The sequence below is a fragment of the Tachypleus tridentatus genome, chromosome 7 (assembly GCF_004210375.1).
Source record: "Tachypleus tridentatus isolate NWPU-2018 chromosome 7, ASM421037v1, whole genome shotgun sequence".
In the NCBI taxonomy this organism is placed as follows: Eukaryota; Metazoa; Arthropoda; class Merostomata; order Xiphosura; family Limulidae; genus Tachypleus; species Tachypleus tridentatus.
The window spans coordinates 61,639,087-61,701,653 of NC_134831.1; the positions used below are offsets into that span (position 1 = coordinate 61,639,087).

Below are 62,567 nucleotides of genomic sequence, written 5' to 3' on the forward strand. Positions count from 1 at the left end.
CAAAAGTTATGTTTTTTTTATATATTCAACCTGAATAGTACCTTATGCACGTATGGGCTAAACGACCTGGTGGATTACTCACTAGACAAAAGGTAATGAATAAGTCAGTAGTAGCGGTTGTCACAAGTGCTTTAAATGAAGCAATACACTGGCTCCATTGATTATATTAGGTTATAGGTAGTGTTTTTGTTTTACTTTGAATTTCACACAAAACCAGTCCAAGACTATCTATGATGCCATCCCTAATTTAGCAGCAGCAGCTATCAGGCAACAAGTCAATACCAATCACCAGCAATCCTGGGCTACTTTTACTAACGAATAATGGGGTTCACGTTACAGCCTCTCTCCCTGGCTAAATAGGCGAGCATGTTCATGCAAAAACAGTCTTTTTATGAAAGAGGAAAAAATTAGGTGTAATGAAGAACGTTAAGGTTTACACTACATAATGTGTATGTTTTTTTATAGCAAAGCCACATCGGGCAATTTGCTGTATTTACCAACGACAATCGAACCCTTGATTTTAGCTTTGTAAATCAAAGACTTACCGCTGTTCCAGCAGGGGACCACGACACAATAAAAATTATGTTTAACCAGTGTTTATACACGAGCTCTTTGCATACAGATATACATATTGTTCTTCCTTAAGGCTAGAGTGAATCCAGTTGTAATACTTACTTACATGCTAGTTAATTCATTTTTACAGGATGATATTTGTTCAACATTGAAATTATTTAAGATAAATAAATCACAGGTTATTTGTTACCGTACCTAATAAACACCGGGAGAAGGCGTTCTAAGGTTGATTTTTTTTTTTCGTTAGGCGAGTTTTTCTGTAGTGTTAGTAATGTAAGTATGAAATATAACGCATATTGAGTTTCTAACGCGTAGCAAATGTATAAAAGAGGAAAGTAAGAGAACTCTGATTTTTAGAAAAGTACAAGTTTAACATTGTGTCAGAAAAAATTTAGAAACATTTTCTGTTGTTTTTTTTAAATTGTAGACCCTTTTTTAAAGTATTAAATATAACGTGTACTGTTCGATCTTTTATTTTGCAAGCGGAACAATGGGAATAATTTCGAATATACTTTAAATTTAATATATTTAAGTTAAGTTTGATCAGATTGAAAGAAAAAAAAGAAAAATTTGAAATTGGATTGAGAATCCTATTTCTTATGAGTTCCGGATTTTCATATGGGATTTATTCAAAGCTTATCTTTTGGTGATCTTACGTAATTTATGGATATAGGAAAAGTATATACTATTTTTTAAATAAAAATGTTATAAAAAGACAACCTTTATGCTCCAGGTAATTATATAATAATTTTTCATTTTAACCAGTGTTTAGCCTTTGTGGCTTCATCAGGGCTAGTACGTACAACATTTTGATTTTAGAATATTTTTCGAATTAAGTACTGCTTGTAAATTGTAATGTTATATTTCTTGAGTTAAGCTTTGTAACGAAAAGTGAAAATGACACGGGAGGCTGAATATTTGAATCCAGTTAGCTTCATCATTCTTTCTTGGCATATATATCTTTATACCTATAGTATTGAAAATTCTAGGTGTCTTTTGTAATTGCAAAACTTCAGTAAACATTTTAATTGATGACTGAGGCTATGTCTATATGTCTGTGCATGTAGGCTGGATGCTATTTTTCTACGTATATTCTTTAGATTAAGCCAAGTCTGTCAGAGACCTAAATTCAAAGACAAACGTATGGTCATAACACAAATGTTAGTATTATGTATAAACTCGTATAAATAATCGTACTTGAAATTGAAAAAAACAAACAAACTCAGACGCCAAAATAATATACATATAAGCATATCCTTTCTTATATGTACTAATTTTGGTGCTTTCTCAGCGAAATTAAGGCCTGCTACAAAAATATGTTGGTCTCATGAATAGAGTTTTACAAGATTTGTGGTATTGTCATGGTGTTTTTTTATGATGTGCACCAAAACCTTTAGAGCATTGTTAACTAGCTGATATTTAATGTACTAATGGGATATAGGGTGTCCACCAGGGTGATGTAGGTGGGGTATGCATTTGGATCTAACTCCCTTTCATATTATATATGGATGGGAGTTAGATGCCAGGCTTGGTGACAATCACCCCAGCAATTTGCCAGTTAATTGATGGAACACTTGATAAAGACTTACGAATAGAAAACATGTCAAATTTAGTGAAAATTGGTACAGATGTGTGCCAGTTATAAACAAACAAACAAACAGACTTTTGCAAATGACATTTCAGATGTGGTTTTGTTTTATATTTTTTCTACATTTATTCTAGATTTTCATTAGATTTGCATATTAATCTGTTGTAACATTTTTGTCATGACTTATTCCATACATGTCTTAAGCTAGAGTTAGGCAATTAGTGTAACATGACCATCCAGTTACTGATGAGTTTCATCAGTTAATTACATTAAACTAATTGTGTATGATCACATGATATCTGCATAACTGAAAACAGTAATAATTGGAAATGCTAAAAGTAAGAGTTGATTTGTTTTCATGATAGTGATTGATTAAAATAAACAGTCTTGAATAAATCAAATGTAGTTAAGAGATATCTTGATGAAAATATATTGATTATTTAGATAGCTCAAATAATTGAAAACAGTAACAATTGGAAACATTAATTTGGGTTAGTTAATTATGTTTGGGGCATTAATCAATTTAATCATAATTTCAATTAATGTTGATGTAATCAATGGTCATAGTTAATAGATCTGAGCTTTTAATGAGTTAAATTGCTCATCTCTGCCTTTAGCCCATGTTATTTGTAATGTACATATTTAACTAGTTTGTCTTGATACAAGGATGATCACATGAAAGCATCTGCATCTTACTTGTGTTTATAAGATGAATGCCCATAGAATAAGATGATGTTGTAATGAAGTTTTATTTGCAAAATGTGAGTCATGATAGAATTGGAAAGCACATTATTGGTTCTTTCACTGAAGTTCTTACAGATTATTATTTGTTGGTTTGTAGTAGATACTGGGTGATATACACTCTGACACCAGTGTGTGTATCATTATAGCTATATGTTGTTTACGTATCACAAAGTAGCTGTCAAGTTTCAGTGTTATCTGCCACAAATAAAATATTAAATAACTTAATTTAGGATTTTTGTTTCATATCATATATATTTTATTGGTTATATGCCATTAGTACTGTTTAAGACAGTGTGAAACTGAAAAAAAATGCATATGTGTGTTGAAACTACTTTCTCTGATTTCAAGTCTTCTGATAGCTTGTTCCATTTATTGTGGTTTTTATATAATTTACAAAACATATTTGCATATTTTTTGTATTAAATTATTTTGTCATTTGAATATGAATATTATGCTGATTCGTATGTGTGGTAGCTGACTGTAAATGTGTTAAACATAAATCACAGGCATGCTGATTACGTTTTAGAAAGGCATTTGTAGGGCTGATCATGAATTAAAAATCCTCATTTCTTTTATATTGAGAGAAAAGGTACGTATGGTCTAGCATGCACTGAGAATACAAAACCTGTGATGTTAATTCTGTCTCGTGTAGTTTTGTTGTTTTAAGTTCTCTTTGCATAAAATGCAAGTAAAGATAATAGTAAAATAGTGTGCGTGTGCAGAATTGTATAACATTTTTTCTGACATAAATGTATAGGTATTAAAATATAGCACATTTTATATGTTATACCACTAAATTACGTAGTTTAGTTGTTATATACTTACAGTAAGATAACCCAAACTGACATGTTGTTGTGAGTGGATTTTTGGATTAATCCAGCAGTGAAAGACTTTGTGAATGTCACTTCTGTTGGTACAGTATGATTCTAGTAGACCTTGTAGCAAAGCTCCATGACTTCTGTGTCTTAAACCCAAAGAAACAATTTTGTTACAATTTTAACATTTCCAGACAAAGGTATCACTAGTCATTAGTAAAAAGTTTTAGTGGAATAACAGAACTATATTATTAAGTGATATCCTTGCCATAGATAGCTATAGACAAAGGTATTACTAGTCATTAGTAAAAAGTTTTAGTGGAATAACAGAATCATATTATTAACTGATATCCTTACTAAAGATAGCTATATTTTGCCAGATGATGTTTTAGATGTTGTTAGGTTTTATGTTTTTCTACATTTATTTTGGATTTGTTGGTGAAGGAGAGGAATTATTTTGGTTTAATCAGGAAGAGTTCAGATCTGTTAAAAGCAGTTTGTTGTGTCTAAGCAAAGTAAATTTTAAAATAGAATTTAATCATTACAATGATTAAAAAATATAACCTACTTAGATGGTGCTGATAAAAATAAGTTTTATGTAATTGTAAAATTAAGGAACTATTTATCTTTCATATTTTAAAATAATGTTAATTTAGGTACTCTTATTTTTTTTTATAACTTTTTTAAAGAATACAGAAAACCTTTTTGCATAGCAATTATAATTATGGTGTAGATTATAGTAGAATTACCATCATTCAATCCACCAGTGTCATTAACCAGAAATACTAAATATTTGTGTGTACAGTGATGTTCATGATTATATATAATTTAACGTTAATTTACAAACAAAATGTTGTGTTATTCATAAGAATAAGGTACACACTTGGGTTTTAAGTAACAACAATAGGTAGTTTTTTTCTCCTTACATTTCCTGATATAGCAATTGCTGGAAGTTATCAAATAGTTCAGTGTAATGAATTATATCAACAAGTTAGTATTTTTTAAAGTGACATTTTTCTAACAGCAAAAAAAAAAGTCTAGGAATTTGATGCCATGAACAAAAGTACTCTGAAGCTTTAAAATCACATGATACAAGATGAGAAAAAGGAAATATTATGCATTTCTTTAAGAGACATGCAGAAAAGCCAGTAAGATAATCAGAGATTAAGTTTTCTTTTTATACTTGCATAGTGTTACAAATAAGAATAAATTAATAGAAAAGTGCAATTGAGGTGCAAGTAATTATCTTTCTCGTACTGAAGCTTTATTCAGAAAAGTCCATTATTCAAATAAAAGTGATGCATTTGTTTTGTATCTTGATTAGGTAAAGTTAAGCAATGAATCTTGAAGCAGATATGTCATTGTCACAAGTGGCTGTCATGAGTAAGGGTTCCAAGGGAAACCAGTATCAACAACCTACAGAATTTCAGTGTCCTGTTTGCAAGAAATACTTCAGCAGAAAATGTACACTTCAAATGCATCTTCTAATCCATCAAGATGTCAAACCGCACATTTGCCCTTTTTGTGGACAAAGCTTTCGTCAGAAGGGAACACTGATGAGACACAAAGTGAGATTGGTGTTGTTTATTTCTCTAATTACAATTAAACAATTCTAAGCACTTACTAAGTTAAAATTACCATTATTACTAAATGATGGGTATTGAGTAGTTTTCATTCTTACTGTGCAATGTGATCATAGTGCAATTCACTTGACAATCTTTCATTGTAGTTTCAAAACTATAAAGTTGTTTATCCTTGAATTTGTTAGTTCTGTTCAAGCCATTTTAAATTTCCCTAAAGACTTGCATCATTTTGGTAAGTATATGAATGATAAGGGCTGGCTTTAAGATGTATGTATATATATATATAGTTTTGATTATTTTTAGTTTATAACTTGGGACATCTGAGATGGATCAATAGGTTCCTTGTTGCTCGAGAACATTATGTTATCTTTAGTGCATGATCTTTCTTGTGGTTTGGCTTCCAACTGACCTGTATTGAAATTGGAATCACTGCATAACCCCTCTATCACTTACAATATGCACTTGATTTGTATGCTTGTTCCATGTACATGTATACTGTATGACCTTCTGTAGTTGATATTTATCGAAAAGTGTGTAGAGTTAAAGTTTTATACAGGTTGTAGATATAAACTAGATTGGTATCTCAAGGTGATTACACGTAATAGCTGTTCATTTGGGTTGTCTTCTCAGCAGATGTTGTTTTTACTGATACAAGCTAATGCACATGTGTTTGAATGTAAACTGTTTGATTGATTAACTGTTTATTCACTTTATACACTATAAAGTTAAATTACCTCTTCTTTTTTTTTTTTTGGTTTCTTGGTGTTCATAACTGGTTCTGTATCTATCAAACAATGACATTATTACCAGAGTAAAATAACAAATTAAAAACTTAAATTCCATCACTGTGTAGAACTGTTCCTATTCCAACATTTGAGATATATGCATACTGTAAATAAGTGTTTATTTTTTATTAGCCCGGCATGTCCAGGTGGGTTAAGGTGTTCAACTCATAATGTGAGGGCCGTAGGTTTGAATCCCCGTCATACCAAACATGCTCGCCCTTTCAGCCATGGGAGTGTTATAATGTTACAGTCAATCCCACTATTTGTTGGTAAAAGAGTAGCCCAAGAGTTGGCAGTGGGTGGTGATGAACAATTGCCTTCCCTCTAGTCTTACACTGCTAAATTAGGGATGGCTAGAGCAGATAGCCCTCATGTAGCTTTGTGTGAAATTCAAAAAACTAAAAACAAACCTATGCCTATTTTATCTTATGGAATTCAACTTGACATTAGGGAATCCTATTCTACTTAACATGCTTTCGGTTTAGCTGGTATGAGGGTTGAGTAATTGTAACTTAATAATAAAAGAAGTGATTAAAAACGTATCTTAAAAAAGATACTTATCTTCTTACAATTCTCTTTAGTAGGAAAAATTTTTTACACCTTAGCTTTCATCATTTAGGATAGTTCTAGTTGGCAGAATTTACTTTTACTAATTTTTACAGTTGAGTCAGCCATATGAAGCTTATAAAACAACCTAGTATGAAGTCTTTATATGGCATTCACATGTTGGTGATAACACACTAATATTATCAGTATATGACTTAGAACAGTCTGTTGCACCTTTAAGGATTATATCCATAAGTCTTCAAAAAGTTGCAGATACATGTTTTTGAACAAAAAGCCAATACTTTGAATTGATAATGTGAACTATCAGTTATAAGCTCAATATAATATTTATTCTTGTAATTTTACAAGTATTTACTGATATCCACTGGACATTGCCATTTATATGCAAGCAACACACTTCAGTGATCAATGTTTCATTGAAGTTACAGTCAGCAGAAGGCACATTTATTTCAATAACATTTTTCAGACATATTAACTTCTTTCTGTTGGATAAAATATAAACCAGTGAGACAGGATATTGATAATATTTTCATATATTAGTTGTTTGTTATATAATTCCATTTACTACCAGTGGCTTAGCTATGAAGTGTCCCAAGGGTCAATAATTTGTCGTTCATAAGCAAGGAACACTGGACAGAACACTTTTCTTCCATTCCATGTTAGGAAGCAAAAGTTTGAACTGTTTTTATTAATTTATTACCTTCACCACTGAAGTTGGACAAAAATTATTTTTCCATTCCTTTGTGTGTATGTGTGCTGTCAGCAATAGTTCTTGAAAACAGCCAAATGGATGTGGTTGAAAGTTGGTATAAATTTGGACTTTGACCTAACTTAGAAGTGATTAGTTTTTGAAGAGTTAAGATTTAAATACCTATCTGTTAGTGACTGTTTTTCACACTATTTTTACTGTATAACTCAGTTGAAAATTATCAGGTTTTGATGAAACTTGGTTGTATGTAGAATATTATTCCTCATTGTCTTGCCTAAAATGATGGGTGTCCATCAATAAAGGCAGACATATGAACACATTTTCATATCTTATGAGAACTGAATATGATTGCTGTTTTGGGAAGGTATATACACTACTGAGTACCCCTTTTTGTTCACACGTTTTCATTTATAATAATCGAGCCCAATGTCTGTTTAGCTCACTACTTCCACATTATTAATTTCAAGTGTCAAGTTTGGCAAATGAGTTTCAGTTGTGATTATTTAAGTAAAAGAGGATTTTACTTTAGAGAAAGTAAAAGCTTTCTTTTCTAACATCTCATTCATTTCCTGACTGCTTTCAGTCATCAGTGTTCTCTTTTTACATGTGTAACTTTACTGGGATAATTCATAGATAGGTGGCCTATTTGATTACATTTATATTGTTTGAGGCCTGGTATGGCCAGGTGGTTAAAGCACTCAAATCATAATCAAAGGTTGTAGGTTTGAATCCCTATCACACCAAACATGCTTGCCCTTTCAGCTGTGAGGGAATTATAATGTGATGGTCAATCCAACTATTTGTTAGTAAAATAGTAGCCCAAGAGTTGGCTATGGATGGTGATGACTAGCTGCCTTCCCTCTAGACTTACACTGCTAAATTGGGGATTGTTAGCGCAGATAGCCCTCGAGTAGCATTGCGTGAAATTCAAAACAAATGAAACCAAAATTTATAATGTTTGACAACATTTTAATAATTTTCATATCTATTAATCACCTCTTTTTAGTCACATTTAGTTTATTTGTGCTAATACACATAGTACTTCATGAAGTTTAGCATGTAGGCAGTAGAAACAACAGCATATTTCCAAGTACTGTCTTAATGAAACATGAAGTTAAGATATAAAATAATTTATTTTCTCATTCAATAACTTTATGGTTGCATAACTTACATTATTTTTACAGTTTCCTAAAAATGAGTTGAATAGTTCTTGAGCCAACTTAGTTTATTAATGATCTAGCACAGGTATGAATAGGTTAGTTAGGTTATTATTAAATTTAAAAGCAATTTCTAATTCTACTGGACCTCCCCAAAAATTTGACACCATTTTCTACCTATCTATTTTCTCATATTTGGTACATATAAAAGCATCTTCCTAAATTTTTAATAAGTTTATTAACAGTAAGATCTGACTTATTGTCAGATTTTCCAGCTGGCAGGGATGGTAGGTTAACTGCAGTAAACATGAAGTGGTGATAAATCCTCAAAGGTGTCCCTGTTGTAGATGAACAGTTAACAGATGGTAATCTGTAGAGTTTGAAGGTGGTCTAGGGGCAGGAGTCTGTTACTTAGTGTTTTAACATTTCCACCTGCTTGGTCAAAACTACAGTGAACTGCTTCAGACTTGACACATTAGCTTCATTAAATACCTTTGTAATTCTGTAGAAGCTTTGCAGTAACATTGACTTCTTTCTAATTATTATCTAACTTATCATTACAATATTTATTTTGGGAAATCCAAGGCTAACCTTGCATATAATTAAAAAATACCTCACCCTCTCAGAGAAGAGATTCTGTTTGAATGCCAATGTAACGTATCAAACAACCATGTTTTTATCACTGTAAGATAACTTATAAAATGGTTAACTCTCAACACAATTTAGATTTTTCAGAAATTGGTAATAATAATGCCTGGTCAGGACCTGGATATTTAAAACTTAGAAATACATATTTAAAAAAAAATGTAAACAAAGAGAAAACAAACGACAATGCTGTCAGTGTTAGAGCACATGTGATAGTAATAAGTAATTAAAACAAAAGAGCTAGAATAAGAAAACTAGTTTTTAATCTTACCCAAAAAATCAGTATAGAACAGTTCCCAAAAGTCAAATTGCAATTAATAATCATGCAGATATATGCAATAAAATTTTTCACTTTTTATAGTTAAGAAATACATGATGTATTTCAGTGAAACTGCTCTAACCACTCGTGCTTAACTTCACATCTTTCTTTTCCTTATCTTATAAGGTTGTACACGAAGTTAATATATATATATATATATATATCAAAGACTGGGGAGACTTGTGTTGGATTCTTAATATAAAAATGGCTCCTTTATTATTTATTATTCACTAGAAGGCCAAATGAACTAGATTTTTTAATGACAAATAAAAAGTTTAACTGAACTAAATGATAGAATGAAAAAATACAAGTGGTAAATACAACTGTAGCTAAAGTAGAATAAAGAGTGCTATCTTACAGCTTTGTTAAGAGGTATACCAATAAACATCTTTGGTGATGTAATTCTTGGTTATGAGAAACCCACTTGAAATAAAAATATATCTTAGAATGGCTGGTGTGGGTATTAACACTTTTATTGATAAGCAGAGAACAACGTTTCAACCTTCCTAGGTCATCTTCAGGTTAAGAAAGAGAGAGTTTCCAAGTGACCATTGCCAGACACGTCTTAGGAATGAGAGTATAAATGGGTACAATCCCATACCTGTTTATACTCTCGTCCCTAAGACATATGTCCATCACTGGTCACATTCAAACTCTCTTTCTTAACCTGAAGATGACCTAGGAAAGTTGGAAAGTTGTTCTCTGCTTATCAATAAAAGTGTTCATACCCATACCAGCCATTCTGAGACACAGAAACATGTTTGGTTTTTGGCATGTTTTAAGTTACTTACGTCAGACCTTGATAATAATTTGAAACTCCTGTTATAAGAATTGCAGACTGTAGGTAACTTTATCATATAAGTAACTTGTAAGTCTTGAGCATTTGGATGAGTCATGGTATTTTCCAATTATCCAACAAAGGACCAAGACAGATTAACAAAATGTGTTTGTTTCAGGCTTTTGCTTATTATCACCAATGTATTACTGTGCTATAAGATGACTGACAGTCACACAGGTGAGATACGTCTGACCCCAGTTGGCATCTCTTGATATTTGCATCTTAGAGTATGAACTAACACAATAATTGTACAGGTTCTAATACTCTCACTTCTTCAGTCACATGTAGCTCAATTTGATAGATTGTACACTTTGTTTGGTTTCTGTTTCCTAAAAGAGGCTGGAACTTCTTCCAGTAATTATAATTACTTGGTATTTTGTTATTATATGTCTTAACCATATGTTGCAAGCTGGATTCTGAATATCCAACCATAGGACTTGGAATGCCTGTCTTCATTTTTTGCTTTTTTCCAGACTAATACCAGATGCAGTGACAATGCATCTGTTTTTTAAAAGTTTTGTCCTTATTTAACTGTTACTTTTCAAATCATAATGTTAAAAATGTTTGAGTATCATACTTTACCTTAACATCACCTGTTTCACTTCTAAGTCGCGTACTGTGACATCATTGTCTGTGAGAATCATTATGTGTGGACTTTAAATGGTAATATAAACTGTAATAAATATTTGTGTGTATATATGATATTGCATTACTTGGTATTTTTCAAAGATTGGAAATATGGTAGTTGATTATGTATTATCCAAATGACATCTAACTTCATCTTTAGTTCATTGAATTTCCTAGTATGTTGTAACTTTACCAAAATTAAAACTGAAACCTTTTAGTAAGCTTTTTTTTTTGCTATATTTTATTACACATAAATAGCACAAGTTAGTTATTGTTCTATATAGGATGTAATCTTGTATTTGCATATGCTGAATTACTAAATTTATTTTAAAGTGCTGATTTGAAATTGGTCTCTGTACCTCAGAAATAATTTGTAGTAGAACATTCAACCAATATGTTTTTTCACAGAGCAGAATCAGTGTTTAGCACTACATAGAATTAACAAATGTCTCTTACAAATAAAAAAATAAGGTTTGATCAGCTATATACAGAAGGATTAACTAACTGTTGAACTAAGTTTTTATGTAGCATACTTTAACTTCTGATTTTATACCTTTGTTTTTATTTTGTTTCTATTCTTTATATATTAATTTGGTTTAAATAGTAAAGTTATTTATTATAAATTGTCACTCTATATCTAAACATCCAAACTGTTATGAAAAAAACTTTTTGCTTCATTAACTTTCTAATTTGAATTAAAAAAATAACTTCACTACTTGACCAAAATGTAAAGCATAAATTCATTTTTTTTACTAACAGCTGTTTCTGAAACATTTATATTGGTGATTCTCAAAAGAATCAGTTTTTTAAATGAAAATGAAAATGAAAAATATTCAGTTATTTAAGAAGCATACAATTTTAGGTATATAAATTTAACTAAAACCAATTTAAACTTTTTTTCCTTTTTTCTTCCAATTTTAGGCATTACATAGTAAAACTGCACTCTTTCATTGTGAGCTGTGTAAAAAAAATTACAGACAGAAAAATGTATTTCTTCATCATTTACGACATCGGCACAATGTTGCTACTGATAGTTTGGATAGAAGGAGGGATACCACTCGACTAGCAGATAACCAGAGTCTTCTGAGACAGTTGCCATCCTTTGCCAAGGCTGATGATCGTGTGATCAACATGTCTGATAAAACATTTGAAAACTTGCTTTTGAACTCTTTAGGAACAGAATCTGTAAATACAATGAGACAAAAATATAAGATATCTTCTAGTTTTCCTAGTTCTACAACTGATCAGTCTTTAATAGTTGAGTTAACAGGAGTACAAAGTAACAAAATGGAATGGATTAATCATTCTGAAAATCAAAATCCTCTTCATCCTCATTACAGCAATGATAATAAAGTCAGTTATGGTAAATGTAAGAGAGAGATCTGTGAAATACCAAAGATGGATGTTACAATTAGGTGGCAGTGTCAGTATTGTTCCTTTAATATTAGATTTGACCATCAGGCTTGCTGGGACCACCTCTCTATACACCGGAATGACCAACCTTATGATTGTTACAGGTGTTTGCAGCTATTTAGAAATGAAAAGGATTGCAAAAGTCACATGTTAAAGAATCATTCATTGCTGATGAATCAAATAGATTCTAAATTGAGAGCTAACAAAGAACTAGTTTATGAAGAGTCAGCAAATTCAGAGCTGCTGATCTCAGATGTGGAATCTGACATCTCTGTTCATTCAGGTGTTGTAGCTGAGCTTGAAAAGGCAGAAGGTCAACATTCAGAAGTTTCTGATTCTCTTTACCTACAAGACATGACGTACACATGTATTCCCTGTCAGTTAGATTTTTCATGTGAAGATGAGTTTGAAGTACACGTAAAGTCCCATGTTCAGAGCATTTTAGTAACTGATGAGGACCCAGAAAAACATTTTGTCATTCCTGGCCTGTATGAGAAATCAGATCAGCTTTCTCATGACTCGGCTCCAAGTTCTGAAATATGTTCTGTAAAATCAGGTGATTCTGCTATAACTTCCCAAGCTTCTTGTTCACTACATCTTCCAAATTATGATAGACATGAAGAGGAAAGAGAGGACTCAGGTTGTTATAAACATAAAAAGTCATTCCTGTGTGATGAAGAAGGAAGAAATCTGAATTTAAATAATTGTTTAGGAATGAGTGAAAAAGTAAATGATGCAGATCCCAAAAAACATATACATTCTGAGAGAGACATTTCAAAAAGAAACACTATAAATGGAGAGACTTGTGAAAGAAATAATAATAGCAGTATGAGAAATAGATGCAGAACTATAGTGAGAACTGTCATGGCATTTCTTTGTCCATATTGTGATCTTTATTTTGATAAGAAAACTGGGTTACAGAAACATGTTGACAAACATGTGCGACTTTTGGCAGTACAATTAATAAATGGTGTAGGTGTCAACAGAGAAAAAAAGATTTCCTTCAGAAAAAAAGCAAAAATGTCCTGCCTGTTTGTTAAGGAAGAATCATGTAAAAGAAATTGCAGTAAGTCACATGATGTGTCAGTGTTGCAAAATAAAGATAAATTTAGCACAGACTCTAATTGTTCCAATCAGAAGCAGTTTGTGTGTCAAAAGTGTGGTGAAAAATTTCAAAAAAGAAACAGTTATTTGTATCATAAACAATTACATTTTGGAAAAAGATCATTTTCCTCTTTTTGCAAATCTCAGAAACTTATATACAAACATTTAAAATACATAAGAAACAGACACATAAAACAGTATCAGTGTTCTAAGTGCATGAAAACATTTTTCTGCTATAAAGTTATGAAGCTTCATCATAATCAATGTTTAAGCAAATGCCTAGGAAGTTGCCTGGAGAAGTATGTAGAAAATCTTTCTCTTCCTATAACAGATCTGACAAAAAAAAATGATAATATGCCATCTGGTGTAATTGGTATAATTCCTGTTGGTGCCTTGCAGTGTTCTTCTCACACATTTTCTGAAAATTTCAATGCAAATAACAAAGTGATTGGAATTCCAGTTTTATCTCTTCAGTCTCTACCAGAGCTGGGTTCTCTTCCATTTATTGGGAAAATTTCATTAAATCCAACAGCAAAATAGGAGTGTAATGAGTTTTGTATCAGCTCTATGTATATACAAGTCACTAGCCAGTGAAATAACTCATGAGTTATGATGTTGCAGAATAATCAAACATAAGCTTATAATGCAGTTCTGCAAATGTCTTATTAATATTCTCATTTGGTTCCTGTGTAGATTAATTATTAGCTGTATATTTATATTTTGTATGTTTAAAGTATTGAGATTGTTTGTAGTGTATTACGTTTTGTGTAACAAATATGTATGTTGTTTTCGGAGTTTGACTGTTAGTGTCAAAAATAAACCCAGAACAGTATGGCTTGATTTTGAACTTTATATCTATAGTTTGCTTTATGTGAATAGAGGGGTCCATTTGTTACATTATCATTGATTTGGACTGCTGCAACTTTCAACTTGTATTATCACTGACTGCAAATTACTACAACATTGTAGGTTTTTTGCTGTCTGCCCAAATAGGTTATTACTTATGAAGCTCTTAATTTCTTAACATGTTTTTTTCTGTATGTAGAGGTTGTTAAACATTTATTTTGAAAAAAAACTGTATTTTTGATTAAATTTAGTACACTGATAAAAGCACTTTAAGGTTTCATTAGAAAGATTATATCTCTGAACTTGAAGAAATGTCTATAAATGATAATTTGGAACTGCAGTTGTAGGCTGAAATTCAATTTTTATGTTTTGTAACTCAGTTCATGAGATAGTAAGGAGAGAACTTGGTAGTATAATTTTTGTTACTTCTATTAAATATTTAAAATGGTACTAAATATGTAATGAAAAGGAATTGTACATAAAGTAAGAAGATAGTTATTTTTTGTTATGTAGTATTTAACTGTAAAGAAGTATTTGTGAAAAGTACTGCATTTAAATATGCTTTGTGAAAAAAAGGTGTTAATTGAAATTTTTATAACAGTTAATACAAAGCAGCCATTCAGTGCAAATATAAATTGGAAATAAATTCATTTCAGAATTGTTTTCACTTTAAAGTTTATATTTGGATTTTGAAGACTGAAGTAAAAATTGCAAACAACTGAAAATGTAGCAGTTCCCACAACAACAAAATAGCATTTACATACATTGACTCTACGTTTTTGGATAAAAATTATGTACCTGTTATATTTTATTTTATTAATTTTTGTGAGAAACTGAAATCTGATCTGAAACTTAGTATAAAACTTATAAATTTGACTATAGATTCCTTATTAAATGAAAATTAAACTTATACGATAACATGTTCTGAAACTTAAAAAAAAGCTATATTTATATATCTCTGAATAAATTATCCAACAAAAATCAATACCTGTAATGCCATAGTATTAGGAAGTAGTTTGTTTAAGAATTCGGTATTTAACTTGAAGCACACATAGGATGGCCAACTCTCAGTTCATTAACTGAATTTTAAAATTCAAAACTAGAACTGACAATATACAAGCTAATATAGTAATGAATGTCAGAACTTCCTTGGTGACTAAACAGTAAGCTTGAGGGATTATAATTCTGGGATTTTTTTTTGTAATATAGAGCTAGTGCAGATAGCCAGTTGTGTGGGTTTTTAGTAAACTAACATTTAGCATTAGGTTTGATTGAGCAGATCTGAGTATAACCAAGTGGTTATCATGCCTGACTGAGGAATCCATGAGTTTCAGGACTATAGATATGGTGTCACCAAATTCACTTCTCATTTTCAGCTAAGAAGCATTATAAGAGTGACAGTACATGCTAATATTGAGTTTAAAATATTCACTTCAGGCAGTGTTGTTTGCCTTCCATTTGGTCTCTACTTCAAAATTAGGTACAATTATATCTGAACCATAGAAGCTCCTTACTTGGCTGTTTAGTCCATTGTGTGCATACAGTGTTTAAGCACATAAATAGCAGGATGTGTTGCTGGTTGTGTTTGTAAGCCAGAAGAATAGCACAGTATTATTCACTTGATTTACATTTAAGTCATCAAAAAATCAGTTAAATTGTAACTGTCAGTTCTTCTGTAACTCACAAAAGATGAAGTTCTTTGAAAAAGGACTCTAGGAATACTATAACTTAAATGCTTAAAAATGATGAAGACACTGTAAGAATCTCCAGTTATTTTTATGTTATAAAAATTAGTATAATTTATTAAAACATTAAAAATTAGCATTCATTAGTGTGATTGATAAATGTGAGTACTATGCCTAAACACCTTTTTAGTTTGAATAGATTGCACATGCAGTCCAATGTTTTTTCGTGCTCAGTAACATGCTTTGAGAGGAAAATATTAAGCTTACTAACAGAAGCACTACACAACTGTTCCTGTATTTTTACAGACTTGTTTAATATTTTGAATCTTAAGAAAAGCAGTTTTACAGATTCATTTTTTAACTATGAAAAAACAATTTCAAACATGACACATCTTCCTGCATTTTTACAGATTATCTAATATTTTTTATATTTTTATAAATAGGTAGAACTCATTACTTTCTGAAGAACAAATCATGTTTTAGATATTACATATGAATAGAGTAGTATGTTTCCAATATTTTTGTGGTATTCTTAGATGGACTGATTTCCTTGAAGAATAGTACTGCAAAAGTATGAGGAACATCAGAAAATTAATCACAGACTTGAAACTGGCTAAGACTGAAGAAAGAGACCAATGCAAAATGGCTAATAAAAGTAATTATTAATAACAAAAATAGTTGAAGGAAAACAAGTGCAATTAATAAAAGAATACTCCTACAAAAGATCTGTTAAATAGTAGACTGGTAACTTGTTATTAAAAACATTACTTTTTTCAGAGTAAGAGAGCACAGTATTATGTACAATATAACACTAACACTCTTGGTGTACATGTATTACATGTCACTGGAGATCATTCCAATAGAAAAATAAGGAAAGTTGTATCCTTAAGGTGTCATGTGACATGTCAGTGACAAAACTTTCCATCCTTCTTTACATGGTGTGTTCTATGTTATACAGTAATCTTTCTGGAGAAGGTGTAAATGACACCACTGGAAAATGACCCATAACAATAGGTACGAAAAACAAAAGAATGTGAACTACATTTCTTGAACAACATTCCATTGTCAAACCTACAGTGATACAGATAGAAAATATGTGGTAATCTATTTTTGGAAATTCCAGCTGAACATGAAATCTTTACCTTATTCAGTGTCAGGCCATTTTAGCTGTCTCGAACCTTAAATTTTAAAATCCATTGAAATAATTTAAATCTGCACAGTGGTTATGAAGCTGTGAAACAGTTACACAAACATAACTGGCAACACAACTCTACAAAGGACTCATTAATAAAGATAGTTAAAATTTTGTAACTAAAACTTAGATAAATAATAATGACCATGTTATTATTATTAAAGGGTAAACTCTTGTATATATAAGGTTCAGCACTTTGTACTAATATGAAATAGTTAAATCAACAACCCATGTAACTATCACAGCCAGTATAAAGTCTCAATGGAATGCCATATAGTAAAGCTAGATTTTATTATTTTGTAAGTGGTGTGATACCATCAAAAACTTAGTTTATGTGAAGAGTATGTAACAATTTGTTTCAATACGAAACTTTCATACACTTATATTATAAGGGTCAGATCAAGGATTTATAGTTTCAAAGATGGGGAGATCCTTGATATTTGACAGCATTTGAAAACAAAAGAACATGGATCAATTTGTTGCACCATATGGCTTCAACAAATCATACCACAGCCATAGTAAACAAAGTATGGTGATTTTATAAGGTTAAAATTCAAGAAGATGGAAATCGGTGATGAAAGCCATCCATGTACCCATAACTACAGTGTGTCTCCATCTGGAAAAGTAACAGAAGTTGTGTACTTAAGCTGCTTCCATAGTATATCTGTTCAACTTTCAAGTGCATCAAATAACTGGAGCATGAAGTGAATATTCATACTGTTACATGTAAAGACATACTGGGCAAGTCATTGGATGCAGTACCAAACGATTTCTATGCTTTGAACTATTGAAATGAGCATTGGAAAATCATTGTCCTTGTACACTAGATGGCTTCTGGAAAGCCTGAAAGCTCCATAAAGAATGTTTTTTTTAGACATGAAAACTTTAGAACAGAGTCTTTTTTACTGTGTAAACTAAACATCAGAGATGTTAACTTGTATGGTCATCAAATAGTACATTACAAGACTTGATTTAATGGACTGCAATGAAGTGTTCAGACTAAAATTCCTGATGGTAATGCTTAAGTTGCTAAAATGCAAAAATACTTGATAATTTTTGACTTACTGATGAGGAAGAAAAATGTTTTATTTCATGTGAAACACCTGGTATGCAGAATCAGAAGATTAGAAAATTATGGTAGTATTAGTATTGACTGACAAAGATAAATTAGATTGGAAACCCATAAAGTAGGCCACTCAGTGTGACGTGCTGAGTCCTGAAAGTAAATTTTTCATTGAGACAGTGGCTTTGTGTCATGCTGCAGTAGTTTTATAGATTTGTTTTTTTTCCATATTCAGGGCTTTCCAGATGTGGGCTCAATAAGTCTTGGTCTTTTGCAACTCTTCTTCTGCTCTTGTTCTATTATGTGATCTTTCTGCCATTTGCAGAGCTTCATCTCATCTTGTTGTTTGAATCTGACATTGATGTTTTACTGGATAGTATTGCAAACAATGTAGTTGTAAAGAGTTCTGGTAGGTGTGACTGTCATGAACTCCAAATGGATATGTAGCTAGGAATACTTATTTGGTGGGGTACCAGCTCCTGACAGCATTGATGCCCTGACATTTTATGGTAGTTATTGTTGAAAGTGGAGATGGTGATAATGAACAGGTGAAAATTTCTGTTACAGTATAATATCAATTTAATGTTGAACTTAATTTTAACTTTAAGCTTATGAATATGCAAGCTTGCTTTAATATAACGGCTTTGTTTACTATTAGTCCTTGTTAGGGTCAACACAAGGCACCCATGGACCTTGCCTCTGTGAGAGGGACATGTTACTGATGGTGGCTGAAAACTAGATTTAAGATTTATTATTTTGTGATCACATGTACCTGTAGATGAGGTTTGTGTAGAAAGTTTCTAGAGCATGATTCTTTATAAGTTAATTACCCGGTATGCTCTTTCATTCTTATTGACAGCTTTCATATAATAGAACTGTGTAACCTTTCTCGCAACAAGGATAAGTAAAATTTATAAATTACATTTGAGGTTTCTTAATGGAGAAATATAATATTTATATTCAAAGAGATCCTGCAGAAAAAAGTACTGGTTTAAAAATCCTTCTCTATTTGAAGAGATTTATTCAACAAAGTAGAATGTTTGTTTTTTCACATACAAAAAATATTTATGTTATATGTTAAATTACTAACAGATGAACATTGGGACTTTATTGATGCTATGAAATTTTGTTTGTCAGACAAAGTAATTATTTTGTCTATTGTACTAACAAAATTGTAAAAACTTACTTTGCATAAGAATCTCTGGATGTCATCAAACTATATATAAAAAAATTCATGAATATTTGATATTTTATGTGTGATAAACTTAAAATCTGAACTAAGTTTTCCTTGAACAAAACTTGTAAAATTGATTGAAATACAGGCTGATAATTATATTTTGTGGTAAAATTCACATTTAAAATTGCTGCCACAATTATGACCAAGTTTATTCTAAAATGTAATTTGCTGGTTCTGCTGTTGTTGAACACTGAATGTAATATTGTTATGTTTGCTACTTAAACACTTTGAAAACATGGATGTATATTTAAAAATGGTAAAAGTGTTAGTCATGTAATTCCAATGATTTAATACTTTAAACAACTGGACAGTCCTTCAACCATTGTTTTTCATTGAAACAAAGAAAGATTAGTTAGAGAAGGAGTTATTGTAAACAGCATTTTCAGTGTTTAGATGTTTATTAGATAGCAAATGACAATAAGATAAAGAAAGCACAGTAAAATTAAGGTTAAAGAAACTGAGTAATATATAAAACTAGGGCATAATATAAATATTAGTAATCAGTGATGACAGAATGAGCTCAGTGTTATAATATTATTCAGTTACATTGTGAGGTAGGTGTACCATTAATCTCTGAATTATTGTTACAAATTATGCTTGAAGTTAGGCTTACATTACTTTCTGAGTTTATGAACCCAGGTGAAAAAGATAATGGAAAAATGCCAGTTGAAAGAGAAAGTTAAACAGGTAAAAAAGTCAGAAGTATTATGGAAAATAATATGTGTAACAACTAAGGCAATTACTAAAATCATGTAAACCAATCAAGTTAATAATTAAGTTATGGTAATACAGTTTTCTAATCAGTGGCTTCCTCTTATATGCTTCCCATTATTGTTCACCACCATTAAATTCTACTGTTCTATGTATCCTTCCTTATATTATGTTTGCTTTATACATCTATATATATTTCAACATGGTTTTTAGTCATTTTGTAAAATAATAAAAAAAGTAAAATGCTTATTTCAGAATTTGTAATTTTATGCAATTCCTAAACTACAGCACTTTTTTACTAGTTTGTATAGTTTTCTGTTGTTTTTTTTACCCTTGTCTTTGTTACTGCCACTACTGAGTTCATATTGAAGAGGTTACTTAAGGAATTGAGCCATCAAATAAAAATGACTGTAGTAAATGTGTTTAAAAGGAATAAAGCAATTGTTTATTGTTATGTGCACTTGGCTTGGCAGTATTTTCACTAAATAATCCAAAAAGAACCTATAGAGTGTAGAAGATACTACAACAGAATTAATCTGTAATCCACTGCTACCCATTATAGTTCAGCAGTAAGTCTGAGGGCCTACAGCCCTAAAAAACATATTTTTGATACCAGTGGTGTCCACAACATAAATAGCCTATTCTATAGCTTTTTACATAATAAAGAAACAAATATAACCCATTGCTACGTTATCAACCCTATTTTAAAATTATCATTAAACAAAAGTGATCTCATAGTTACAAAATTCATTGACTTCAAAAATATTAATCTTAGGATATATATACAACACTTTTGATTTATCATAAGAAATTACATCTGTAATGTATGGTTCTTCCAAAACTAATCCAGTAAACCTGCTTACTGAATGTTCTTAAGTTTGAAGATAGTGTTATGTGTTTCTGTTTGGCCTTTTCAAAGACAGCCTATCCAAAAGGCACTACAAAAGCCTAAACTTTGAAATTTGTGTTTTTAACATTGATTGTGTACATAACCTATGAATTTGTAAGATACCTGAATTTCTCTGTCTAACCACAGTATTTAAGTCTGACATTTTTGGTTCTGTTATTGGACATCAATGTATGTGAAGTCCACATGTAATCACATGTCCCAATATAATTTTCTAAAGGTTCAATGGACTTCCTTCTTTGTGCATTTCAGGAAGCCTATAAAAATCCCTCGATGGCTTCTAATGGTCCAGTTTTGGAATATTTTGTCTGAGTTAACAGATTATATATTTTTAATTTCAATAAATATATTTATAATTTTGCTAAGTAGCATCTGTATGATTCTGATCAAGCTTCAAAAATTTGGTTCACTCAATTAAGATACTGTATTTTTATTCAAATATTAAAGTTTATCTTAAATAATTTCCTTTACTAGATTCTTTAATGAGGATATCATTATTGTCTTGAAGATTTTTCAGTGCTAACACTTCTTTACTTAAAAATTGGCAGTTAAGAGTTTTAATTATTAAAAGAAATTAATCTATTCCACTAACTTCAGTTTTAATAATAATTGAAAGATTCTCCAGATTTAGACCAAATAGATTACTTAGATGATGAATGTAATGCTCAAAATATAATATTCAGGTTTAAATTTGTTTCATGATCAAAATTTTAAATCAAAAGCTTAGGAGTTTTTCCATCTCAAACTAGAATCATAAGAAATTATAGCATTCAGGTGTTTTATAAATGAATCATTAACTTGATATAATTTGAAATTACTTAATTTAATCAAATGGTCTTTCCTACATTATATAAGAGTTGTTATAGTGTATTTATTTAAAATTTTCAAATGTAAAAAACCTTGACTTATAGTTGTGTCAATAAATCAAAAGCAACTATAGAGCAATGACTGAAGAATAAATAAAGCTACAGCAAAGTTAGCTTGGAGTGTGGTATACTATATACGTCTCATCAAATATGGGAGCAGCTAAAATGCCTCCAATATTTTACTACCAGATAACTTCTTTGGAATATTTAGATAGTTTCTCTAAAAGCACAACACAGGTGATGTAGAATTGACTTTCACCATAAGTGTGTCAACATCTCTAAAAATGACTCAATGTTGTCTGATCATGACTTATGCTACTTCCAGCAGACTTCTAGTTGATGGAACATCAACAGTGGTTGGTGGTTGGGCAGTACTTGAAGAACCTAAGAGCTTATTCATTCATTTATTTTACCAGAGCTTGCAAGTCAGACAAATTGTTGCATGTTTTCAATTGATGTCAAAGAGCTATCTAAATCACCTGAGTTAAAAGTTTTTAAAGCTTCATCCTTCCATAATTGACAGTAAAGAAAAATATGAGGAATGAAACAGACAGAAAATGCAACTGAATGTCAAGAACTTGTATACAGAATATTGCGAATGAAATGTGTGGTCACTAAATTTTTATTCACCAGAAGTTCAAATAGAAGTGTAGGTTTCATAGCAGTAATAATGTAGTTATAACTATTACCTGTTGTAAATGTAAGTTTTTAACACAGAAAGTTAAACTTTTACTTTGGTTAAATGGCATTTCTAAAAGCTTACATGCATACCACAATTAGTAAATGTATCTCTTGCACTTGTGAATACCCAAGTCTCAGAGATGTCATAAAGATACCATATTTGACTAACATACAACTGTGTCTTTCCATGACAACAGCTACCTATGATCTACTTGCATTCCTTCTAACACTGACTTGTTATGCAAACAGAGTCTGAATCCAGTAAAGAAGAACAGAGGTTCCAACACAAATAACTGGAACAGGGTAGCTCCTGCACAAATGATTTCACCTAACACAGTCTGGTTGTCATGAAAACAGAGCCTGGATCCAGTAAAGAAGAATGCCGGTTCCAACCAGTAATGGGATTTAGCCGGTTCTTAAGAACCTATTCTTAACATTTCATGAGTTCACCGAACCAACTCTTAGCCCTCTGATGCTAGATGTACAAGCTATCGACTGTGACTATTGGAACTTATACTACTTAATTGACTGTCACTATGAAGATTCTTGCTATGTAAAGTCACGCACAGTAACACAGTTGTAAATTAGTACGATAATGTTTGAGGCAGAATTTCCACATGTTTCAACAAGTGATAGATCAGCCATCTTAAAAGAAGGAAGAAGAGCATTGCCATAGGCTAATGTAGGCCTACATTTTCCTATGTGAACATTTGGTATCAGTCATCTATAATACTTGGAGCAGATAGAGAAAAGAAGGTAAGTATGAAAAATGATGTGGTCTATGTTGACTTCTACGCTATTAACGTTAAACTGTGAGGCTTAATGTTATTTTGTAGGTTTTACAACTATAGAGCAAGGTTAAAAGTTCATGGATTGGAGATTTAGCCTGGATTGATGTTTTTGTTGTTGATCTTTCTAGTACTGGTTGGTTAATGTTGCTGCTCCTCACTTTTTTAAAACCAAACTGTGCCAGTTAAACATTTAATTTATTCAGACACGGACAAGTTCTTTTAATATGCATATTACCAAAAATGTTAAACGTAGGACGTGATGGCGTCTGACTGTCTAAGGGAATAAAATACATCTCACATAGAAAAACTATTTTTAAACATAAACCATAAGCTTGGATACTGAATCTCTCTTTGCTTGTATTTTCATACTGACAGGATATGAAATTTGGATACTAGGCTTAGTAGGCTAGTATTCACGTAAAAATACTATTCCAATAAGAGATATAAACATAAACCATAAGACCATAGTATTACATTTGTTTTATACATGTATGGCTTGGTAAAACTATATTTCACTATATTTATGCTTGTTGGTACATGCTAATCATATAGAATTCCTTATGTAAGCATAACATAATCACCTAAAAACAATATTTGCAAAAACAGTTAAATGTTAAATTAATTTTCTTTGTTTATATGCCACCAAAAAAGTATCAAATTTTTGTAAAAGTTGAAGATTGTGGTCTATCAAACAAAAGCCAAATGGAACTTTTCAACATTTCTGAAGAAATTGGACTAGAAATTCTGAAGATTGGTAGTTTTGGGACCAAGATGGGCTGCTTGCAGCCTAAAATCAACACTTGCTGCATGGCGTGCTTATCCAGCATTATATAAATACTTTATATAATTAGCCATCTCTGCAATAAGATTCTTCCTGGAGGATTTAGCAATAATGATAGATAACTACAAGAAATTTCTTTACTTTACAATACCTTTCAAGCCAGAAATTTAAATCTAATAAGAGCTGAAAAACTAATAAAAATGGACATTAAGGCATTTAAATTGCTCAAAGAAATTAGAGGAACCTTTGAAAAGAAAATTGATGAAACCATTACTTATGACTCCTTTTGGAATATTGAGATTGTTGAAAACCAAAGATGTGTAAGCCTTCCACGTCAAAAAGTACTGGAAGCAGTAATAAAAAATATGAAAAACAGATTGATGGATTGTGATCACTTAAAATAGAAAAATAATGCACAAGAAAACTACAATAAAATTCATGAACTGGTAAACATACTTGAGCCACATTCTTGGAATATTGATGAAGTTGTTGTCCCTTGGAAAGCTTCTGAAGAAAAATTGTATGAATTCAGTAAGCTATCAAGAAATCAGTATTAATGCTTTCCGTGACTATGTGGAAAATGTCCTATGAAATCACCATAATCATCAGATTCCAAGAACTGGACAAAAGGATAAAAATATCATCAATACTGTTGCTGTTAGTTCTGCAGAGGCAGAAAGAGGATTTTCAAAAATGAATATTACATATTCCAATAAAAGAACCCACCTTACAGTTAAAAATGTGGCAAACCTGACGACAATTAAATCGATTGGCCTCCCATTGGTTTCATGGGATCCCACTTCTTCAGTTCAAACGTGGCTAAGAAAAACCACACAACTGATGACAATAGGGTCAAAGGTGGAAGGAATAAAGATTTTGATGATATTCAAGTAGCGATTTGGAAATATTTAAAGCGTGCAACATTCTTTCAGTAAGAGATTTTTGTTATTATTTTTTATTGCAAAAAATGGGTGTGTGTAAAGTGAGATAGAACCAGTTGTTAACATTTTTTATTCCCACCACTGGTTCCAACAAAAATAAATGAAACATGGTAGCTACTACACAAATCCTGACCTCTATCTTCTGATCATGGAAATCCATTTGCCAGATATTTCAATTTCACTAAACTTCTTTTTAATAAACTTTAGTACAATCTGTGACTTTAAGACAATGCTAAATGGGTGTTACCTTCATCATCAGGCTGTACACCTGATCTGCTCTGTTGTGTATTTTAAGTGTATCTTGTACTGAAATAAATGTTAATAAAATATCCAATAAAGTTATATTACTTACAAAATATCTAAGTCTGCATGAGTTAAAATATTAAATCCTGACCACAAAATATTGGATACACCAAGTTCGGGCCTGGCATGGCCAAGCATGTTAAGGCGTTCAACTCGTAATCCGAGGGTGTTTAGTTAGATACAACACAGATAGCCGATTGTATAGCTTTGTGCTTAATAAAAATCAACAAACAAAAGCCCATGGAAATGGCTTATTCAAGCAGTGGGAAAAATTCTTATAAAAATGAAATATGTTATATAGAAGTGGACATAAGCTTTTCCTCTGACAGGTAAAGTGATGCCTTGAGGATAAAGAATCGTTTTTATTTTTCTGTTGGAAGGTCGTGAGAGATACGATATTATAGAATTTTGTATATAATGCAATGATATCTTTGTTAACTATTTTTAAAACTCAATCTCTCAGTGTGAAATATAAGAGTTCCAAGTCTAAATAGTAAACAGCTCCTAGTTTAATAGTTCTTAATTAGTTTGTAGGAAGGTTTAGAGACTTAACTGCCTAGTAAATAAAGTCTCTGGTTTTCATCATGTCTGTTTGTCAATTTTGGTACAGTTTGAGTGTTAAATGTAGGCAGTTTTCAGTGTGCTTGAAATTTAGTCAAGTATCTTTCTTTGTTTTGAATTCAGTCAGAGAATACAGATTTGCTTTATAATGCATTTTTGGTCGAAACCTCTTGTTACCTTGTGTGCGATACTCAACTACTCTTGGAATATATCAATACCCTTGAGTATAGCACATGTATCTTAACACTCCTATGAAAAGTGGGGCCTAATAGGCCCCAGAGCAACTTGAAAGGTTATTAATATTAGGCTAATAATTTTGTATTTAAATGAAATTGCCATTTAAATCCATTAATGAATGGATTAACGAGATTCCCACTGTCCCTATCTACTATCTAGCGAAACCACAGCCAGGGGAACAGGCTTGGAGAAATCAGGACTAGAAACGTCTTTTCGTAGGAGTGTTAACATCACATATGATCATGTATACTGGTAGTATTAGATACAGTGTGTCAGGATGGTGCACTATTTCCATGGTAGGCAAAATGGGCTACCCCTTTTGGCTATAATTTGATACAGAAGTAGAGTTTGTTATGCTTAAAATATTTTGCAGCTTCAACATCTCATTATAGTTAATGTTTCCATGGTTAATCATACTCTATTTGTTAATGATACATGTTGACAATTAGCCCTGTTGTGTAGTTTCTATTTCAAAAGGCTCCATCATAACTGCCATGTCAAAAATACATGCTTTCAATAATTCATCTAATGTATGAGGATGATGATTTCTTCATTACACAGAAATACGTAGGTGGGGATCTAATGATTTGGTTATTATGGAATATCACGAATACCAGTTTTGTTCTTCACCTACTGAAGGTATGTAAACAACTCATGCATACATTACTCGTGTCACTTTTCCAGAAGAAGATTATTCTTGATTGCATTATACATTGTTGACTGAGACGTGTGATGTCATTTTACAGTGAAGTTTATATTAAAAGATATCAACTGTTACAAGATGTCGCATTTTGCTTACAATGGTTGAGGTTTCTTACTAGTTTGTCCTGGTATGAAAAGTTGAGCCATATTTCCTGGTCTGGAAAATTTTATATTCTCGATCAAATCACATCTATATGATCTGAGAATATGAATATTTTGCACAGGAAAGGGCTGTTTCATACTCTTCCCATCAGACACACACACTTAGACTAACACAGACTAAATACAATATTGTGCATAAAATACAGTTACTTATCCCAGATGACCACAAACTTCAGTGACCATGCTACTATAATATTGAATCAGCATCATGAGTCAATTCATCTCATAGGCTGAAATCACAGAAAATAATAAGTGAGATCAGATGCAAGGAAAACGTTTTCATTTCAACTCATGACTATCTACATAATCTATATAAAGTACTGAAAAATAAGACAACTTCGCTCAATCTACGTGTGCAAGTTATATATATATATATATGTGTGTGTGTGTGTGTGTGTGTGTATAAGTTGCATACAATTTGCACTTACAATCACACAAATTCTTTTTTTTTTTCAAGTACTTTGTGAATGCTCATCACAAAACTTTCCACTGGAGTACTTGCATAGCAAGGATTGCCACGTCTTCTGTGACTTCATATTTATTAAAATCCTAATAGTCATTCAGAATCCTGTCAACTATAAATTTTCTAGACATTACAACTAATAAAATTTGTTGTACTTGCTTATAAGTCTAGCGAATACTGTATGCTTTGCTTCTCAGAAGTGCTGCTAGGTGATGCAAAGTCATGTTATACAAACATTTTGCCACTGAAAATAGTCTAGTGTTTATAATGTAAAGTTAAAACACCCTTTTTGGTTCCATTATTCTTCCAATCAACAAACCATCTCCAGAAAGTAAGTAATGCTATTTGCTTACATTTAACAATCTTTTAATCCAGTGAAGATCAGGAGGTTATTATTGGTATCTTGGCTGATCATTCGAGCTGTCATGTTGTTCCTCCACTGGTATTCCTTGTTCGACTTCTCTAGGGCAGTCAGACACGTACTTGCCAGCATCTTTCTCCTTACCCAAATATTTGATCGAGTTATTTCACTAGCTATTTCTGAATATTTTTATTCCAGGCATTGACCAACCAGAAATATTCAGAAAAAGTATCCAGAATTTCCTTAACTGTACACTTAAATTTCAGTTGAGAAATTCCCTTAAACCTCAATCAGAGTGGTGGAAGTAGCAGTATTTTATCAGTAATTTTGTCCAACCTAGACTGAGACATCTCACTCCCCATGGACTTCTTTGTCTGAACAAGCATTAGATTTCTGTTTCTAGACTACAAAACAATGACTGACAAGGGCAGCTCATCCATTCATGGATTTTGCATTACTCTAGGTCTTTCCATGACCCATGGTTGCACACTAAGTGAATTAAGAGATAATTTTAAAGAAATGCATCAAAAACAAATATCACCCATGTCACTTTCCTGAAATTGTTAAAGGGACTTACCAAAAACATAACTGTTTTTGTTTCCTTGTACTATTTATGTGATCATTTGCCCCAACGTACCACTGTTAATTTTCGGTGGCTATAGTGCTGTTGGACTACAGAAAAAATTGATGAATTTTGATGGTATAGGGGTATTGGGCCACAGAAGGTTGGCAGTTATATTGGTGTTCACTAACTATGACGTTTATCGATGCATAAAAACCTTTATTGAAGGACCACCTAACTATTATAATCATTATAATTTTTTAATCATAAGTAGATCAACTTGAAGGAATTCAAAGTTTTTAAAGCCAAGTTACTTTGAAAATAAGAAATGATAATGACGCATGTTATAATGAGCATGTCAAACAACTGAATTATTGCAGAATGACAGAAAACCTTTTAGTGAGATTTTTATTTTTATCTATACAAAATATTAATAATATTATTAGGTCTCTATTATCAGGGGCGTCACATAAGGACGGCAGGAGTGGCTACCCTAAAGCTCGGAAGGGGGACCAAATTTCAGTACCTTGAGACATTTTTAGTCAGGCCAGATTAACATACCTAAATACATTACGCCATAGCGTAGCCCTAAGCTGAACTTGGAGGGGATACATGAGGTTAGTCTTTGCCCCCTTCTTCAAGACTTTTCTAAAATGATGCTCTTATCTGCAGTAATTTATTATTAAATTTATTGTATGTAGGAGCAATAATTTATTTTTAATAATAATATATATATATATGTCTAGGAGCATTATCAGTCACATTACACTATATATGAATGTCGCTATTTCTAAACTCACTAAAGAGGGTTTTAATAGTTATTTGAAATAAAAACTTACTTATATCGTCATATTTAGAATACCATTATTCTCTTGATCTCACTAAGCGGAAAGCTATTTAATATTCGGTTGTTTATTTGCTTATTTTCCAAATCATTGTTGTGGGGTGTTCAAGGAGTTGCTGTTGATGACACGTGACACGAACAAGACACTGGCAGACGGAAGGAATCTATGTGGAATCCATTTTCGTAAGTCCACGCCAAGAGACGCTGATAATTATATTTCTGGAGACATCGAGAAGAGTACGAATCGTCCAGAAAACTGCATGGGGCTCCAGGACTCCTAATATCAAACAGAAAATAAGCAAAAAGATATATTCCACAATTTCAAATAAATAGAAGACTACTTATCAGGCTAGATATGAGGGTTTGGTTTGTTTTGAACTTTTCGTGCATAGCTTCGTAGGGTGGTATATGTTTAATAGTTTATAAGTTGAATATAAAAATAAAGAAAACTGTTTTGGATTTTGTTATTTTATCATCAGGAAACGTGAGATAATTGTCGATAGGTAATGAGAAAGGGCAACATTTTGGGTCATGTGACAGGTGCGTAAACGTTTTAACGAAATTAAAATTGGCCTTTCAATGTCAAATACTAAAAGCATTTATTAATAACGTAGAAATCCATGATTTTTAACTATCTATGATAGTTCATGAACTATATATTTCTCATTATTAATAATATATTACTGAGCCATGCATATATAATCCTAAGGATGCCCACGTTGGCTCAGTGCTAAATCTGTGGGCTTTTAGTTGTAAGGCCCGGCATGGCCAGGTGGGTTAAAGCGTTCGACTCGTAATCCGAGGGTCGCGAGTTCGAATCTCGGTCGCACCAAACATGCTCGCCCTTTCAGCCGTGGAAGATTTATAATGTGACGGTCTATTCCACTATTCGTTGGTAAAAGATTAGCCTAAGAGTTGGTGGTGGATGGTGATGACAAGTTGCCTTCCTTCTTACACTGCTAAATAAGGGACAGCTAGCGCAGATAGCCCTCGAGTAGCTTTGCGCGAAATTCAAAAAGCAAACAAACATTTTTTGTTGTATGTTTAATTTTGCACATAGCTACTTGAGGACCATCTGCGCTAATCGTTTCTAATTTAGATGTGGTAGACTTGGTAGTTAATCAACACCATCTACTGCTAACTCTTGGGCTACTTTTTATCAAAGAAAAATAAAATTGACCATTACATTATAACGCCCCCAAGGCTGAAAGGGCGAGAACATACAGTGACGATACTTAACTCGCAGATTACAAGTGGAGTGCACAAAATATAAGGACATTTCTGGTCCCATCTATGGACTTATAATGCTAAAAATTGGGTTTCGACACCCGTGGTAGACAGAATTCAAAAACTTTTATGTAACGTTTTGCTTAATAACAAACAAAATTTCGAGAATTATTAACAGTAAAAGAAACTAAATTTCTTTCTGTAAAAAGTATATGTTTAAAGTTTTAACAATGATAATTTATTATTTATTCAATATTATGTTAAAAATGAGATAAAACTGTCGTAAATCTAAACATTTATACTGTTTTATTGGTTCTATACGGGTATAGTGTGTCTAAATAATAAATATATAATAGACCATTGGTTAAACATCATTTCAATCAGTCGTGTATGACTTACTAAACTATGATCTATAACGCAAAGTATGACCGCCTTTAAATCTGTAAATGTGAATTTTGAAACTAAGATTATTGTGAATACAAACTAAGGCATTATAAGTTTAGGATGTTTCCTTTTAAATTAGTAAGCTACACTAACATTTGATATCTAACGTATCATAAATATACAGATTATTTCGTTGTTTCAGATTTTTGCTCAAAGCTAAACATGGACTATCTGCGCTAACCGTTCATAAGGTTGAAATTATAGGCTACAGGAAGGTAGCTAGTCAACAGAATCTACTGTCAACTTTAGAGTTATTCTATATTAAAAGAGGATGGAGTGACTTTCACAGTATCCACTAGTAACAGGTGTAACACAGGTTTTTAGTAAAAAAAACAACAAAAAAACAGCAACAAATATAATAGAATAGGCAATATGGTGTTTGAGTTTTTCTTCACACACGTACTTATTTATTTGTCCCTATTCATAATTTCTGATAATTAAAATTCCCAAAACCATCACACTGTGATAAGTGGCAAATTAAAGAATATTTAAGCCTTACATTTCAATGTTGTACAAATTTGTCATTTTAGTATTAAAGAACACTTTAAAATGTGATAGCACTTCAAGTATAAACAAACTTCTAGTTCATATGATGAACAATCTATTATACCAGCGGAGGGCCTACAACATCGATCCGTTTGAAGGATTTAGTCCCCCGCTGGTACAGCGGTAAGTCTACGGATTTACAACTCTGAAATCAGTGGTTCGATTTCTATCGGTGGACTCAGCAGATAGCCTGATATGGCTTTGCAATAAGAACACACATCGCACACACATTGAAGGCTTTACTAAACTATTTGACCCGGCATGGCCAGGTGGTTAAGGCATTCGACTCGTAATCCGAAGGTTGCGGTTTCGAATCCCCGTCACACCAAACATGCTCGTCCTTTCAGCCGTGGGGACGTTATAATGTGGTGGTCGATCCCACTATTATTTGGTAAAAGAGTAGCCCAATAGTTGGCGGTGGATGGTGGTGACTAGCTGCTTTCCCTCTAGTCTTACACTGCAAAATTAGGGACGGCTAGCGCAGATAGCCCTTGTGTAGCTTTGCGTGAAGTTTCTTGGCCCGGCATGGCTAAGCGTGTTAAGGCGTGCGACTCGTAATCTGAGGGTTGCGGGTTCGCATCCCCGTCGCGCCAAACATGCTCGCCATTTCAGCCGTGGGGGCGTTATAATGTGACGGTCAATCCCACTATTCGTTGGTAAAAGAGTAGCCCAAGAGTTGGCGGTGGGTGATGATGACTAGCTGCCTTTCCTCTAGTCTTACACTACTAAATTAGGGACGGCTAGCACAGATAGCCCTCGAGTAGCTTTGTGCGAAATTAAAAAAAACAAAAAAAAACTTTGCGTGAAATTCAAGAAAACAAACTAAACTATATTTCCATGTTAACTATAAAACTTTTACATTCAGAACTTTACGTTATTTTTGTTCTCAATAAAATAACGAACATTACATGGTATACATCTCTTGTATTCGATGAAGATTAAATTGCGACATGGACAGGCATCGAAATCGAATATAACTTTATGATAATCTAAAGACATTGTGGACATTTTTTGATGTTTTCTATCATTGAATACTTTTGAATATTCGTTGATATAATGCAGAGTCCAGTCTACTCAATGAAAACAAAAGAGTTTATTACCAACTAAAGCATGCAAGTTCTACAAACGGCATTCTTTGGTAGACCTAACTTGTAACTGAAACTAAAAACTAAGTTTAATATTAAAAGGTTAAAACTCAAGGAACTCGTATATAAACATGTCAGATGTTAAAATCCATAAATAAGCAATATTAGAAAGTCAAAGACTATATAGATGGCACGATTTTCTATTTTGAATGGTAAACCCGCAGTCACATGGCCATGGATTTGTACTTGTATATCACACGTAAGCTGTTTTTCACATTCCTAAAGATGACGCGAAATCACATTGAAACATTTAGAGTAACTTTAATTATCGTTGATCGGTTTCAATAAGGATCTTAATTGGGTATTATTAAACGCTGTTCATTTGTGGATTTTAATATCTTAAAAAAACTTACTCGCAATTTAAAACTTATGGTGCTAAATTGACTGCAACTCTAAGTAATAATAAAAAACTGTAAAGTACCTCCCCCTCTCTTTCTATCCCAGCTTTACGTCATTTGACACTGTTAGAGATACCACTGAAATTTATAGTGTCATATGTCATCATTATGTCTGAGAAAATTCCGGACGTCGCGGTAAATTTAGACTTAGACAATCAAGAAGTGTATAGGCGTTAAACCAAAACTCCTCTTGCAAACAATAACTACAACATTATAATTGTTATTGTATTTTGGTTTTATAAAGTATTCATACTTACATGCACTTCTCTAATAGCACTGTTTGAGTGAATGTTTTATCTTTGTAAGGAGTGTCCAGGTTAAGAATGAGTTTCCACTGACCGAAAACGTTAGAAGCACGAAGAGGTCGTGCATAATTAATATCTGATGGACAAATGTAGCCACTGTTTTCCTTGTGCTGGCTGTTGGGAAGTGAGGTTAAATAATCAGTTCCATTTGGTGGTGCATAGTGACGATGCTCGTATGTATATTTTTCATGTTTTTCGGTTGGTCCATCAAAAGCAGTGTAGCCGACTGGTGTTTAATCTCAGCCAACAGCCGATTCAATACATGCCTCTCTTTATCAATGGCGTACCTGATTACTTCACTGTAGAATAGAAAATCTAATTACAAATCATATTATTATAAATATTTTAATCTTTCATTAATGAGAAACTTTGGTCTTACTTTGATTGAGTTACAAGTTTTCAGCTGTTAATTTGATGGAATGTATATATTACTTGTTTTAAAGGAAATTCAAAAATAAAACATTTCTATAATATATACATAATATGCTTATTTGGTTTTTATAGATAGGTAGGTTGGAATAGAACATTTTTTTACAATAATGTTTGTTTGAATAAATACCTTGGGTATTCAGAGTCCTCCAAACAGTACGTACTACTGGTTTTGGCGCATTCTGGCCATGTTTCCATGTCGTATCTATATGTATCCATTTTTACTGCCCAATCCAAGTGTGTTTCTTTGTTGACCACATCAGAAACAGGGTGTAATGTTTGAAAACTTTTCTGACCATTATCAGCACTTGAACGATTATTTGATGTAGACAAAAAAATTTTATTGTTTACTGGGGAAATAGGAACAGTCACCACTTCTGGAACAGATGTCGTTTTCTTGGGAATTTTAGAATAAGGGATGTAACTGGATTTCAGAGGACTCACTGGATCCTGTGCAAATGCTGGGCTAGCTATCAATGCTGCTGGTTGTGGTTGAAGTATATACTGTGGGCCAGAACTGGCAGACAGATGGGGATGATTTTTATTGTTTTCTTCATTATCTTGATATGAATCATCTCCATTTTCTGTTTTAATTGGTTCAGTAATCTCTTTATTAATAGCAAGAGATGGGCTGTTATCATGGTTTGCTACTGTATTGTGCTCATTGTTTGATCTGTCATTTTTTAGTTTCAATGACCATAGCTGCTGATTTTGATCACGTTCAAATAGTGGTCTATGAGAAGGATAAACACTTGTGAGCGAAGGATTGTGGTTTGGGTCATATTTAGATGAAAACTGTTCTTTAGAATTAAAATTCTCATTATGGTGTACTTTCTCAGCTCTATTGTATTCTAATGAAGTGGGCAAACTTTGTTTCAAAGATGGTACCTGCTCAGAATGCAAACTGCCTGTGTGGTAGGCATTTTCTTTTTTAAGATTATTCACCACAGGTTCCGAACTGTAATAGCTGCCAGTGATTTCAGGAGCTGTAGGTGGTGAGATATCTATTTGATGTTCATATGGATAATTTGATTTATTTTCATTGTACTCATCTTGTGGTATATTTATATTAGGTTTATTTGACTTCAGGCTTGAACTTTCTGAAAGAGTACTGTAATCGTAATTTTGTTCTGGACGCTTATCACTTAGTCTGGATTGGAAAGGTGTCAGAGGAATATTAGGAAAATTAGAGGTATGTTTGTGTACAGAATTATCTCTTTCAGCAGTTTTTGAAAGGATATTAGAATTATGTGAACCTTTATCAATCTGGTCAGTAGAGTGTATATTTGACACTTCATATCGTGATTTAGGAAGTTCTTGAAAATTTCTATAGTTAGGTAAAGGATTATCATAGGATGATTCTTTTGGAAATTTATTAGTCAGACTATCGTGATTATACAAGGGATTGGTTTTAGGTTGAGGGTAAGCACTTAGATCAGTTTGTTGATAAGGATGCAAGTCTGTGAAGTCAGAATGACGGTGGCCCCTATTAACAGGATTTGAATAGTAAGGTTCTTTTTGAATAGGTATTACATGTGAAATATGCTCTTTTGAATCAGGTTGGCCATACTGGTTAGAATAACGATTTAGGATGTTTGGGTCTGAATGAGGGTGAACACGTTGATCAGTTGAATCAGAGAGGGAACTAGGATGTTGGTTACCAAAGCTAGAACCAGAATGAAAACGTTGGGCTCTTGGTTCAGAAAGAGAATAAAACTGATGATTATTAAGGTTTGGATGCAAGTAAGAATGGTGACTACCTGGTGCTAAATCAGGATATGTTCTTTGATCACTAGTGACAGGATGGGAATAATAATTATTCTCATCTGGATTGAAAGTAGTATAAAGTTGCTGGTCACTGGAATGAGGAGAATGGTGTTGGTCACTCGACTGATGGTTAAGAAATGATTGGTATTCTTTCGAGTGACTAACAGCTGCAGAATTAATGTTAGGAGAATTCCCATTTTCTTTAGAATCAAAACTTGAATCATAATGAAGACTATGATGTGGATCTTTTCCACTAACATAGAGTTCTTTTTTGCCTTCTGGTAGATGACCTGAGAAAGGAAGGACTTCACTCTTGTGCTCTTCAACAGTGGGAAGTATTGACTGTTGCTGTGGAAGGTAAAGCTTATAATTGTTTATGTCAGCGTGTTGGTGTCTAGGTAGCACTCTGGCTGAGTCACCAGGTTGCTGATTTAGGCCATCAAGATATTCCACGTGACTTTGATCTTTAATATGAATCCGTGTTTTTCCATGGCTATTATCGTTTTCAGATACTGGAAAAAGAGATGACTCGCCATTGACATTTTCAGAAGATTGGGGACCAGCGAAAGGTGCACGAGGTGATAAAGCAATCTCTTGCTGCGACGGTTTTTTATGTGCATCTAACTCTCTTTCTCCTTTTGAAGAATCCTTCACAATTGTCTGTGGTAATAAACCGCCAGTATGACTTGAACTATTTTCATCAAATTCACTCTTCCCCTCTTCATCTAGGTGCAGTTTTTCTGGGATTTGAAATAATGTCTTTATACCAAATGGGTAATAACCAGGGACATTAGCTTGCTGACGTTCTAGTAAGGCTAAAGCTGAGAATGGGCTAGGAAACCTCTGGCAAGTTACTGCTTCCACCAACAAAAAAAAACTTATTATCTGGAAAACAAAATATTGTAAGTAATAATTGTTTCGAAAAAAATGTATATATACAAGTCTGATTTTCTGCCTTAATATACATATTTTTAACAGAGTAGCCATTTAGAATATTGTAGAAATATGAAATGTTGTATAACAAAAGAGTATTACATTAAAAAAGTATTGTCTATAGAAAGTTAAATTACACGTTTAGATATCAAGTATGAAGTAGTTGCGGTGCACTGCTCCCAGGGAAAAGTGCAATACTTGTTATACTTTTTTTATTGGGATATGTGGCCGGTGATGTAGAGCTGGTGAAATGCTTCAGATTCTAAAGTTGGGTATCTATTTGTTCACACCAGGTCCATGCTTAGAAATACTACCTCAGTTTGACAACGGTTACCATTAATTGTTTTTACTTTAGAGGCGAGCTTGAAAACCTGTCATGTTTCAAAGTGTTCAGGAATTATAGGGCCAAGTTACAACCCTAATCTTGGTCCTTCTTAAAAAAAGTAAAATTCAGCACCTATAAGCCCTCCAGTGGCACAGCGGTATGTCTGTGGACTGACACCGCTAAAAAATCAGGTTTCGATACTCGTGATGGGCAGAGCACAGATAGCCCATTGTGTAGCTTTGTGCTTGATTCCAAAGAAACAGCACCTATAATGTAATCTAACATGTTTCAATTGAATAAGAGGTGGCAGTAAGTGGTGACTCGAAGAGGTTTAATCTACAGCAAAATGTACCATAGCTTTCACTGTAGCCTCTACACCAAACGAAAAGTGCTTAGCGTTAAAGCTAGTTCACTTTATATGTATTATAATATGTGTGTTCACAAACTACAAAGTGCAACCCATGAATTTTTGGTCTTGCCCACTCATTTCTCTCATTAGGAAGTGGCTGTCGCTGTCCCTAATTGGAGTTCTTCCATCAAAAAGTAAGAAGAGAAAATCCGAAGATTGGAAAGTCTGTTTCACAATACAATGAAAACCACACTAAGACCACTTCTGCATCTGAAGTTATATAAAGCGGTGATAAATAACAGTCCAACGTTAACATAACTGGATGATTATAATAGACAATATTCAGAAATGCACTGTTTATTTTAAGTAGACTAATGTAGTACAATTTTTATTTGGAATGTCTTAATTTAGATGTATGCTAGAGGAAGCATGATGATATGAGTTGGAAAATGCGTATAGTTAGTAGAAAACGAGTATGGTATTGATACTAGTTGAGTAAAGCAGTAGGTTAATGAAAAACGAAATACTGAAAAATACCAGATATGTGTTTAACGAGTTCAATGTTTGTAGTGACAGCCACCGCATTCATTAAGGTAATCGATCGATTATCAAAGATATTCTGCAGTAAGTTTATTTGTAAGTTAGAATGGTGTACTATTAGCTCGGAATTTTTTTCAAACATTATTTGTGAACTTAGGCTTATAATATTACATCTTGTAAACACAGCTTGCAGCAAACTTTATAGAAAAAAATTCAGTTCCTATGGTTATGTGCACTACTCGTGGCATCATTTTTACCGAATAATCCGAAATAACCTATTCAGCGATAAAATACGTCTCAGTAGTACTTTACAGATTCACACGTTTTGTTTGTTGTTTATTAATTTTGGTCTTGATTTTTGTACTACTTATTTTCATTTAGAAGCAAATAATACTTGTATTTTTATACACACTGCATGTTTATTTAAATTGTATTTAATTTTAAAAATGATGTTTAGGAAAGCAACTAACTCTTATCTAATTAAAGGGTGTTTGTTTGTTTATTTTTTTTTAATTTCACAAAACTACTCGAGGGCTATCTGCGCTAGCCGTCCCTAATTCAGCAGTGTAAGACTAGAGGAAAGGCAGCTAGTCATGACCATCCATCGCCAACTCTTGGGCTACTCTTTTACCAATGAATAGTGGGATTGACCGTACCATTATAACGCCCCCATGACTTAAAGAGCAAGCACGTTTGGTGTGATGGGGATTCGAACCTGCGACGCTCAGATTACAAGTCGAGTGCCTCATCCACCTGGCGGTGCAGGCCAATAAAAGGGTGATAGCAACAGCTTTTTAAAACTCAAATGTCTTATCAGTGAAAATTGTGAACTAAATATATATTGTTAAATGAAACACAGTAATATATATACAAGTAGCTGCAGTACCCCTTCATTGGACGACTTAAGTTATGTAAGTTAATGATTAATTAAAGATTATTTTACATGTAATTGTAAAAAAAAACGCCCTTAAACCTAAAAAACACAAAATTTGAAAACGCAAATGTGATTGTATTTCCTCATGGATCCAATAAACATTCATGCCAACTTTGGTGAAGATCCATTAACAGGGGGCAAAGTAGTGTCAAAAACGCCCATAAAAACCGCAGCGTGCAACACTAAGAATCTTAATGTACCCCATCATGGACGTAATGAACTTCCATACCAATTTTGAAGTAATTACAAGGACATATAACACACAGTACAATTGTAATTATATAGATACCCAATTAGTTTCAATACGTAAAACAGCAGTACTAAAAGCAAATAAATGTCATTATTGTTTTGTAGAACACATAATTCACATATTCAATTGTACTGCAACTTAAGACTGTTTCCTTTTATGTTTCTACATTGTTACATTGTCTTGAAACAATATGTAAGTGTCACAAATCCCATACAGTCTTGGCCAAAATGTTTGTATATTTTATAACAAATGAGATTATCATTATTAAGATGGAATACAAATACACCTGCAGACGTTAAACTGAGAAACGTATGTTATAATAAACATCTATATATGTAATTTGTATAATGAGACAGGTTCTATGGACATCTTGAACAATTTATTTGAAAAACACTTTTATTAAACACCTGTAGAAAGATTTGTAATTCCTCGTTTAACCTATTACAACAAACCTAAATATATATAATGAGGAAATATAACATCAAGTCATTATAAGTAGCGCCTATAACTTTATATCAATTCATATTAAACATTCATCACTTGGTTGGTCCTACTCGTACTTTAATAATCTCTACAAGGTGATGTGGCCTGCTGCAGGGAAGATGATTGATATAACCCATTGTGATTTCTATTCAAATGTCCACTAGATGATGCTACAATGCAGAAAAAGTTGCTGGTTAAGTGTCATGATTAGGAGTTTTCCGGCTCTGTTCTGCCCAACAGTTTCCAATGGGATTACAATGTGGAGATTTTACTAACCATGGTAATCATGGTAGGAATAATTATGTGCAACACATATACTGCGGACAGCGGCATTATTATCCTGTAACAGAAAGTTATGGCCAAACATTGCTTTAGCATATGGCTGAATTCGTGATGACAAGAAAACTCACTTGTAGAGAAAATTATATATTTAAAAACGTGCTGGTATGGGTAGAGAAAGCACTAGTAGAGAAACAAACAACGATGACCGAAGAAGGTCGAAACGTTGTTCGCTTCTTTACTAGTGCTTTCTCTACCCATACCAGCACTTTTTAAATATATAATATGGCTGAATTATTATTTCCATGTGATGACTGTAGGAGGAGGCATTGGCGTTTCTCTGGAAGATATGAAGAGCGGGTTTTTCACCATGACTACCTGCTCAAACATTTACTGTACACATATGTGTTCCCTGTGACAAAGACAGGTTTCCCTCATCTTCTCTTCAAGAAACCGATAAACACGAATTATACTATAGCTTTAATAAGCTCGTCTGAAAAGATAACATTTCGTCAGTGTTCTAACTGTAAGATGACAAGCAGTCTTGCACAAATAACACTGTGACTGAGGTTAATTCTGGTTGATAGTGGTTTGCAAATAGCTCTTCTTGTAAAATAACTTCGTTTGGTCAGTCTTCTATTCACTGTTCTTCTGAATACCTGGAGTGAATGTGTTCATGCTTTTCTCGTCGTGAGGTATTGCAAGACTTCTTTCAATCTTAACATGTTAACCTGATCAAAACACAATTATTTAGACAGTAGTTTTTTAATGGCTACCAGTAGACTTTTCTGAAGCAACGTTTCATATAGTACGATGATGTTTCGGGACTATGGATAGAGTACACTGGAATTATCCAACTGTTCTGGCAGTATTCATTTGCTTCATACAATATCTGGACAGTCGAACAACTTGAGTCCTACAACTTCTGGCAAGTGAGAATACATAACTCTACACCAAGAATCTCAGAGAAATTGCCTCAAAAAATGTTGATCTGTTTCGATAAAGATTACCAAAAGCACACTCTTTTATACGAAACAGGCGTGTATGTGTGTTTTTGACTAAAAAATTTTCATAACAGTTTTTACAGACCAGAACAACTCGTTCATGTTTGTCCGATCATAAGCTATGATCTCTGTTACTACTCGGACCTTTTCTCAATAACTACTCCATGCATTTAGACAATAAAATCAATACAGACCACTATACAAAGATTCTGGTTAACACCTTACGTTGATAAGCATCCATATTACACACGAAACCAAAACAACAGCCTCTCCACTGATATCGATTTTAAATAATACTTATAACCAATATGCTAAACAAAAACACACAAAAACGTCATCAGTATCCTAACAGCAGAACCTGATTAATGGTCAGTTTAACCCACAATATTATTATTTTTTGTTTTATTAACAGTAGGGATAACTCATTCTGTTTTGTTACGCATTCCATTTATTTTTTAATAAAATGAATGCATTGCTTAGATCTGATCTTTAAGAAGAAGACAGACCAATGTTCTGTCGAAACGTTTCGTATGTTCCATCATCAATAAAGTTCTCGAGGCTACTGTCTAACGTGTCATTAGAAACAAACTAACAAAAACTGGAAGTAACAGATATTAACGAATAATTAATCCACTTTATCTGTTACATATTATTGGCAGGCTTACCGATAGGTTGGAGTAACTTTCTCGGGGCTCTTGAGAGTAGTAGAATAAAGTATATGGAATGTATCAAATCAGTACGGAACGTTTAGACAAGCAATAACCGTACCTTCAACCACCTTTTTGTGTACATTACATCATTCAAAAAACAGAAACGTACCAATTATTTCATAGAGTCTACGACGACCCTCATAGGTTCCAGTTATTGGGTGTTTATATGGCGAGATTCTTTCGAGTTGGAAAGGTAAAATGGTATCGTAACTTCAGAGATGGTTGTGGTTATGAAAAAGGCTTTAAATAGCTTAAAAAATTACGAGTACATATGAACTATAAATTACAAAGTCTTCGTAAACCCTACTGCTTCAAGTTGTATATGATTGAAATATGTGGACACTATCCGACACAGATTCAGGTGGTTTTGATGCAAAACTTGTTCTACAAGGTGTGTCTTTGTCTTTCTGTTGACTCATAGGTTTACTGCTACTGTGGAAACCTATTCGTCCATATCTTACTGTACTAAAGGAAACTGTTATTCACAACTTTACTTACCAAACTCATATTGTATTAGTGCTTTTCTAAAATAGCTCACAAATATCACTTGCTTTAATAAATAAACGAACTAACTTACATTAATATTATAAATCAATAGGTCAGAAAATACAAATTACAATGATTAAATTCCAGCGAATAGGTCTCTAGGAGAGACAGCTATTAGTTTACAGCGCTACATTTTGGGGTTCGATTTTCTTCGTGGACACAGTAGATAGCCTAGTGTGGCTTTCTTCTGAAACAAACAAAGAAGAACTGAATGTCTGAATGGGCACGTTTGCTGTAAGAGATGTTTTCCTACATTAACTTGTGATAATTTCTTGTAGTTATTTACCACTTCCTTCAATCGCGATAAACTCAAATAAACTTGTGAGCCGTCAAGTCATTTTCTCCTTACTGTCATGACCTCTTCAACACTACCACTTATCTTATTTTAAACAAAAGTAATTTTGGTTTCTATGGCGTATACTGAAGCCTATTGCTTCGTTGTAATGATATTTGACAATATTTTTTATAATGATCGCATTCCTTAGTTTGTAGTTTAAGTTTTCCTATCTACTTGGTTTAAATTTTCGGTGTGTTACACTCTCGTCTCCTATTTCATGTCTTTAAGTTCCTAATAATGTCTTGATTTCATTTTATTTTATCTATCTGTTTCCAATTTTACATCTTATCTTCAAATATCCCAAAAACATTTAAGATGCGCGTTTAAACCTAATTGTCACTTACAGTCTTTTTATCGGAATTAAAACCGAATTTCTGTTTTACAATCATCATTTTTTTATATAAATTTATTTATAGTGTCTGTGAACGAGGCTACATAGATTCTATTAAAACAAAATTTACAAAGTGAGTGAAAGAACACTTTAACTTAAGATCCTCTACTAAGTCTATTATTACTTGAATATACCCTAAGAAGGTGTAACGTTGCTTGATCTAATTTGTTTAAGATATTAACAAGGGCCAATAATGAACAAAACCTTCCTTTAAAAGAGCCCGCCGCTAGTACAGCGGTAAGTCTTCGTATTTACAACGCTAAAATCAGGGGTTCGATTCCCCTCTGTGGGCTGAGCAGATAGCCCTTTGTGGCTTTGCTATACGAAAAACACACACTCCTTTAAAGAGAGCATGTTCATTCACAAACTGAGGTCTGAGACTAAAACAGCTGTTACTAAATGTATTCTGATTTTACATGAACGTCGTTTGTTAATAAATCACAAGATATTTTCAGTTTCAATATACCGTTTAACACCTGCAGCAACAGTCCTACAACTCACGATAATCTGTTATCTACTTGAATTACAACTGTAATATTTTGTAGTTGATTGATAACTTATCAATTTATTGATATGTATATACATACAAACCAAGTTGTTGATATGTTAGATAAATGCCAATAATTAAATTGTTGTGTCAACATATTGAAGGTTTAGGTGCTCAAAATATTAAACAAAATAAATTGTCTCAAAATAATCGTAAGGAAGACCATCTCCTACAGTTGAATTTGACGTGAACAGTTACACTATGTAACAAAATTTTTACTTTTTCTTGTTTCTGGGCCGAAAGTGTTATTTTCTAATTGCTTATGTCTAAAGTAAATGGAAAAGACCTATTTTTCTCTTCAAACTTTGTTTTTGTGACGTGGGAGCGTATAACAAAAGATAATGGGAGACTCTATTTGGGGGCTGATATGTGAAAGTGATTTACATTACAGTCTCAAATCTCGAAAAGCTACTCACTTCTAAACATTCTTGTTCATTTTTGTATAACTTTAGTATAAATACATGTAAATCTTGATATCATATGTTGTTTTATTCAGACCTTTTGTAAATGAAAATGTGCAAATTTATCCGTTTTTACATAGAAAATAGGTTAATTTCTAAATTTCATTATCCAGGTCACAAAAACAAAGTTTGAAGGGAATAATGACCATTTTCTGTACTTTTACAACATAAGCAATTAAGAAATAACACATACTATCCAGGAACAAAATTTGTGTTACATAATGTTATCCAACATGTTATTTAAATACTTAAACGGAAGCTTTAACTGGTTAGATGTTATTCATTATTTCGAACACTTTCTGACTTCCATAATCCTTGACGAGCTAATTCTACCTACAATTCTGAATTGTTAACAGGCAATTTTTTTGCTTTAAAAACACATGGCTTATGATATTCAGAAGTTAATTATTGTTCCTGTAAACGTGGACTGCACAGTTTGCTTTCTCTTTTCCAAATGATTAGAAAAACTCCATATTTATATCACAAGGTAATTAACCCTAAACTATCTTTGTTACTATAATTACCATGAGATGGCTAACTTTGTGAACTAAATAAGTATTACATTTTTCATTGTTTAAAAGAGAGCGACAGAGAAAAAAACAAAAAGGAAGCAGCTCGTTTACCACAGCTTTTTCTCAGTGGTACAATGGTAAGTCTGAACACTTATAACCTCAAAACCGGGTTTCGATACTCGTGATGGGCGCAGCTTGGATAGCCCCTTGTGTAGCTTTGTTTTTAACTAAAAACAAACCAGTCTTCTTGCGTACTAACTTTGCTTCTGTGCCACACGTTAAGAAAGTCAACAAACGCTGACATATGTTATTAATGTTACACTGATATCTGTAGTACGGTTAAGAAATAATGTTAAAATAAATTGCTACAAGAAATCATGTGGTCAAATTTATATTGTCTGTTTCAAACAGCCTTCAATTACTGTCGTAAATGGCAACTTGAATATCCTGTTTCTAACCGAACTAGTTCGCACAATAATAACAGGTGGTACAATTATTCTCTTTTACTGTTCGAATGTAATACCACTTCCCCCTCCCTCTTAAAGAAAAATCCAAACAGGTTACTACAAAGACGTTAGTAATATGCTTGTTTTATTCTGGTGTCGTAACTTCGAAAATTTACTTTTTACTCACCACAGTATCACATTATTATAACATTATTTTAACTCTGTTACTTTTTAGCTATATATCTGATCTGAATATGTTCATTTTTTGAGCTTCAGTACTGGTGATTGTTATTATGCACACAGCTACATGAAGGGCTATCTGCGCTCTGCCTTCTACAGGTATCGAAATCCGCTTTCTAGCAGTATAACTCCGCAGACTGGGAGGTGCAGATATATCTTTTAAAATGAACATAAATAATTTGTTACAATAAGTTTCGTTATAAATATCACAGGTTACCCAAATGTATTCTAACCCTTATAATAACTATTCCAAGTTAAGAGCGCTAAACAAGGTTCTGCCACAGTTTTTACGCTGTTAAAAACGCTATTTATTAAAGAACAGTAACAATGTTTTATGTTATATTTAATTAAATATACAAAATTGCGTTTAATTATCAAAGTTGGCTGTTCTTGAATAATATCAGAAGCAGTTAATCTTCCAGATTACGAGGCATGATATAGCTAGTAAGAAATTCCTGAAACCTAATACTATTTATACACTGTAAATTAATCTTGTCTGTTGGTAAAGTACCAGAAATATCTCTACTAATTAGTAGGTTGAAATAGCGAGCATGTATTGTGCAACGGGGATTCGAACCCACGACCCTAAGATTACGAGTCGAACGCCTTAACCCACCTTCCCATGCCCTTTGTGATTTTTTTTTTAGCAAACCAAAACATTTATTTAACCCATTTAAGTATCATAAAAATAAAAAATAGCGACGAAAGGTTTGTGATATATCTCACAAGCGCTTATAGGAAAACAATATGATAAAAATAGTATACAAAATAGTTACTTAATAATACTCTTGTTTTACTTATAATAATACTTATTTTAAAATAATATGTGTATTACGTCATAAAAATCGATTGTGAATAGAAGCGCAAAAATTACATTTAGTGTTGATATTTTAGCTGTGATTATTTCCATGTTCATCACTAATTAAACAAGAATGCAAACGCTTTGAAACACTACTGTAAAAAACATATTATGAAATATAAGTCTGCTAATAAATCGTTAGTTAGATATCATTTTAATTCCGTTTTTGATGGTTAAATTGCTTGAAATAGCAGTTGTTATGATCCCCCCCCCAACTTACCGGTAGTTTTTAGTGAGGCTTACCAGTGTAGAAACATTAAACAGTTAAGACAAACAAACTAAGTGCAGAAAACCACAGTTTTCTTAATGTTATTAAATAAACGCAAATTTACGTATAGAAATATTTCCTAAACGTATTACGTGTACGTATTTAAACACAAATCCTCACCAGTGACACAGCAGAAAGTCGGAAGGCTAAAAACGCTAAGAACCACGTTTCGATACCTGTGATGGGCACATCATACATAGCCTGTTGTGTGGCTTTATGATTAAGTAGAATCATAATTTTCGAAAATTTCTCAGTGCCTTTCAACCACACTACAACAACTTTGCCGAAGATCTGAATCTCTGTTCATTATTACTTGTAAGAAAGTTGGAAACAGATTTATATCTGACAAGTTATGTATTTAATCATCATATTGTGCCAAAAGTATATTCTTTCATTTTGTCAGATATTGTTTTACTACCCAGCACTGTTACGAACTGTTTGCTATATGCAATACTTATTTTCCGATTGAGGAAAATCAAAATCAGAGGACTGCTTCTGCTTGCTTTCTGAAGTGTGTGCTTTCTTATAGCAAAGCCACATTGGGCTATCTGCTGAGCCCACCAAGGGGAATCGAACCCCTTATTTTAGCGTTGCAAATCCGCAGGCTTACCGCTGTACTAGCGGGGAACACTTGCTTTCTGAAACTTGCGCAAAAATACACGAAGGCTATCTGCGCTAGCCGTCCCTAATTTAGCAGTGTAAGGCTAGAGGGAAGGCAGCTAGTCATCACCAGCCGCCGCCAACTCTTTTACCAACGAGTAGTGGGATTGACTGTCACATTATAAAGCCCACATGGCTGAAAGGACGAGCATGGTTGGGGTGACGAGAATTCAAACCCACGACCCTCAGATTACGTGTCCTGCACCTTAGCCACCCGGCCATGCCGGGCCCAAATATCAGTCAATTTCAGTATATTGTTGCTACTGTATTTGATTAATCATGGTCCGTTTAAAAGCTTGCTTACATAAGATATCTACGATACATTATGTTCAAATTCTTAGAATGACTGAGTTTTAGTTTTACATTTTTTTTCAATATATTTATAGTAATTTGACAAAAGTAGTTTTGTATAGTTATAGTTACTAAAACTTCAAGATCCAAAATGAAATAAACCGTATTCAATACATTGTCTACAGTATAATGGAATTTTACTCCTCTTTGCTTACTGAAATATTACTTACCGGATATGAGAACTAGTTTTGCATCTAGTATAAATTTTCAGGAATCTGGAAATAAGAAGCGTTTGCAAATAAATCTGGCAAAATAACTTCCAGGATAAAAATTATGACTTACCTTTATGTGTTTGGCCATTTCTCATATTCCTAAAGGAACTTTTACTGTCTTGTCTCACGGTAGGTTTTAATAAGCAGACAAACCTCCAATCAAGAAAGTTTGTCAAGGACATAATTCCGTGTTTTCGGCCAAGAACCCACGACTATACTCCAGATTCGGGCCGTACCGGTTTGTGACCTAATTTCCAACATCTCTATGCGGTTAAAAAACAAACTATGAAATAATTAACAAAATATACAAGGTTTTCTTAGAATGAAAGAAGCTTTTGAAAAATCTCTTCTACAGATAATTTGTATTTGCGTTGTGCACAAAACAGTTATATATGTTAGGCTAGGTGTAATCGAAATACAATGTATAATATAATTATTCGTCTTTTAGCTGTCAAGTGACGATAATAAACTGGTTCAGGTAGTATAAACATATAACCTCTGATATCTATCGTCACTGCATCTCTATGTAAAGAACTCGTTTCACTACTAATTCACTTGTTTTTGTTTTTTTAATTACATGTTACGTCGTTAAATTAGTAAACTTTTAATTCATATCTTGAGTAATGCCATTCTTAAATTAATGACATTCAGACAAAAAATGTGATCTTTAAAAATCTAATATAAGTTAGTAAATGAACTACGAAAACATTAATATATAGACACATATACGTCAGGTAGTTAAAATGTTTACTATTTTGCTATAGTATGCATACGCGCATTTTTTTTAAATGAGACCAGCTAGCGAAAAATCATATAGAAAAAAAAAGGTTCCATATATTACAAATAGAAACCATAGACAGCCAAATCTACACGAAGTCGAGTACTTTTTATAGTCTATAATAATAAAAAGGTTGGTCTATCTGTGTGTATGTGTGATCATCATAACTCCAAGAGGAAGTTTTACATACCATAATGTATTACAAACGAGTCTCCGCTTTTTATTATATTACGTACGTTACGTGTTACTATTTCAAGTAACCGGAAATTTGAACTTAGAAGTTAATTAAATATTAATATGTATTAAATTTATGGTATTTGCCAACAAGACTGATACAAACTATTTTCTATTAAAATATATTTTGATATGCAAACAACAACAAAAAATAAGATTTATAATAATGGTTATTACTAATAGTTATTACAAATGATTGCTTATATACAAGAGTGTTATAAACATACAAACAATATCGAGTCTTATATCTGGCTTGGAACCGAATCGTTTGTCGACGTTCACGAAAAGCGAATTAATTCTCAGTTGATACACCTGCGTATGTCCCCCACTGGTACAGCGGTAAGTCTACGGATTTACAACGTTAAAATCAGAGATTCGATTCCCCTACGTGGACTCAGTAGAGAGTCCGATGTCTCTTTGATATAGGAAAGCACACATCTATACACTTCTTTTGACGGCTGGCTAAGCTTAAATCACCCCTAAGTTTCCCCTGGCTACAATATCCTCAGAGAAGTACCAACGTCAGACGTAATTCACTGAAATTAAAGAGTTTGTAATATACGAAATCTATAAACGTTCTTGGTCAGATTCCGGAGTTTTCCGATTAATAGGCGATAATTACAATTACAGCTTCCGAGGCCTGTAGCATACTCAATGTAGCTGTCCAATAATATTCTTCTTCTGTTTCTCGCTTAGCTACTTTCAGACAAATCACGTGAGTTTCTCGAATTTTCAACAATGTTCTAGCATGTTTTTTGTAAAACCAATATTGTTGATTCTTACTCTCTAGAACCTTCTATAAGTTTTGAGAACAGGCGAGACTTGCGCAGTACAAAATAAAGAATATACATCACATGTAAAAAGAAACCAACAAAAATTATCTTTAAACAAGAATGGGTATTAAAATAAACGTATAACAGTAAATCCGTTACAGAAAGAACCCATAACCTGAAAGTTTGCGCACATAATAATTGGACCCTGAGTTTTTGCACCTGGTTATTATTACTTATTGGTATGATAGTTAAGAAGTTAAAAACGTTTGTGACATATTCGTAAAATACGAATGAATTAAGAAGTGTTTGTGTAGTATTGGTAAGACAGTTATGAAATCAAAACTGCATAGCTGTGTGTGCATGTGACGTCATTTTTTCATTTTGGTTTGTTTTCTGACCAAGAATAAATAAAGAGAAGTCGGAGAGATTTAGTATCTTGTCTTATCGATATCTTTAGTGAAACAAGGAAATAATAATAGATACATTATGACGTACAGTGCTATACAATACTCTTTTTAAAGTAAAATATGTAACACTTAGTATTACGTGTGCTTAACAGGGTCAGGGCGATCTTTTCTCCGCTTTAAATATATTTTGATGAACTAAATTGTGATTTTCAGAATCAAATATAAACAAACTCAAAACAAGGAAGTAATTTAAACAAAACAACCCCTGCCCTAAATCTCCATCCCAATGTGCCGAGAACCAAACTGTTAAGTTACGTGACCTCTTTGTTCCGTGCTGTAGTGTTTCTCAATTTTTTTAAGCTCGCGGTACGCTTTCAACATTCCAAGCCTTTTGTAGGCTGTAGCACATGTAAATAAGTGTGTATAGCAGGCCTACTAACACCTCTCTGGCAAAAACAGAAATTGCTGTTATACTGTGTTTCATAGAAAAAAATCAAATTTAAAATTTTAAAAATGTATTAAATTGGTAGTAAATTTACATTACTAAATAAAATTAGTTTATAATTGTAATCATTCCACGGCACATCTGAGACCCTTCATCGGCTCAGCAATGTGCCTTGCCACGTTGCTTGGCATACTGTATGTGTACTGCTGTGTCTCAGTAAACTACACGCACCAGGTGATAACATTTTTTTTTTTCAAAACCTGGTAAACGTTATCTGTGAAAAAGTTTTTATTAGTATTCCATTAAAGCTTGCCCAAACTTTATTTTTAAAAGTGGATTCTTCGTCAGCAACTTACAATTTTGTTCAACGATTTCAGCACCACCACTCCTTACCACCATAAACGTTTTTTCCAACGTTTAAGAATATGACCTATAGATTGTGTATTTATTTGTTATTAAGCAAAAGGTTATACAATGGGCTATCCGTGCTATACTTACTGTAGGTATCGAAACCCAAACTTTGGTGTTATAAAACATCAGACTTACTGAGCCATGAATGGACGTGCCCTCTAACGTCAATTGTTTAATCGGTAGCGACTTGTACTTAAGTATGAAAATATCACGGTCACACTGACAACACTGTTCGCTCATTTAATGCTATGGGTTCCATTATCTTTACAATCAATAACATTCATGCCTACCCTTGTACTAACTACATCTGATATTGAGTTATTAACATATGAAAAACAATTTTTCTGTTCAAAAGAAACATTTTTTTTTATATTTTACCTGTTAAATGTTTAATACTAATTTCTTGTATCAAATCTTCTATTTTTGGATAATACTGAGTACTATAGCTGTAGTGCAAAATTACATGGTTGAATACGTCATATTAAAACAATTTTGGATTTAAAAATGAGCGAGTTTCGTGACAACCACAGATACAAGGTCGTGATGAAACGACATACATTGCTGGCCAAAATCTTAAGGCCAATGAACATAAAGAAAAAATATGTATTTTGCGTTGTTAGACTCAACAACTTATTTGAGTAGAGCTTCGAAAGATGAAAATAAAAAAAACTTTTTTAGCATTTAATAGGGAAAATGTGAACACTGTGAAATTGGACAAAATACTAGCTGGTCAAAAGTTTAAGGCCATACCGAAAAGAAGTCCCAAACAGGGTAGGAAATGCCCAACAAGAGGTCTCAGTAGTGAGTTGCACGGCCGTCATTGCGAATAACTTCAAAAATTCGCTTTGGCATGGTCGATATAAGCGTTTGCAGAAGTCTGGCTGGAATGTTACTCCAAGTGGAGAAGATGGCTTCACCAAGATCATGCACTGCTTGGAATTGACGTCCATTTCTATGGACTTCCCTTGCCATCCACCCCCAAACATTTTTAATGGGGTTCAGTTCGGGCGAACATGCTGGATGGTCCAAAAAATCACGTTATTCACCATGAAAAAGCCCTTTGTCCTGCGGGCATTGTGGATTGCAGCGTTGTCCTTCTGAAAGATCCAGTCATTTCCACACAAGCTAGGGCCTTCAGTCAATAAGAATGTAGGAGTCTATCTGGTATGGTTGGAGTGTTTGAATATTTATGAATAAATTGAGATGATGTTGCTCTGGGAACTCTATAAGCTGTTGTGAGGAGTGTGTTTTGGATTGTTTGTAGTTTGGTTTTAATTGTTTTGTCACTTACAGTTATCCATGCTGGAGCTGCATAGTCGATTACTGGTCCAATGTATGTTTTGTAAATTTTTAGTATGTTGTCTGTTGTTGCTCCATTATTCTTGCCAATTAGACTCCTAGCATAGTTAGTTTTCGCCAGACTTTATTTTTAATTTCGTTGACATGATTAATCCAAGTTAATTTTGAATCATAGGTTAGACCAAGAAATTTTGCCGATGTGGCAGTCTGCAGTAGTGTTCCATTCATATATATTTCAGGCCGTAGTTTTTTGTATTTTGTTAATTTTTTAAAGACAAGTTGTGTTTTTGCTGTATTGATTTTTATTCTGTATTTTTGACAGTATTTGCTTGTTCTATTTAGTTGCGGTTGTATGTTTGTGGCTACTATTGTTGGTGTTGTGGCACTTTTCAAGACAGACTGCCATACAATCAGCAAACTGTGAGGAGAATCCATGATTAGGATTCTTCAATGGCGTATTGTTTACATGCATGATGAAGAGTATAGGACTAACCACCCCTCTCTGAGGGACACCAGCTTATGGAGTAAAGTACTCATAAAAGGTACCCTCCACATTTTATATTTTCCAAAACGTTAGATCACCAGCGAATAATTCCAGACGGTAGTCCCATTTCATTCATACAGAACCGTAGACTATTGTGCCATACAGTGTCAAATACTTTCTCAATGTCAAGAAAGCAGGCGACAGTGCATCGTTTCTTGTTAAAACTATCTATTATTTCTTCAGTTAGTCTGACTAAGTAGTCAGTTGTTTGTCTAAATTTTCTGAAACCATTTTGTTCTTCTGGTAATTTTAATGTTATCTCCAAGAATGTGGAAAGTTTATTACTAATTATTCTTTCGAGAATTTTGCCTACACAACTGGTCAGGCTGATTGATTGGTAGCTATTAAATTTATTTGCTGGCTTTCCTTCCTTATGGAACAGTAATATATTAGCAAGCTTCCAAGAAACTGGTATGTATTTTAAGGATAGAGATAAGTTAAAAATGCTTTTAGGTGGTCAAACAATTTCGGAGTGCCCTTTCTTAAAAGGATGGCTTGTATCTCATCTTCACCTGGAGATTTAGTTTTTATGTTTTTTATTGCTTCAAGAAGTTCATGTATGGATATTTCTCTCGCTAGGATTGTGTCTTCATGATTTGTGATGTGTCTTGTATTTTTCTCAGATATACTCGTTGGGAAAATTGGTTCAAATTGTAATTTATTGTTTAGTATATAGTTTGTGACTTTGTTGTAGAAATATGTATTCATATCTGGATCAGAATGAGTTTATACAACAGACAGTACTGTTATATTTATATAAATGGTGCCAATGCATTAGATCCACGTGTGACGTGTCCATGACGTCATATATGCACCATGAGAATGAAGAAAAATAAAATTCTACGTGACGGGAAACGGAAAAATCGTGACCCCTATTGCAAATCTGCAATTGCACACAGGATAAAAGTTGGGGATTGCAAATTACGTAATAAAAAAAGTTTTCCTAGTATCATAAAAGCAAAAGTTCCATTATAGTATGATACACAGATTTATAGTTTCGATTTCGTCTCAACCTGGAGGGATAAAAGTAAATCTTATTCTAATTCAAAATTATTTGGACGCAGCATGAGTCTTATGAAATGTAGTGTTGATCACTTATTTCAAAAGAAAAAAAACATAATTTGTGTTGTTTCGTTTCTCACCCCTACCTTAATCAGCCAGGGTTGAAAGTACGAGATATTCAGTGTAATAAGAATTCGATTTTGTGTTTTTCGTTTTGAATTTCGCGCAAAGCAGCTCGAGGGCTATCTGCGCTAGCCGTTCCTAGGTTAATACTGTAAGACTGGATAGAAGGCAGCTAGTCATCACCACCCACTGCCAACTCTTGGGCTGTTCTTTTGCCAACGAATAGTGGAATTGACCGTAACATTATAACGCACCCACAGTTAAAAGGGCGATCACGTTTGGTGCGACGAGGATTCTAACCCGCAACCCTCGCATTACGAGTCAAACGCCTTAACCCACCTGGCCATGCCGGGCCATCTAAGAATTCGAACTTCCAAAACACAGACTGTTATTTGAGCGTTTTAACTTAAACATTAGGCCATGTCCATAAATAAAAAGTTATGTGATTTTTGACCTTTTATCAGTCACGAACTATAACGACGTTGTAAGGCATAGAAATCATTTTAAATAACATATTCATAGGAAAGTCAGTTTATTCGAAAACATTATAGTCTGTATATTTAGTTATAGTTGTTTTTTTTACCTTACTAAACTGATTCACACACAAAGAAATTAAAAATATTTCGTTTAATACATGGATTTAAATAATCCCTTTATTTAATTAATTTTTTTCTTACAGGCTTATTATTTTAATCATTTGACATGGGCTCAGCACTAATTTTATTTCGGAGGTTTAAGAGATGATCGCCATTAATTATGTAGCACAGTTTTGAAATAAAAACGAACAAACGATGTGATTTTTATTTTCGTATACAACCTGGGCTTTCAAATGAATATTATTATTGTGCGGAAATTGTAATATTTGAGAAGATAATTTTTTATACACGGAGGTGTATGGTATTTGTTTGAATACTGCTAATCAAATTTTGGTTACTCTTTCCAAAAATTCCAAAATGAAATTTTTTCTTCATATATTGATCCATTTCTTGTATGTTTTGGAGTCCTCATAAGTGTCCCATTCTTGGGCAAATGTTTGCATTTACGACTCCGCTCAATCTGTAAAGCTTCAAGTGTATTGACAGTTCGGTAGTTGTGTCGCAAAATTGTTGTTGTGTTTACTTGTTATTACCAAGGTCAAGTAAAACGTTTTAACCCAAGGTAGCGTAATTCAGTCGTGTATATTTATATTTATACAAGGTAAAGGCAGGAGAGATCTATGTCTCTCCAACATATTTAGTCACTCACATTGACAAATTTATGGTTTTGTGAACACTTTGTTTTAACTTTATTGACTTTCTAAAGTGCTTTGGTGACTATTTACTCTGCAGCTAGTTTATTTACTACTCACCAGCGTGTATAAAGTGCTTTTAGAGTTTTGTTTACATGTTTTTACGGTGTGTTTGAAATGTTAACTAATATTGCACACCTGATTTATCTATGAGATTGTGAAATCATAGGTTTACACTATACATTTTTTATACTGTCATAGCGTACCTTATCGTTGGGCGAATTGTTTTGAATTATATGTTAAAAGTAATGTTCAGTACGTATAATTATTACGAATTCATTTATTTCTTCCATGTTGTCTGCTACAGGCCACTTTTACGTTGATAGAAGTTGAAGGTCCAAGTTCACAAACAATATTTGAATGAAATCCCAAAGCTAATGATACGCCTAACTTACAAATAAACTTATTTCACGATTTTCCTTGCTAATTAATCGATTAACTTAATAGACGCAATAACTCTAAATAATTTAACTGAACTCAATCACTCACTAAATACTTCACTGAATTCTCATTCTATTTTTACTCATGTATTTATAATGTACTTTCGTTTCTCCAAAGTTAACAGCATTTTAGATGTTTAAATCGTTATAAACTTATTAGGTATTCTAGGACTCGTTTTATTAACTTTCTAAATGTAGCATCATCACCATGATTAGCAGTTTCATTTAGCAAACATATACATTGTGACATTGAAAATAATTTGCTATCTTAGATATAGTAACTACAGTTATAAAAACAAAAACAACTCTGTGAAATATCATCTCAAGCATGTCGAGAAGAAGCGTACTTCATTCGTATGTAAAACAAGCGGAATTCTAAATAAAGAACATATAAGTTGTTAATAATAAATTATTAGCCTCACTGCCCTTTAACACGTATACCTGTACTCACGAAATTTTAGATAAATAATTAAAATAAAGAAGTAAAGTATTTATTTATTTATTTATGGCATGTACCACATAAAATAAGGCCAATGAAAATTGGGACAGTTACCCATACCCTGGAATATTGGTAGCTGAGACTAATTTAAAGTCTATCATCCTCACTTTAATGAACGACGCATTAATTCGCTCTTCAGGTTTATAGATTTGCACATTTAGTTAAAATACGTTCATCCCGCTTATAATACGAGTCAATAGTGCGATAACAAGTTTAATAACTAGGAACAGCGTAGGAATATTCTCATTGCATAACTTTACGCAATTTTTAGTAATATTACAGAATCAGCTCTATCAACAATGCTTCCTACATGTAAAACAGACGTTGATACTAATGTCTGTCTCCCGGTGGGTCAGTGGTAAGTTTACAAACTTACAATGTTAAAATATGTGATTCGATTCCCCGCGGTGGACTGATAACCCAATGTTTAGCTTTGCGCTAAACTAAACAAAATATATTCACCTCCACTTAACAAAATGACCTAAAGATAAACAACTGAAGTCTGCTGGAGAATTTGTTTGTTTGTTTTGGAATTTCGCACAAAGCTACTCGAGGGCTATCTGTGCTAGCCGTCCCTAATTTAGCAGTGTAAGACTAGAGGGAAGGCAGCTAGTCATCACCACCCACCGCCAATCCTTGGGCTACTCTTTTACCAACGAATAGTGGGATTGACCGTCACATTATACGCCCCCACGGCTGGGAGGGCGAGCATGTTTAGCGCGACGCGGGCGCGAACCCGCGATCCTCGGATTACGAGTCGCACGCCTTACGCGCTTGGCCATGCCTGCTGGAGAACAAAATATTGGACTAAATATTATAATATCGCTGTGTGCTGTTATAACCGCTAATATTATTGATACATTTTGGAAGTTTACAGGCTAATTATATTGGGTCTAACTCGATTCATTTCTTAAAAGTAAAAACTTAGCCCTCATGGTTTAAAATAATTTATTGTTTAAATCATTCGCATTCGAAATAATTTATTTAAAGTTCCCCAAGATTCTTCTGAGATCGTTTTCACTTGTTGCAAATATAAATTAATAATGTGACATAAAACATTAATACAAAGGCTCACAACTAACGGTTCTATACTTTGTTTATTTTTAACTTTAATTTTACGTGATATCCTTTACTCTTAATTTTTAAAAAGTAAACAGCCCAGATGAGAACTAACTACTGCTTTTATATATACAAAATTATGGCTTTTTATCAACCTCCTTATATATCAACAGTTACTTTGAAGGATTATCACACTAATAATCGAATTCCGATACTCACAGTGGGCTCAGCAAAAATAGTTCATCGGTAATCTAGCTTATTTCCTATTTATTATTTTACCATAAGATTGAAAGTCAGATATAAAAAGCTGTGGCTATTCTGGTCATCGTAATACACGGCAAATAGTATAATAAGTTTGTTTGTTTATTGTTGTTTTTTTAATTTCGCACAAAAGCTACTCGAGGGCTATCTGTGCTAGCTGTCCCTAATTTAGCTGTGTAAGACTAGAGGGAAGGCAGCTAGTCATCACCACCCACCGCCAACTCTGGGACTACTCTTTTACCAACGAATAGTGGGATTAACCGTCACATTGTAACGCCCCCACGGCTGGGAGGGCGAGCATGTTTGGTGCGACAGGGATGCGAACCCGCGACCCTTAGATTACGAAGCGCACGCCTTAACGCGCTAGGCCATGCCGGGCCGAGAGAAAGTGTGTTTTCTTATTGCAAAGCCACATCAGGCTATCTGCTGAGCCCACCGAGGGGAATCGAACCCATGCTTTTAGCCTTGTAAATCCGTAAACATACCGCTGTACTAGCGGGGGGCAAATATAATAAAAAGCAGTAAAATTACCATGTTACATTAACTTAGTATTGTAGCTTCCAAACAATACAAAATTTGTACAAATCGCTTGATCTCTTGCAGAGAGATCTTTATTTGAAACTGCTTCTCACTTATCAACTGAGAAACTTCACTGAAGAAATGAAACTTGTTAATATATTATTTATTTTCGGCTGCCCAAAAGAAGCTAAAGTTTGTTTCAAAAGATTTGCTTTAGAAACTTTCTTATTATATGACATTCCATTTCTGTTTGATAATATGACCACTTATATGTGATCATAATTATGATTTTCGTTTCAAAGGTTCTTTAATATTATTAAAGACGGTCCTTTTAAATTACCAGCGAGAGAATAGCATTTTGTACACTATTTTACAATCTGCTTTGTGAGTTATCTGGAATGTCTGATATGTTTCCCGAGGTAACATCGTAACTATTGGTTTCTCAATTATGCGAAGGTGTTGAACTGCCCTGTTAAATCTGAGTTGTCCAAGAAGGCCATGCAGTAAAAGGAGGTAAAATGATAGGTGTAGACCAGATGGAATATTCTGTTCCATATTTTACAATTAATGTCATTTGAGTTTGGAATTGTCGAATGGATAGGAGTGCAATGTGTGGCTGGTTTTATCCTTATGTTTGTCAATTCTGTCTTTGTAGTTTCACCCCAAATTTCCTATCTCCGTCTTCTTTGTGTTATTTAAATTTCTAGTCTTTTGGTTCTAGGTCTTCCTTTAAAACTTTCCTTTTGCGTATTCTTGGTCGCCTATCTACTGTTTCGTCACTTCTATTTCTCTTGAGCATCTGTTGTCATCGTCTTCGTCTATTTTATGATTACCAAATTAATCCCACACCTAAAATCAGTGTTGTAACAAGTTCTAGATTATTTGACAGAAAGAAGAATTAAAAGTTCAGTCTTCTTAACGATAATGAAAGTGTTTTATTTTTTTCAACTATAACTTATACAAGTTGGACAAATTTCACGTGATTAAATAGGCCTTAATTTTACAAAAATAACGTCTCATTAGAAAATCCATGCAGTTGCTATTTTCCCCATGTACGGCACTTCTTGTATCTTTATTCATTGTTGATAGCTCAAACTCAGAACGTACAATACTGATTTATTCAATTAACAATCTCTGTAACAGAGTCAATAATGAATAGTAACTGAATTTACAGACCTACGAATCAAGCATTTATCTCCTTTAGTATCGTCTGTCTCACTTTATATTGTTTAAAATTGTTTCCAAAAACTTAAAAAAATTGAGATGTTAAGCATTGCACACCTCACGTAACGTTAAATTTCTCTCGTAAAACAATATACATGTCTAAATTATGTTTGTTTTGAATTGCAGGTAAAGCTGCTAGAGAGCTATTTGTACCAGTTGTCCCTAACTTGGCAGTGTAAGACTCTAGGGAAGGCAGTTAGTAAAAACAATTCTCTATCAATTCTTGGATTACTTTTTATCACATAATAGTAGGATTGACTGTATTATTATAACTCTCCTACGCTTGTATTGATAAGCATGTTTGGTGACAGGGATTCAACCGGCGACCAACAGATTTTAAGTCGATCATTCTGACCACCAGCTCATATCAGGTCCATTTAATTTTTTATAAACGTGGCCTACAACAGTAGGGCTATTCCTCCATTTTAGAAAATTGACATTTGTTGCTTTTATCAAATATTACTTCAGCTTGTTCAACTTGTCTTAAAAAAACTTGTACAAGTGCAAGAGTTAAGTGTTTGCGAAAAAAAACTGGTTCTCTGTGTTTATGACTAGCTTTCGCATAAATCGTAAAAAAAAATGAAACTAGCTTTATATTTGAAATCACTTTTACGGTGAAGCTGAAAAAAGCAACTTGTGATTTCTAATCTTTATGTTATTCTAAAATGAAACGTATTATACCAAGATCTATGTTAAATATATGTTAGTAAATTTGGTCTTACAATGCAGTTTATTAACAATTTTTATAACACGTATGTGAGTAACGAGCACTCCTCCAAAGGATGAAAATTTTACATTGCTACATCAAACAGTTTAAGAAGAAATGAAAAACAAAAACAACAACATTAAGACTATCTTCAACACGTTACAGCTTAATTTTAATTCCTGAGTTTTAGGGCAAGATTTTTGTTGTTTCTTAAACATTCTACTTACTTCATACACAAAAGACGATTGCCCACTTGAGTGCAAAGTCTTTCGGAATTTAACAAATGTACGTCATAAGAGGATACATACAAAACGGTAACAGAAAGTTTTGGTACACCCAAAGAAAGTATATTTCCAGACAACCCGCAAATTGATCGCTGATCAAACGGTTGCCACTTTGCTCTCAACCAACAATTACAGAAAAACAGCCGAAACCCAATCTAAAAACATTAGAAATCACAGATTTGGGCATCGATATGTTCTCAAATACAATTTATACACTTCCCCATTCTGATGGCAGAGCTGGGAGACATTCTATCTAAATGCTTAGCAACAGAATATTGTGACAAAATAAGTTTAGTGAAGTAACTAGGTTTCCATTCTTGTAAAGTACTGTTCATTAAAGTTATTTTTGAAACAATTCAACTAACATTTATAAAATATTGCTGTTTTATTTTTCTCTTTCTTTTCAGGTAATTTTACAAAAATTATTGTAAATAATGTCAGATGAAAGCAAGATAGCTACACTTAGCAGAAATAAATATTTATTTAGTAAAATTAATATACCAGTCTAACTAGGACTATACATGTCTTCAAGGAAACCTTATAATGATCAGAAGGTAATGATTCGTTGATTTGGTAGTCTAGCTATTAATTTTTTACAATTATCTCATCTACATAAATATAATAGTACTGTATGTCCGTGTAATTATTTCGTATCGTGTGGGTGGATCTTTACCAAAATTAGTATGGAAGTTCATTAGGTCCATACAAATTTCAGTTTTGTATTTTGCGATTTTTATGAGCGTTTTTCCGTTTTTCATCACTACTTCGCCTCTTGTAGAAGGATCGTCTTCAAATTTGGTATGGACGTTTATTGAGTCCATGGGAAGATACAAGCAATTTTCAGTTTTGCATTTTGCACTTTTCATGGGAGTTTGTTCTTTCTGTACCGCTACTCCATCCCCTGTTTATGGATCTTCAACAAAGTCGGCATGAAGGTTCGTTGGATCCATAAGGAAATATATATCAGTTTGAAGTTTCATACTTTGTAGGCCCGCCATGGCCAAGTGGTTAAGGCACTTGACTCGTAATCTGAGACTTTCGGGCTCGAATACCCGTCGCAACAAACATGCTTGCCCTTTCAGCCATGGGGGAATTATAATGTTACAGTCGATCCCACTATTTGTTGGTAAAAGAGTAGTCCAAGAGTTGGCGGTGGGTGGTGATGATTAGCTGCCTTCTCTCTAGTCTTACACTGCTAAATTAGGGACAGCTAGCGCATATAGCCCTCGCGTAGGTTTGCGCGAAATTCATACCAATCATATTTTGTTTTGACATTTTTATTGGCGTTTTTCGTTGTATTTTTTTAACGATTATATACAAGGAAAGCAACTTTTCATGCTCTAAGATAAACTTTTATTAATCATGAATCTATATTACCTCTATTTAAGGGACGAACACTCCAGCTAGTTAAATAATATCTTAAGAAGCATATTACAGTTCAGACAATCATGAAACTAACGCTTTGTCATTGTTAAGCCAACTAAACGTTACACTAAAAAAAAAAAAAAAAAAGAATCTGTGATGTAGAAGCCTAATGCATTATTTGATTGGCATAATTCGACAAAATGTCATAATAGTATTCACATGCCTAAATTAATATGGGTTACTATATGGTGAATTAAAACGGACTCTAATCCCCATATATATTAAATTTCGTTGTATTTGGTTTTATTGAAACTGAATAGAGTATTACGACAATACAACATTAATACAAAAGCTCGTTAAACCAAACAACTTTAAAAGGTAGACATCCATGTAACTTGTAATAATATGATTACTTAATCGTGAATTAAGGTAGATTTATCTAAAGGCATTGCTAGACACTGGGTTCGTGTCCCTATTCTATTTGACAGTGCCCTTACTTTCCAGTTGGCGTCTTACAAAATCAGACTAGAAAATGATGATCAGTACCGTACATGCCGAAAGTTCTCGCACCTATTGGCTCAAGCGCAGAATCTTCTAAAGCCCTATCCACGTCTCTGGATATATCTCCGTGTGTTTTGTTAAATTAAAATGCGTTTACTGATCCAACGTCAACTCCATCGTTAGCGTATTGCAAAAGTGTGCTTAGAATAAGTTTAAATGGTAACAAACAGTGCAGTGATTTTCTTTACTCTATCCAATCAAAATTATATAAATCTAACAAACATTTTGACCTAGTAATATTTGAGAAATGCGAAATTGTAGCTTAATAGTACCCCAAAAAACATAATGATTAAAGGGCGTTGTTATCAGTCACACAACTTCAAACAGGATTGATGTGCTTAATTTTCCAATCGCAGCGAATGCCACCCTGTAGGATTAATGTTGTTACTTTATATCTCATAATAATTTTACTAAATTAATTAACATTTAGGCACTCTGAAAGATAGAAATAACTTCCGTACTGTCAGTTTCGGTTTGTGTTGTAGTGGACTCTCCTAAAGAAACTGTAAAGCGAAACGTCGAGTGTCTAATTAAATAAAAACAACATTTTGATGTTATAATTTCTAAATAACACCACATATTGTTAATGTAGACTCACGGTGGTATTGAATCTAACTTCCATAAATGCAGATATTAAGTAAAGCATTCGCTGTATTTCTTTAAAGTGTGTTTTGTGTGTTTTCTTATAGCAAAGCCACATCGGGCTATCTGCCGAGTCCACCGAGGGGGATCGAACCCCTGATTTTAACATTACAAATCTGCAGACTTACTGCTCTACTATCGGGGAACATTTATTTAAAGAACACCAACAAAGTGTTACATTAATTTTAGTGGATGACTGATTACTTCACTAGGGTGGTTAGAGGTTTGCGTCCACAGATGGATGTGACATGGCTTAGTAAAAGCTTTGACAATATTGAATTACCGGTATTTCGAACTTTCATCTTGTCATTATTGTGCTGGTTTTAATTGCGAGTATTAGGCCCTTTAACCAAAGCCTTATTCTCTTGTTTGTTTTTGTTGCTAAGTGCAAAGTTACACAATATGTTATGTGTACTTTGCTCACCACAGATCTCGAAACCCG

The 62,567-nt window shown here is 33.1% G+C and overlaps 2 protein-coding genes across 5 annotated transcripts; one reads left to right on the forward strand and one right to left on the reverse strand.

The window, feature by feature from the left end:
* The first annotated feature begins 665 nt into the window (after positions 1 to 665).
* Positions 666 to 14,319, forward strand: LOC143255799 (uncharacterized). 4 transcript variants are annotated; one of them, XM_076512033.1, is made up of 3 exons: positions 666 to 908; positions 5,045 to 5,288; positions 11,872 to 14,319. In XM_076512033.1, the coding sequence occupies exons 2-3, from the start codon at positions 5,058 to 5,060 to the stop codon at positions 14,005 to 14,007; spliced, it is 2,367 nt and encodes a 788-aa protein (XP_076368148.1). In that variant the 5' UTR covers positions 666 to 908; positions 5,045 to 5,057; the 3' UTR covers positions 14,008 to 14,319. The 4 variants fall into 4 exon arrangements, with proteins under 4 accessions (XP_076368148.1, XP_076368147.1, XP_076368149.1 ...); XM_076512032.1 differs by having other exon boundaries at positions 666 to 846; XM_076512034.1 differs by lacking the exon at positions 666 to 908 and adding an exon at positions 936 to 1,306.
* On the reverse strand, positions 11,679 to 47,458 carry LOC143255798 (uncharacterized). Its single transcript, XM_076512031.1, has 5 exons — positions 47,332 to 47,458; positions 33,988 to 36,509; positions 33,381 to 33,727; positions 29,359 to 29,640; positions 11,679 to 12,133 (listed from the first exon to the last, which is right to left on the reverse strand). The coding sequence occupies exons 1-3, from the start codon at positions 47,347 to 47,349 to the stop codon at positions 33,559 to 33,561; spliced, it is 2,709 nt and encodes a 902-aa protein (XP_076368146.1). The 5' UTR covers positions 47,350 to 47,458; the 3' UTR covers positions 11,679 to 12,133; positions 29,359 to 29,640; positions 33,381 to 33,558.
* Positions 47,459 to 62,567: the final 15,109 nt, after the last annotated feature.

Bases quoted from the DNA above. Each gene is read 5' to 3' on its own strand.
- LOC143255799 (XM_076512033.1), top strand. From the start codon at position 5,058: ATGAATCTTGAAGCAGATATGTCATTGTCACAAGTGGCTGTCATGAGT. The intron at 5,289-11,871 runs GTGAGATTGGTG...TTCCAATTTTAG, and splicing joins GAACACTGATGAGACACAAA to GCATTACATAGTAAAACTGC.
- LOC143255798 (XM_076512031.1), bottom strand. The intron at 33,728-33,987 runs GTATTTATTCAA...TCTATTCTACAG, and splicing joins GAGGACTCTGAATACCCAAG to TGAAGTAATCAGGTACGCCA.